The sequence below is a fragment of the Tachysurus fulvidraco genome, chromosome 20, assembly GCF_022655615.1.
Source record: "Tachysurus fulvidraco isolate hzauxx_2018 chromosome 20, HZAU_PFXX_2.0, whole genome shotgun sequence".
Classification (NCBI taxonomy): domain Eukaryota; kingdom Metazoa; phylum Chordata; class Actinopteri; order Siluriformes; family Bagridae; genus Tachysurus; species Tachysurus fulvidraco.
In genome coordinates, this window is record NC_062537.1 from 14,523,569 (window position 1) to 14,595,657 (window position 72,089).

At 38.4% G+C, this 72,089-nt stretch overlaps 3 protein-coding genes and 1 long non-coding RNA gene across 7 annotated transcripts in view; all 4 read right to left on the reverse strand.

The window, feature by feature from the left end:
- Positions 1-9,538: 9,538 nt before the first annotated feature.
- On the reverse strand, positions 9,539-22,019 carry LOC125139702. 2 transcript variants are annotated; one of them, XR_007138754.1, is made up of 4 exons: positions 18,377-22,019; positions 14,191-14,265; positions 10,804-13,968; positions 9,539-10,710 (listed from the first exon to the last, which is right to left on the reverse strand). It is a non-coding gene; the product is annotated as an uncharacterized LOC125139702 (long non-coding RNA). The 2 variants fall into 2 exon arrangements; XR_007138753.1 differs by having other exon boundaries at positions 10,804-14,265.
- A 5,021-nt stretch (positions 22,020-27,040) lies between these two features.
- On the reverse strand, positions 27,041-52,592 carry auh (AU RNA binding protein/enoyl-CoA hydratase). Of its 2 annotated transcripts, XM_027141052.2 has the most exons (10): positions 52,316-52,584; positions 51,167-51,234; positions 50,993-51,080; positions 50,719-50,805; positions 48,114-48,206; positions 46,987-47,043; positions 32,265-32,452; positions 30,455-30,505; positions 28,195-28,242; positions 27,041-27,731 (listed from the first exon to the last, which is right to left on the reverse strand). In XM_027141052.2, the coding sequence occupies exons 1-10, from the start codon at positions 52,527-52,529 to the stop codon at positions 27,654-27,656; spliced, it is 972 nt and encodes a 323-aa protein (XP_026996853.1). In that variant the 5' UTR covers positions 52,530-52,584; the 3' UTR covers positions 27,041-27,653. The 2 variants fall into 2 exon arrangements, 1 of the variants encoding a protein (XP_026996853.1); XR_007138779.1 differs by lacking the exons at positions 27,041-27,731; positions 28,195-28,242; positions 30,455-30,505 and adding an exon at positions 36,362-38,090 and having other exon boundaries at positions 32,331-32,452; positions 52,316-52,592.
- Positions 52,593-54,330: 1,738 nt separating this feature from the next.
- Positions 54,331-59,585, reverse strand: nfil3 (nuclear factor, interleukin 3 regulated). Its single transcript, XM_027141051.2, has 2 exons — positions 59,414-59,585; positions 54,331-56,326 (listed from the first exon to the last, which is right to left on the reverse strand). The coding sequence occupies exon 2, from the start codon at positions 56,197-56,199 to the stop codon at positions 54,826-54,828; it is 1,374 nt and encodes a 457-aa protein (XP_026996852.1). The 5' UTR covers positions 56,200-56,326; positions 59,414-59,585; the 3' UTR covers positions 54,331-54,825.
- A 3,224-nt stretch (positions 59,586-62,809) lies between these two features.
- Positions 62,810-72,089, reverse strand: part of ror2 (receptor tyrosine kinase-like orphan receptor 2) — a 65,049-nt gene continuing 55,769 nt past the window's right edge. Inside the window, exons 5-9 of one of the 2 annotated variants that reach the window (XM_047804865.1) lie at positions 67,703-67,824; positions 66,614-66,928; positions 65,826-66,083; positions 65,495-65,700; positions 62,810-65,179 (exon numbers count right to left, since the gene is read on the reverse strand). In XM_047804865.1, coding sequence (XP_047660821.1) covers positions 63,752-65,179; positions 65,495-65,700; positions 65,826-66,083; positions 66,614-66,928; positions 67,703-67,824 — 2,329 coding nt within the window. In that variant the 3' untranslated portion in view covers positions 62,810-63,751. The remainder of the gene's footprint in view (positions 65,180-65,494; positions 65,701-65,825; positions 66,084-66,613; positions 66,929-67,702; positions 67,825-72,089) is intronic. The other variant, XM_047804866.1, reaches the window with a different exon arrangement.

Here is a 72,089-nt window from a genome sequence, read left to right on the forward strand (position 1 = left end):
GTGTGTGTGTGTGTGTGTGTGTGTGTGTGTGTGTGTGTGTGTGTGTGTGTGTGTGTGTGTGTGTGTGAGAGAGAGAGAGAGAGAGAGAGAGAGAGAGAGAGAGAGAGAGAGAGAGAGAGAGAGAGAGATTATGACTGGTAGTGTTTATTCCAAAGCCAGCCGTTTTAGGATCATGATTGAGGACAATGTGCCGTCCTGATAGTTATACTACAACACTTATTTGGGGGAAATGTGTTTTTGTTTAATTTTTATGAATTTTCATAATAAAAAAATCAATAACTTTACTGTAATACACTGTAATACACTGTCTTTTTTGTGCAATGCTTTTTTAACTTCACGACTCGTGCAGCATGATATCCGCGCTAACTTCACGACTCGTGCAGCATGATATCCGCGCTAACTTCACGACTCGTGCAGCATGATATCCGCATGATATCCGCGCTAACTTCATGACCCGTGCAGCATGATATCCGCATGATATCCGAGCTAACTTCATGACCCGTGCAGCATGATATCCGCATGATATCCGAGCTAACTTCATGACCCGTGCAGCATGATATCCGCATGATATCCGCGCTAACTTCATGACCCGTGCAGCATGATATCCGCATGATATCCGAGCTAACTTCACGACTCGTGCAACATGATATCCGCATGATATCCGAGCTAACTTCACGACTCGTGCAGCATGATATCCGCATGATATTCGCACTAACTTCACGACTCGCCCTTTGCAGCACATTATGAACCCGCAAATTTTGAACACAGCACTAAACGTAGCTAATGTGTCGTGTTATCTATTCATGTCTATCAAATTCAAATACTTTAAATATCATTACCATGATAGAAAATAATATGGTAACGTTTTTCAGTGAATATATTTATATTACGTATATATATGTAACGAATTGGATCACAGCATCAAGTATTTCTATAGGAATCTGCCTCATTAGTGAGTTAATTGCATAAAGTGTAACGTTAAGAAAAACGGAATGCAAATTTCAAATCAAATATTTTTCTGTTTTGTCATGAAATCACCACCGACCCACAGAAATGTGTTTGGTTTTAAACAAACGCCTGTATGAGCCTCGATGCTTTGTAAATGCAGGGCTGTCAAGTGTCACGCATTGAGAGTAACAGTCACGCATTTGGGTCTTTTGTCACGCTCTCCCGCCACACATCGTATTTCTCACGCAGAAAAACTTTTTGACTATTTATCATATCATTAATATGCCGCAGAATGTATCTGTCCGCACCGCTTAGTCGAGCCTGACACTTGTCTTCCAATCAAAAAGAGGCTACACAATATCCAATCAGAAAATAGCACTATCTGGGTAAGATTTAACGCAACAACCAATGAAAAAAACATTCATTAGCGATGGTCGGTTTGAACAAAACCTCAAAACGAAACAATCATGAACCTAAAAATGGCTGTTTTAAATGGGAGCAACATTACAAATGATAAAGGAGTCCAAAAAGGCAGCACTTACAATAAACAACACCAGTCATAATCTATCTCTCTCTCTCTCTCTCTCTCTCTCTCTCTCTCTCTCTCTCTCTCTCTCTCTCTCACACACACACACACACACACACACTCACACACACTCACGCACAGATGAATGAATACAAATGAAACTAATATTTTGTATTTGGTTAAATTGCGGTCAGTGATCCTTACCAAACCCAACAACTCCCCCATTATAGTTTATTTTATTTTATTTATTTATTTATTTGTTTGTTTGTTTGTTTGTTTATTGGGGAGGTTTGGAGATGTCACGCTTGCCTGTCTTCAAAACTTGAGAGCCCTGTAAATGGCTATGGAACGTTCTAGGCCTCATTACCGTTAAAAACAACAAAATAACCTAACAGAAACTATACATATGCTCACAGACCTATAAAATGACGCAAATTACAGAAGAAATGTAAAAATAACTCACCTTACTACAACTAGCCACGTGAAACAGCCCTCCTCTGATCCAAAACGCATGTAATGGCGGGTCATGCACAGACTTGAATGCACTAAAGTTTTTGATTAAAATTTACTTGGTATTTTTAGGACTATAAGCAGTGACTATAAAACAGTTAAATAATACGATAAAATATCTAATAAAACTTACTAGTCCCACGCAGTTCATTTTCTGCATGGATTAATTGTGTATTTATTTACAATTCTACTTAGGAAAATCTAGTATTCAATAAATATTAATATTACTATGTAGAAATTATTAGGGTTAATCTAATATATTTTACTACACCAAAAAGTTTGTTTTTTCAGTGTAGTAGTATTCAGGCAATTGTATCCTTATATGATTTTATTCATGTTCATAAACACTTAAGGCTCTGAACATTATAACATCAACTTCTGTTCTTGTTTTTTGTTGTTCATTATTTTAAGACAGTTGTGTGCCAACATCAGCATTCACAAAGCCTGTTCATGTTGGTTGGCTTAGTGGTTAGCACATTCTCCTCACACCTCCAGGGTTGGGGGTTCGATTCCCAACTCCCCCGGTCCAAAGACATGCATGGTAGGTTGATTGGCATCTCTGGAAAATTGTCTGAAGTGTGTGAATGAGTGTGTGTGCCGTGCGATGGGTTGGCACTCCGTCCAGGGTGTATTCTGCCTTGATGCTCGATGACGCCTGAGATCCCCGTGACCCAAGTAGTTTGGATAAAAGCGGTAAATATAGAATAAATTAAATGGGGCATGGAAGCCTTTATCATCACCACATACCACAGCACAGTGGAACTCTTTTCCTCACATATCCCAACTTTGGAGGTTGGAGTCAGAGCACAGTGGCAGCTATGAAACAGCACCCCTGGAGCAAAGAGGGTTAAGGGCCTTGCAGTGGCAGCTTGGTAGTGCTGGGGTTTGAACCCCGATCCTCCAATCAACAACGCAAAGCCGCCTACTCGAGGCACCTCCGCCCCATATTATGCCCAATATTATAGCTGTCCTGTTTAGACCTGATCAATTCATGTATCAATATCAGGATTTATATATGTACATATGAGCCACTTGGCATTTCTGCACTGTCAGGAAAAGAGTGGACAACTGAAGCACAAGAATTTTACTGTAAATAGATACTTAACACACTCTTTATGCACATGAAAAAAGCTTGAAACTTGGCTGGACATTATAAACATAAAGAGAGTGCAGGGATCATTTTCATTTTTATGTGAATAATGTTCATTCGGATATAAAGATACTCAACTGTACCAGCACCTGAGTTTTCTTCTACCTCCAAGATCTCAACACATTTATCCTTAGAACAGTTAATTGTCCTTTAGGCCACTAGATGACAGTATTCACCCATGTGAATGGACTGAGCTTGTACACAGTGTACAGTGTGGGGTGTGTAAATAATACAATGCTCGTCAGTGTTCAGATTTCATTTAACTACATTATATATGTATATACTGTATATACTATACAGTCACATTTAGTACCCAACATCACTTACTTCTGTTTTATTCAAATTTAGAAGAAGCAAGTTTCAATTTACACAGCATTCCATTTTATGTAGCTGTGCTGATGGATCTGTAGAAAGTTCAGTATCTTCATGTACCATTAGTATAGTATAAGGCACCTATATATATTTGTGATGTACACAAAATTTCTGTTAAAGCTGTCATGAAGCTCCCTTTATGCTGATAAATGGTCTATGCTAACATATCAAGGCAAGTCTTGGGCCTCAGACAATCTGAGCAACTCCAATAGGATCCAAAATGGCAACAAATGGCTGAATTCACAATAATTGTTTGCAATTGACATGAGAAAGTTGTTATTTATTAACCTTATATATAAAATGTTATTTAAAATGATGTTTATTTTATATAAAAAATAACACATAAACACATAAAACACATTCCTAGAAATATTAAAACAACTTCCTCTTCAATTGTCTCCAAAGACAGAATTGTGTGTGTGTGTGTGTGTGTGTGTGTGTGTGTGTGTGTGTGTGTGTGTGTGTGTGTGTGTGTGTGTGTGTGTGTGTGTGTGTGTGCTTTAGAAATGCAAGTATACAAGGGTACACACACACACACACACACACACACACACACACACACACACACACACACACACACACACACACACACACACACACACACTTACACTTCAGTGGAAAGCATACTGACAAGGCTAGAGCACTGCAGGACAGAACCACAGAGAATACAGGCTTCCGGCCTCACACATGCTCTAACCTCTTACATTTAAAGTCTCACTCAGACACACTTGCACGTGTTTTTAATATCGCAATAGTCATGTATCGGATTTAAGCAGAAAGCCCCACACATGCAAAGAACCAGTGCGGTCTCGGAGTCTATTGCCTTGTGTTTCCGGAGGTTGGTTGGAGCAGGAAAGTAGCACTTGGTCAAAAGAAATAACCCAGTGATATGAAGATCGGTTAGATAGGTTAGCTTTAATCACTTCTTGGTTAGGTGCAATTGATTGTTACATAACATTTCCGTGAATGAGATGGGTAAGGTAAGTGTGTTTGTATGGCACATCTTACATCATCATGAACAACTCTGATATGCAATAAAAAATATATCCATATAATTGAAATAGAGCTTGCAGGCACTTAGTTGCCCTTTAATGGTTGATGACCTTTGTGGCCTAAAGGAAAAAGGGCTGACGTACGAATGTGGCTTTCTGATCAAAAACACATCATTACTATACTTTATACTACATTTATATTACTATATAAATAGTAATATAGTTAATTTAGTCAGCACACCTGCTTGTTTTTTGAACATATTATGCTTACAGATATTGATTAACACATTTATAAAAGTTCATTTGGTTTATTTATGTTCTTCACCTGATTCAAAATGCACTCACACAAGGCCTGTAAAATCTGAGGCAGACTTAGGATGAGTCCTTGCAGTGTTTGCAGGATGTTACAATTTTTATACAAAATAAACAAATTGATTACAGAGAATAAAGAGAGAGCAAGTTAAGAAATGGAAAACTCTCTCTTTTGCACATCTGCTCTTGCTGGAAAATTCTCACGAGACTAAACGGAAGAAATGGCCTTGCACATCCGTACAGGCTAAGAGGCTTTCTTTTATGCAACCCCCATCACACACACACACACACACACACACACACACACACACACACACACACACACACACACCTCCTCCCTCCTGTGGTGGGATCCTCTCGGCCCTGCATCTGGGACATCTGCCGGATGCAGGTCACCCACAGAGAACTGTTCGTTGCCTGAGGTCTGAAAGCCACAGCCGAAGCTGAACTAGGGCCCTTGGTCAGGCAATACTGCCTGGAAGCATCTGATAGCAGCCTTTGGAAGGTGTTGGGCAGGCAGACTAGCAAACGCTGCCGGTAAACCAGCATGTATTTCTGTTGAGGCTGGGCATTGTGGTGGCCAAAAGGGGGGGTCACCTGCTCGACATTCGACCTGAAAGGATTTCACTTCTCTAGGGGCAAACATTGAGGATGAGCTCTTTGCATGACAGGTGCCTCAACCGTTACCCTCACACTCAGTTTCAGAAGGGTTCATAGCAAATCAATGTCAAACACGCTTAAAAAAATTTGGCACATTAGGCCTAAACATCAGTAGTATTGTACTTTCTTTTGGATTTGTCAAAACGCAGGTGACTTTGTATGCAAATTAAAATGGGAAGTTTCACATTATTAAACATACACACAGATCTCATCAGGTGTCTTTTGATATTAACATAAGAAACCATATATAAACATTAATAGCTAATAGATTTTTCCATATTAAAAGAGAGACGTCAAGAACGTAACTATTAATCAACTAAAATTATAATACATAATACTGGCAAGGGATTAGCCACTATGCCAATTAACAGTAGGACTGAGTCGCTAAAATATGTGGTTCAATGATTAATTTCTTATGTAGTTTCTGCAGCTGCCAGGCTAAACCACCGGATATCCAATGGAAGTCTATAGAGTCTTTCCTTAGCCCGATGTGGTTGGCCTGCGGTGGAGCCACGCGACACTCACACTCAGAGCGACTGTGCAAGTACTGCTTAAATGTAGAGGCTATAATAGGAAAGGACTGCATTTTAAATGCATTAAGATAGCTCAAAAGAAAACCTCCACCCTAAACCACATAAAATATGTGTAAAGTCAAATATTTATGATGTGGTTTGTGAATAAGGCATTAATTGGTTGGTTGGTGCTGTATTTTCATTATTCCCATGTAAAGTTAGCAATTGTGTGCCACAATGATGTCACTTGGGGACATAACTAGTTATCTGCAAAATGACTGTGGTATTAGAGTGAAATTTGAAGCTTTGAACACTGGACTGAACAGACTAAGAGACAGTGCTGCCAATTCACTCTTGGGGTATATACAGTATATATGGGCTAATTCCTAATGGTGCCACTATCAGGATTTAGTCAAACAGTATCATGAATAATGTAGAAAACCATACAAGTTAAACTAAACCAACTTGGAAATGAGAGAAAAAAAACCAACTTGGAAAAAATTCCATTCGAAAAAAAAAGTTTTAATTATAAAGATTTAAATTCGGGTTGTTCAGATTCAAAACAACCAATTCAGTTCAAAAGTACTAAATCCTTCCTAAACATAGATGTGCCAAACATAGATGTACTAATCAGCATATTCTAACCCTTGATGTCATTCTTTCCAAGCAATACAACAGAACTATATGAGTATTCAAACTAATGGCAACCATTTGAAATAAGATAACAATTACTTTTATTAGAGTCTTAATCTCAGGAACATACAGTAGGTCTAACTCTGTACCCATGCCTGCACTCGACGCCTGCACATTGACTACAGTGGCCAATAGCTGACAATGAAATATCGTTCACTTTTTCACCAAATTCACAAGATAAATGACCTTGAAGCGACGTCTGTGAGAAAATGTTCGTCGCATGGGCCCGTTTCACAGGCCTAACCCTAGATTTTCCCTTTTGTGTAGGTCACAATTGTCTTCACATTCTTTGTTCATGAAATAAAGGATGAACTTGAATGATTACTGAGTTCAGCCAAGGTAATCAAGTCTGAAATAAAACACAAATATATATTTATATCACAAGGGGGCAGTCATGCATTTAAGAATGACTGAATAGTTCTTTTCCTTTAGTCATACAGGATTTCTTTCTCTGCTTCTTTACTGAAACCATTTAGAAAAAAAAAATTCCAGTACATATCTCTAAACATCAATCTTGGAATTAAAAGCTTGAATTTATCTCAGATGACCAGAGTCACCCAGTAAAACAAAGTTTTCAGTATTTCATTAAACACGGGTAGATGTTTTGGTTAATTGTGCTGATTATACCTGATAATAATATATGAAATATTAGCACATTAGCAGTGATCAGATCACAATTGAAAAACTAAATAAATACTAACAATATATTAAAAACATCTACCTACAAATCTTAATGACCTCAAAAAGATATAAATGGGATCAATTCTTATCATTTACAGAGAAAATTCAATGTAAAAATCAAATAGCTGCCAAGAAGTCAAATCCCGAGCAACTAACAAGATCAGCTTATTGATGCATTATGTAAACAACAAGCAATAGAAATGTTTCTTTTTGCATGCAAAGTTACATCCTGGCCTCTGTCGATTTGCATCCCTGGCCTTCTACTTCAGTTGAAAGTTGAAGTCTGAAATATGCTTCAGTTTTGACTTTGATTCATGAACTTGCGTAATCTGATAGAAATACTGCTGTAAATGTAGCAGTTCTAAGATGTCGGAATATCTCATAGTAGCAGAGGCAAGAGATAATGTGTTATATAACCTAATAATGTTACTCTTATCAGTTAGAGATCGGAACGATGGGCTAAATATACTTTTGATACTTTATTACACGCTATTGCTTTATGTGTCTTTTACTATTTATGGTTAATAAGTTCATTAACTACAGCTGCAACAAATAAGGCCTAATTACTGTACATAGTTAACTAGTGAACCTGCTTCCATCTGTACTCATACACACTGTACATCAGAACTGCTTAATACGCATTAAAATGTATCAAGTGTTTCCAATGCTATTCTTAAATTCACACAATTTGCCGTCCCCTTATTCCCTTCCAAAATTCTTCCTTTACACATAAGTGACAAAATAAAGGAAATCTTGTTTATCTGGCTTGTTTATACAGTGTATGTGTTTTGAATTCTTCTAAGGAAGAGAGACTCTTCTAGAATGGCAAAGCTTCCATCCACAACGCACTATGGCTCACTAAATGGTTTGCCGAGTATGTAAACGAGGTCAATTATATGCTTTGACCTTCACACTAACCAAATCACAACCCTGCGTTCAATGCTGGATGAACTCTAAGTAAATTAGGAGTCAATTTACACATAGCAGTCTATATCACCATCATGATTTTCTAAATGATAGAATATCTTTTGGAAGACAGGTTTTAATCGTTCCTGTACAGATCCAGAGATTTATATGACAAGGAGCAATGAAGCTGTTGTCTAATCATGGCAAAACAGTTCAGAAAGACACATTATGTTGTTTTTTTTCCTTAAACTTATCACCTATCTGGATTTCTCTGAAATAAGTTTTCATGTTTCATCGCATTCTTCCAACGAATTTTGTGAGTACTTATCTGTTTACACAGGCCCTTACATGGTCAATGTACTATACTGCGGCTCTGTACGCTGTAGCTTATTAGCCAGGAAATGATTGTGGACACAACCAGGCCCTCATGGATGATTCACCAGTGCACTATTCAGATAATTTTCTCTTGCTACATCCTGTCCCGTAATATTATATTGCGTTACTATAATAGTTATGCAACATCCTAAAGTTAACTAAACAAACAAAGTCACAAGGGAGGTGCTGAAACATCAAACACAATAGTCTACACTGCAATGGATATTAAGCTTAATCTCAAAGGTGACAGAGGATTTTGCTTTGAAATTATGCAAGTGGGAGTAAAACAGCAGACTAAAAAAAAAAATAGTGGCACACTGAGTAAACAACTGAACATTACTTTAAAACAGTTGTCATTTCAATCCAGAAAGAACTGGCAAGTCTGTCCGAAAGCTGTTAAATCCTGCAGTCAAGCAATAAAAAACTTTAAAGGTAAACAACAAAGGTGACATTAAATTTATTTGTCAAGCTCAGCCTACTGCAACCCAGAGCTTTTCAGGAAAGTTGACTATCACATGTTTGACATTCAAATGAATGCAACTCTCTCACTGACACTTTTATCCAAAGTGAAAAGTAAGACTCTACAAACTCATTCATTCATTCATTCATTTTCTACCGCTTATCCAAACTTCTCGGGTCACGGGGAGCCTGTGTCTATCTCAGGCGTCATCGGGCATCGAGGCAGGATACACCCTGGACGGAGTGCCAACCCATCGCAGGGCACACACTCACATACTACAGACAATTTTCCAGAGATGCCAATCAACCTACCATGCATGTCTTTGGACCGGGGGAGGAAACCCGAGTACCTGGAGGAAACCCCCGAGGCACGGGGAGAACATGCAAACTCCACACACACAAGGCGGAGGCGGGAATCGAACCCCCAACCTTGGAGGTGTGTGGCAAACATGCTAACCACTAAGCCACCGTGCCCCCCACTTTACAAACTACTACACTAAATGGACACTAGTAACTACATGTGACATATATATTGCAGAATGATGTGACCACCATAAAACCAACATCATAGAACCATGAAGAAGAAAAATTTGGTTTGGCCCCAAAGTGATAGTTTCAACAGATACAATTCATTCATGTACTATCAGGGTATAGGTTGGAACATAGACCCATGTAAATTTTACTCTAAAGTCAGTAAAGTCATGGGTGGTCACATCATTCTGCAATATATATGTCACATGTAGTTACTAGTGTCCATTTAGTGTAGTAAGAAAAAAACATTTTGGCTGATGGAAGTCTAGATGTAGCACCCAATTTTTAATAAGTTGTTATGGCTTAATAATGCAAAGTCATAAGCCAGCCAGAAGAGCAGAGCTGCGGCAACAGAAGAGCAGAGCTGCAGCAAATGCCTAGAGTTTTATAACGTATTATATATGACAGGTACAGCTTGATTTTCCTGATATTATAAGCAAACCTGCAAAGTGCCATAAAGTAGACTGGGCAGGCAACACTGTTACTGGAAACCCAAAGTAACAGTTCTTAATTAGAATAATGACAGTATGTGTTAAACAGTAATGTGGTGTCGAACTGAATTACAGGTGGTGAACCCTCATCCATGCTAAATATGAACAAGCAGAACTGCAAACATTGTAAATCATGTAAGCTGAAATGCATACTGAAACTGCAATGTCCTAAAAGGTGAAGGACAGAGAGAGCTGAGTATTATAGTACAGCAATGATGAGAGAAGCTGTGAATGTGGCTGACTGTTCCTAACAAAATACTGCACAGTTACATGGGCCAAGTACAAATCTTTGAGGATTATTTTTTGTTGACTGATGCTGCTTGGACTCTTTACCAATTCATGATAGCCTATAAGATCATCCTGAGGGTTAGAGTAGATCTTTTAAGAGTAGTAGATCTTTGCTGTCCTGTGAGTAAAATATTGAACATAGTGTCCAGGATCATCTGGAAGCTACTGAAAACTGGAGATGCATCCAGAGGTAAAAAAAAAAAAAAAAAAAAAAAGTAATATATGAGAGCTTCCAGAGAGCGTTCACAACAGAAGGATAGTCTTGGTGCGCACTTGAGGCTGGGTTTGGATCTAGTACTTCATTCTGTAAGGAAAAGATTGAAAGCATTTTTATAGCAGAGAGATGTAGACTAGTCTGTAGTATAGAGAAAAATGGTGTAGTATTTGCCATACATACAGTGTAAATGATTACTGAGGAGGCAGATGACTGACAACATGACTGCAAGGAGGAAACAAAGATCCAACAGATATTTGGAAGCCTCACTGGATAAAGCTTCATTCACTGTAAAGGAATGCAAAGAACTAAATGAAGATGATGTGCAGAAGAAGGCCTACTGTAGAGGGAGGATGTTGTAATGATCATCTGCCAATTACTGGTACCTTAACTTCAAAGAAACTATCCTTGGCAGAAGTAAATGGTGGAGCTGAAGGAAGTTTAGAGTTTCAGTATTGTTATTTTTGTCACAGCAATTGTAATAACTAGAAGAGCAGAAAGTTCATAGTCCAATTTTATGAAAACCAGAGAATGGAGGATACTGAAAGGGCTGATTTGAAGGAGAGAGGACAGAGTAATCAAGACAAGTAGTTTATACAGCGGGAAGGTATTTTCAGATCCACTCTTCAGCAAAGGGATGGGTTAAGGGATGGGCTAAGGCCGGAGACAATTGTTAGAAAGGGAAAGTGGAGGCTTTTCTGGTAACCTAAAGGTCAACTGAATTAAGAAGGTGAGGAATGTCATGTAGCTTCGTGTATGAATACAGTGTAGTTGATTTGTAGATATCTAGAGTACAGATTTACTTTAGGCTGAATGAAGTAGAATAAGGAGGTCAGCATTCTGCACACTGTTCTACATGTACAGTATGATCTAGTCCCCATTTCTTAGGAGGTATGGCAGCTGTATATCGAACCTCAAAAGAAAAGATTCCTATCTGTCCTGCTGAAGGAATATTAACAACCATGTGCATTTTAATAAGATCGGAAATAAGATTTGTGTGGAATTCAAATGAAGTCATTTTGCTTAAGATCTATATGACTATAAGCTGGAGGTATTGTACATGACTAGACACGACCAGTTCCAGAGTCCAACAAAGACAAATGTGACATCCTGTTGCAATATGCTGAGGATTTGCATAGACAGGTTAACTCATCTAGGCAGGTGCTGCTGTTGGCTGGATAAATGGCTGGATATCTGTGTACTATATGGGGTCACATGCATCACATGTCTTTCTAAAGAACTGAGACTTTCACAGGGAGATGTAACAATAGCTTAAAAATCTTGTCTAGATGTAAAAATAAGATTACAATATATGTATCTAATCAAAAACATACACTATAAGTCCAAACATTTTGGGGAAACATGTGAGGTTTTCCTCAAAACTGTTGCCACAAATTTAGAAGCACACATTTGTATGCTGTAGCATGAATAATTTACTTCACTGGAACTAAGCGGCCCAAACATGTTCCTGCATGATAATGCACCTGTGCACAAAGCTGTCTCCATTAAGATCCATGCTACGGCATGGAGTGGAAGAAATTCTGTGACTTGCACACAGCACTAATCTTTCATTATATTCATTTCCATTCATGCATATTCAAGTTCCCTGACTACAACAGTGCTCTCACTCCAGAGCTGAATCATGAATAGTATGTTCTGAAGACCCAGGAGGAACTATTAGCTCGAAATACAAACTGCTCAGCCACTAGATCTTATATAAAAGCTTACAAATGCAATATTATAAATGACCATCTAAATTTTAGAAATTCTCAGATGTGACAACTAAAAATATATAAAATATATAAAATATATAAAATTATGCTGCACAAGATATTTTATCTCGTGCTTTTGTTATTGAATAAATTCCATAATATTAAATTCCGTGATGCCATAATTTAGTGATGCAGCAACACAGAATACTGACCTTCGGAGTTCTGTTGTTTACTGGCACTCAACAAGGAAGTTCTCAACTTCCCAGGTTAAAGTTCACCTAGACAAGGTCATGGCAAAGTGAAAGCTACCATGTCTTTCACGGCCCATGTGCAATCCCTTTCGGTCATTTGCTTTTCTGCCGAGTGACTTTTATTTGCATTTGAGTTGACGTTAGATAAAAAGAAAAAAAAGTTCACATTTCAGGTGTCTCCTTTTTCACCTTTTTTCATAGATCAGAAAATGATGAAATGCAACGACTAAACTGCAGAAGACTGAATTATTATTGTGTTGCAGGTGAAGTTCTGTAAAGAAAAATCCTTCCTCTAGTTTAGCACAGTCTTATAGAAGCCCTTATTAACCTATGTTTAGACTAACAGGCAAAAAAAACGGTAGATGACCATTCATTTTCTAGTTAACGTGAGAAGTGATTTTGGTGATGACGAGGAAAGTGACATTTATGCGAGATTTTCTAAATTCTATGCAAACTAGTTGCAAGACAGTGATGTGTCTAATCCAAGCAACTGGCTTTACTGTGTATTCAGACCAGTACTATGGTGTGTATATTGTTGGTCAAGCATTGCTTCAGTTCTCCACAGAAAACCTTTGGTCCAACCTGCAATTAATTACTTTTTTTTAATTACCAATTTAATTTTACTGAACATGACCAGACACAAGCATTTTTTTAAGTTCAACAGAGACAGATGTGACATTCTATGTTGAAATTTGCTAAGGATTTGCATAAACGGGTTAATTAATCTGTGCAGGTGTTGAGGTTGGCTGGACGTCTGTGTGCTTTTTAAAATTCACTTTCAATTTCAGAATAATCAAACGTTCTTAACATTGTTGGATCCATAGTTGAAATGATGAGGATTTTAATCCTCCTTTGTTTTCCCCGCTTGTAGTGTTCTGAATATTTGAATCTGAAGTTCAAACCATTTTATACAATTTGAATTTGAAGCAATTCAATTACACGACATGAATTAAATTTCGTATATTTATATATTTAGACTGTAATGGCAAATTGCTCATTCAGTATCTTTTAAGTGGCTGTTACGCAGCAGCAAGTGACCAGTGACTTCTTAGTGTGAGTATAACATTAGGAAAATTAGTTCATTGATGGATTTAAATACTACATGACATTTCCATATGTGCTATTTGCTTTACAGTCAAGACAATGGTCTTTGTAAATAGCAGCAACACAAAGCCTATTTTTTCTGACAGCCTTCTATTTACCCTTCTGTAGAAAATCCTCTAGCTCAGTAACAAGATATAAATCACATTAAGCTTGTCAGCTCATTTTTGCCCTGATTCATTCTTGCAAAGATTTTGTCTGTGCTGGCCAAACATGAACGCCAAGTCCAGAGCTGTTTCAGTTAGCGCAGAAAGATGAGATGACATTCACCTAGCAGCAAAACTCTAAAAATAGTAACAAGCAATAAAATAGTAAATAGCAATGAAATGATTATATTTAGCAACTGAATAGAATGCATACGTTAAAAAAAAGCGACAGAACATGATGTGAAATAGTTAAATAAAACAAAAACAACAACAACAAAAAAAAACAGGTTCAGTATTACTTTAAATTCAATCAATATCAATTTGTCTGTTAGAATATGAGTGCTACTCAGACCGATGTACCACATTCTGCTGACTGGATATGAACTGATGAGTTCAGTGAGTTTTCCATGATGCTACACAGCTGCTTGTGGAGGCCTGTAGGTGAAATAATGGGTTAAATAATGGTCAGGATTTAACAAAAAAAAATTGACAGCATTTCAATAGGTGACTATACTGTGTATGCTTGTGTATGTGACAAATAAAAATTTGTTATGCTGTCATGAATAAGTGTTTAATTAATTACATTTAATTTTTATTAACACCTATCTGTGAGTAGTGATGGCTCTCATCTGTGTACAAAAACAAGATCATTTGTCAACAATGTCAGTGTTGCCTTACAGTACAGAGGGAAATAAACCTAAAATTATCTCAATCATCATCATCCCAAAAACCATTTGAGACATTAAAAATCTAATTTTGTGTATTTATTTAATCTATTAATATAGAAATGTGTTTTGTAGAAACACTCAGAAAGCGAGCTCCTCAAAAAGTTCGTAAAAATATATAGAGGTTCATGAAAAACATGTGTTGCACTATTTATCATCTGCCACACCCTATACTCAGGTATAAAAGTTCCACTGGACTGTAGCGGTGCAGCTGCTCAGAGGTGACCTGGGTTTATAGTGTGCTGATGCAAGGCTGAGCATGAATGTCACCCTAATGTTCTACTAAATAAATCTCGAATGTATTGGTGACCGCCGGCCGCTTTCCGAGAAACGGGAGTGTAGTGCATCTGGAGCAAGGCCATCACATAGCTCCCTCTCACGTGTCCCATGAGTCACGCCTGTGTATAGTGCTTCAGCCCTAGGGCAAGGGGTTCACAACCCACCCAGTAACACACACACACACACACACACACACACACACACACACACACACACACACACACTGGTCACTCTGCTGCTTGTGTATACTGATCAGCCTTAGGGCAAGGGGTTCACAACCCACACAACCCACCCAGTAACACACGCACACACACACTGGTCACTCTGCTGCTTGTGTATACTGATCAGCCTGAGGGCAAGGGGTTCACAACTCACCAAGTAACACACACACACACACACACACACACACACACACACACACACACACAGAGGTCACACACACAGAGGTCACACTGCTGCTTGTGTACTGTATACCGTTTCAGCCTTTGGGCAAGGGGTTCAAAACCCACCCACTAACACCTTAACACACAGGTCACTCTGCTTATGAGTTATGAGCATAAGTGTTATAGAAAATGTATCACTTATAAATTTCTCTCACAAATGAAAGAAAAACCCTACCCTAGTCCACCCAATTATTAAACCTTATTTTTAATTAATATGATCTTCCGTAGCTTAGAAGACTTATTTTTTATTTTGTTTGTTTGTTTTAGTGTCTATTTTCACCCTGGTTAATGGTTTCCTACATTACAGTGCTAGATTGAAATTTTATACATTGTGTCAGAAATATCACTTAATATTGATTTGTTGTGTATAAAACTGTTGTATAAATATCTCACTTGCAATCGTGTATTAGTATTGAATATCGCACGGGTTTGAGTAACCTACAGACAAATTACAGCCATGCCAATATTCAGTATATGTGCACGTTTGCTCGTACGCTATTTTAAATGAAAACAGATTGAATGTTTTTCAGCATGTAGCTTTTGTGTTAAACAGAACATAAATTGCTTTCAGCATGGTCAAGTGATTCCATGTTTGTGCAGTGGCAGTGACAATTACTGTGAACACAGCCCCTATATTTTCAGAGAAAATGTCACTCGCCTTAAATCTTAGCAGTACGTTGTTTATAAATAGAACTGTGTTAGAAACGTGTCAGGCTAACCCTGTGAGATATCTACTTTTTCATATCTAGAGCTGAAAACAGCTGAAATGATTGCTCTTGCAATTACCAGGTAAAACATTGTTTGCTCGGCTTGATGGTAGCTTTTCTGAGAAAATGGATGCAACGATCCTTTGATTATTAATACGCCAACTGAATGTGACATTGCAATGCAACAATGGTGCTATGACTATGGACTGACTTCATGACGGAAAAAAACAACAGATAAAATGCAAAATCGTGTTCACATAGAAAACATTGCACGATGTGTGCTTGTATGGTTAGGGAACGTCATACAAAGCTCTGTGTATATTTGCAGTGTTTGATGAGATGGGGTTAATAATAGATGTCTTTACAGATTGGAGCACAGTGGACGTCTAAATAAGAGAAGATTTCTGCTTCTTGGGCTCATGTCTCTGTTATGGGTCAGAAGATGCTGGAACAGCAGTGAAGACAAGTCAATTACTGTACATTGACTTATGTGATGAAGAAGGAAAATTATATCATCTTGTTAGTAAACTTTAGCGCTAGTCAAACAGTTGAAATGTCATATAAGCTCAGGTTAGATCATAACCGGACTTGTGTGTAGATCAGTAGTTCTCTTCACAGAAATAAATTCTATAAGGAACAGCTGTGTTTATCTTTCTGCCAAACTATATACGTCTGCAGATCCACTGATAAGATGCTGCTGAATGTAGTTGGTATCTTGTGTATCTTCATAGTAATTAAACAGGAATTTTAATAAAGGGGCTCTAAAGTTTGAATAGAACATTTAGTAAATCTTTACATTTTTTGGGGAAAATTTTTTCTTTTATCGAAAACTTGGTCTATTGCCCCTTTGCTAGTGAGATTTGGCCCCTGTTTACTTAAGAAGATGCAGCAGGGCTTTCGTTCAGTCTAGCTCTCTCACCTCGTCACCTGTGCATGCAGCTGAACCTTTCATAATAACATCAATGCCATCGGGCTGTGGTAGCTCAAGGGTTAAGGTGTTGGGCTACTGATCGGAAGGTCATGGGTTCAAACCCCAGGTCCACCAAGCTGCCACTGCTGGGCCCCTAAGCAAGGCCCTTAACCCTCAGTTGTAAGTCACTCTGGATAAGGGTGTCTGCTAAATACCGTAAATGTAATCTTGATATTTTTAGGTGCTAATAGCAAAATATTTTTGTTTCTATATTAGTATGTAACATGTAATATCCTATTTGGATATTGTATAATTTATTCTAGAGAAGATACCTGCCAAAAAATAAGGTTTCAGTTACTTAACTGAGTTTCTGTTATGGACAGTACAGTATTTTACTCCTGGATGCTGGTATTTTAGAGCCCTATGAGAATAAAACAGGACAGGATGTGCTGTTATAGAGGAACTAACTATCAATGTTGTGGTGTGACGCAGCTTTCAGAGTATTCGCAAAGTATATTATTATATAACAGCACATCCCTTAAAGAAAACGACATTATTTTTAGGTATTTGTGTATATGAAGCTATATGTAATGTGGAACTTCCTAAAAGTTAGTTCTTGTTTTGAATTAATTTAGGCAGCTTGTTTTTCCCACCAGCCTTGCTGTTTTGCACACACACACACACACACACACACACACACACACACACGCACACATGCACGGATGCACGCATTCACGCACACATGCACGGATGCACGCATGCACGCACGCACGCACACACACACACACACACACACACACACACACGCACGCACGCACGCACGCACGCACGCGCACACACGCACACACACACACACACACACACGCACAGATGCACGGATGCACGCATGCACGCACGCACACACACACACACACACACACACACACACACACACACACACGCACACACGCACGCATGCACGCACACACGCACGCACGCACACACGTACACACGCACACACTCACACACACGTAGCATGTCATAAAGTCTTTCTTGCTGACTGGTAAGAAATTCAGTCACTGGAGGCTCATTTCAAAAAGTGATTTCATCATTCATTAATGACTTCATCATATGATTTTTTGTTGATTGTTGTTGAACTGTTAATTAACAAACAAACAAATGTTAATTAACAGATTTTATTTAATGGTGCTGCTAATTGCACACCATGGATGGTACCACTTACCATGGAGATGGCTTTGGAGTCTCCATCAGTGAAGTGAATTATGTTAGACTCTGGTTTAATGATTAAGGATAAATTAAAAACATATAAATTTGAAATGTATAATTTTCTGTTAAGATGTTAAGGTTCTGTAAAGCTATAAAGCTCAAGCAGTGACAGTTTGTTGGTCTTCATATTGAGAGTGATTAGTAACAGATGCCACATGCAAATGCCAGAGTCGGAATCAAATGTTGTCAGAAAAATAATGAGGACATAAAACACACCTGGAAATGGAATAACTGAGCAGCCAGATGTCCAATTACTTTTGGTGCCTTGAAAAGAGGGAACCACAAATAAAACATGCTGCAATTCCTAAACAGTTCATCTGATTTGAATGTAAATACCTTAAATTAAAGCTGAAAGTCTGCAATTAAAGTCCAAATATTTCAGTACATAAAGTTGTAATGCAAATTTGGCCTAATGCAAGTACAAATATACAGTATACAGATACAAATATTCTACAAACTGAATTGGAAACATTTAAAAGGTTAGTCTAGTTAAAGTATCAGGTAGGTTGAAGAATTAAGACGTTCAACAAGCAAATAATTTTGGGAACCCCTGATCTATGTACTCTTTGTATGACATCATCCAAGTAGACTTAGCCTTAATGGTTTTGTGTGTGGGGGGTACTTTGTTAATCCTCCCAAGATGGCGCCTCCTTCCAGAGAACACCGTGACTCATCGCTGAGCTGCTTCTGAGTGAAAATACTCAGCTTAATAACCTGCTTTTGGAAGTGCTTCATTAAAGTATTTACCATAGCAACAAGTGAACATGGGGGATTGTCAGGTATGCAAGGTGGCTGGTATCATCTTCAGTTGTTGCTATGGTGACATTGAAATTGCACAAATCTGCTAAAGTACACTAGGTGTGACCACAGCATTGTAATTCACTTTTGTTTGTATGTTTTTTTTTTTTTTTTTTCTTTTCTTTCTTTGCTCGTTTGTTGTTTTTGGTGGCATATAGCGGGCACATGCCCAATTTAATAAAATACTGAATTTGAAAGGCAAATAGGTAAGCTGTAGTTTTTTTTATCCATACAGTAAAGGCATAGTCTATAACACACACACAAACACACACAAAGCTATTCCAGCATGACAATGCCCCTGTGTACAAAGTGACATGAGCTCCATGAAGACATAGTATGCTAAATTTGCAATACATTTTAACACTTTACAATAAACCAATTATCATGGTGTCAGTGTTCCACCTTAGTAATGCTCTTGTAGCTAAATGCCCACAATTCCACATGTTCCAAAATCTGTTGAAATCCCCTTTAAAAAGTGTGGAAATGATTAAAGTAAATGTGGACTGGTTTGTTTTTATATCATCTTACTAGAACCGTTACTAAAAATGCCATTGTTTCAATTAAAACATAATATGATGCTGATTTGTTGTACGATTTGTATGGCAGTTGTAGTCATTTTGTTTAAGAGATGATTTTAGAAAATCAGTGTGTAAAATTGCATTGGTTAAATTCACCTATGTACATTTCTGAGGTGGTTTTGTCCCACCTGGCAACCTTTGAGAGCACTGCAATCTGCCACACACATCAGTCGGCCCATGAAAATGTGTAAGACGTCTAGCAGTGTATATCAGTAAATGATCAAAGTCAGCAAGTTTATTACTTTCAGGAAGCAAGGAGGGAAAGTGGCATGCTTGGGTTTTTTTTGCCCACAGTGCTGTTTTGTAGTCACTAATTTGAATTTTCTCAACAGTCACAGTTGTGGTTGCTTGGTCCACTGCAAATAGGAAAATGTTTGTGATATAAACATGTGACTGCTCTGTGTTTAGCTGATCTTTAGGTCCTGATGGTTTCAAAACTTGGGAGGGTTTTGGGAGCATTGTAAACGTAGGAAAGGTCAAGTCTTGCACTGTTTGTTGTATAGCATAATGTAAAGGTCAAGCTGATTTTGTTGCCTTTTCCCTTTTGCTTTTGTATTTGTGGCACACTTATATATGATTCCAAATGTTCTTTCTGCTGGAGCATGTCCCTCGATCAGGCTAGCATTACTGTGACACCCCCTTTCCTTTGCTGTTAATCGGGAGCACTCAGCTTTGTGAGGGATGAGAGGATACATTAGAGGATTTGTAGCGCAGCTGTCATTTAGAATTGGCCGGCGACAAATAATGCCGTTTTGCGTCATTCCGCCTAGTTAGTGCGCACTCCCACTCCTCACTCGTGCACGTGGTTGCCGAGCAACTCATCTTCACCTAAATCCTTACACGTGATGGTAAATCAACATGAACTGACCAAGGCATCTTGTATGGCATCACTATTTTTAGCTCATCAGGTTGACTATATATGTTTTTTCAGGGTGGGAGGATGTGAGGTACTGTATGACATATTATTATGCTACAGTCACTATGCGTTGTTTTTTTTTTTGTTTGTTTGAAGTCAACATGGCTGTTATTTTATTGGTTAAAACAAAAATGAAAGGAATCACTTCTGGACACTTTCTTGCTTACACTTTGGTCTTTCTGTCTCTGTATTTCTTTGCAAATTCCAGTGTGGCTTTGTGGTTATTAATTCTGATGAACAGTTTGCATCTTGCTTTTTCTGCTCTGCTCTCAAAGTTTTAACCCCTGACCTGTGGAGGTACAGTAATTGATGATGTCAATGGCTGTTTATAGGTTTTTCTCTTCATACAGTAGCTCTCACAATGTTTGCAACTGCTGTTGTTTTCCTGGGCATTGTCTAGTTGTTAACATACCAGTGGTCTCTTTCATTTTGAGGTCATTTCAGTACATTTTTGTACTGGCTATGCTCAGTGCTTGTGCAAAGGCACCGACTGATTTCTCTTTTTTAAAACTTTAAAGTGACTGATCTCTAGAATTCATACAGTATTAATTTAGACATTTCTTTAACAACAAATGCATTCTTCACAGATCAAACCTGGACCACAGAATTAATTTTACAGGACACACCTGGATAACAAGAAACACCTGTCAGTCATGTCTTACATTATTTTGGATCTTTTGTCTCATTGTCATCTATTGATCGCCAAACCAAAAGTACTTGGGTACTGTAAATATTACGAACGGTAAAAAGCAATAATTGCAATATGATTCATCTTCAGTAACTGCTTTATCCTGCTCAGGGTGGCGGTGGATCTGGAGGCGATCTTAAGAGTCACTGGGTGTGACACAGGCAGACACCCTGGTAGAGAAACCAGACATAGCACCATACACTCATACACACACAGACAAATTCATACATAAAGGTAATTTAGTGTAGTCACTGAGTGAATAGAGAATCTCAGCAGACAGTAACCATTACACATGTGCTGATTACTCAAACGTCATTATATCAGATTTAAAAAAAAAGTGATTATAATATACTACATAAATCTCACAGTCTCATAGTATGATTACTGCTTTTTATAGAATCAGATATGAAAGGCAGCGGTGTGTCCAGGCCAGTTTTTGGTGCCAGGGTTCAGAGATGTCACGGGTTACAGCTATAGTACTCTCCCATGTGGCCGAAAGTGTTGATGAAAAGGTCTACTGATCATGTTTCTCCATTCTGACCCATTATGGCATTATGCCTTTGTATTTCAACAGACATGTTATTATGCAAGTATGTTGTTTTTGCACAGAGCCAAGGACCAATGCAAATATATGCTGACTCTATAGGTCAGGAGTTTTCATACTCTCTGATGCATCAGCCTCGGCTATGTTAGAAAGAGCCATGCTAAGGTCAGCATTTTGCAATGCTGACACAGTCAGAAGAGCAGACACTATCAGATATCTGAGCTAACTGCGAGCATTGTGACCATTGCTCGGTTTCTCTGAACTGCATGCTGTACCGTGACCCTTGCTCAAAATACGGCACCCACGTGTATACAGTAAACATCAACACACACACACACACACACACACACACACACACCTCTTCTTTAATACTGTAATAATATAGAAAATAAATCATGAGATCAAATAGTGATGGTAAAGAAAATGGTCAAGCACACGATTAAATCATCTTCTGTGTCACAAAAATAAGCTCATGAATCACTAAAACACAAAAGCTAGCAAGATTTGTCACCTCTACTTCACCCGACCCCATATACACATACACACGTACACAATTTGACAACACTTCCAGTTAAAAGCTTTTCTTAAAAATCACATGGGTCCAGTTTCTCAACAGTGGAAACATTCAGCCTACCTCACATCTCCTGGTGTACACACACACACACACACACACACACACACACACACACACACACACACACACACACACACACACACACACACACACACACACACACACACACACACACACACACACACACACACACACACACACACTCCCGCAGGAGCTGACGGCACATGTTTCTAAGTGACTGTTTTGAAAGCTTCTATTTTTAGACATAGGGTGAGGCCAGGAATAGAGCACATGTGAAAGAGAAAGACAGAGAGAGATGTCGTTGAGGGGGCTAAGGATTATCAGACTAACATTGAGGAATGTTATCATGCATTAACTCGCCATCCGTTCAGATTTCCTGTGCTTACTGAGATGTTTTAATAATAAGAGAACAAAACTACGTGATTTCCATCTTTAATTTAAGTCATATACAGCATCAACTCCTCAAATTCTTTGCACACATTCAGAAAGTACACCTGGAAAAGAATGAATCAAATAAAGTAGATATGTTTTTATGGAAGTGTTTTCTAGTCACAGAAGTTCTGATAGTTCATTCTATAGGATGAAGCTCTTTCTCTCCCTGGCAGTAATTAATTTCAAACATGTCATGCTGGGATCATTTGGATAATCGGTCTCTTCTAACGTGTATGACAGACTAATTCCAAACATTGCAGGTCATAATATAACACCGGCTCCACCACAAACATTGGAAAAAAGAACGTAGTGTCCATATCGGTGGAACACCAGGAGTTTTGTGTTGCCGTTCGCTTGGGAGTCTGGAACACATTTAAAGCCACAGGAACAGATGAGGAGCACATTAAAGCTGTAAGCATATGACGCAAAGTTGTGCTATCTGATGCAGCTGGGGGTCGGTTACACTATAAAAGGTATGTTGATGGCTGGAGGGATTGGGAAGTCATGTAAAACACACACACACACACACAAACAGGTTTACTATTCCTGTAAGGACCTTCCACTGCCATATTTATTAATACAAATAATGTAATCTAAAATCAAATATTTTTTAAAATATAATATTAACAAATAAACAAAGTTTCTCATAAAACCAACTAAATGTCTGAGCCACGTCCTATTTTTTGCCCCGTCCCGTCCTAGTTTCTCCCCATTTTACTGCCAGTCCTTTCCACCCACTGTCTCTAAACACATAACAGTTAAAATGAGCTTCCTTTAAGACACGTGAAGCCAACCAGCCACATATTTTCAAACTGCTGCTCACGTTACGTCACTGGGAGGCATAACACGTATGGAGAAGAGTAAGATCTGTTCTCTTCTGCATACATGAGCTCACTGAACTGGCTGACAGGGAACATTTGATCCCAACCAAGATATAAACACACAAACATATTTGTGGGGTATTTATTTATCTTCCTCTACACCTACACGTTACCATTTAAAAAGCCTAATAAATTATAAAGTGGAATGCAGAGAAGCCAAATGTTCCAAAAAGAAAAAAAAAAACAACAACATGCAGACATTTGGTAACACACACACACACACACACACACACGCACACACACACACACACACACACACGATTTTATTCAGTTTATACAACCATAATGGGAATTCAAATGATTTTCTATGGAAAATGGGATGTCTGTTAAAATGCAAATTCGGGCAATGCCTTGCCTTAAGAATGAGCTGTAGTTAAAAGCTGTAGTTAAATTCCACTGAATGGCGTGTGTGAGCACAAGCTGATGAAAAAAAAGTAGCACTTATCACGGAGAATGTAAGAAAACCTAACAATCCACTAATCCATATCAAAATAATGCTTATGTGAAGGCTAGTAAGAAAACAACCAAAAGGAAAAAGGTCAGAGAGAAAACTGACACAGACGTGTTTAATGCCGTCTTGTGGTGATAAGACACTTGATTGTGAAAGTGTAATGACAAACACACTGATGTGAAAACAAAGAAGTGAACAAATACATTCTAAAGCCCTGGAAGAGGGGTGGCATTAATAGGCTTCTCTATTCCAGGAAGGAATGTGAAGTATTGGGTCAACGCGTTGGAGGAGGTGCTGGAGTTGGGAGTCCACACACACACACACACACACACACGCACATACACAGTCACCACCTCTGTGTGGGGCATCTGTGAGATTGTTTTAACAGTCCAAACAACAGTTGGCCAAGGGTTTCTTACTCATCACAGCAGGGAGACTAAACAGAGCTCAAGTATGCATGTGTGTGTCTCTAAAGCAAAGCCTGTGGTGCAATACAGGGGTGAAGATTTTTGTCACATTGTACAAATGCAGAACACTACAGCACTTGTCAATATTTCTTAGGAAAGTAAGAGGAAAGGGCAGGAGGAAGTTCTTTAAGATGTCAATATCTTACTGAGAAACCGATGTTCATGTGGACATCAGTAATCAGCTCATTACATGATGCTTACTGTTATTACTTTCTTACATGTATGCTTACTGTTATTAAATGAGTCAGATTATTATATTTTATGGTGCCTTTGGACGTCCCTCGTGTTTGTCTTTAAACACAATGTATTCGCTTGACACGTGGTCTCGCTTCTTACATGGACAGTTGTCAGCCTTTTTTTTTTGTTTTGTTTTTTTACACAAAGCCTTGAATGAGTTGCAGACATCAGCAAATAAATATGCTATGGTTATAAATATATTATCTGCTGAAATAAGGGCAGGGCTGCAATCAATTGTGTGCACCGCTTTATATTTGATGTTTGCTTTAAAAAAAAATAATAGGTCATGGGTCTGTGCAGCACGTGTCTGTGAAACACAGGGATTTTTTTTTCCACACTGTGAACTGAATGCCTGTTACCTTCATCATGCACGTGAACCAGATATTAAATGTTTATGAGAACCAGGTCAGCACATTTAGGTCCTACATAGCATAGTTACCTTGACAGAAAAAGTAGGGCACCCAAACAGGCCAAGTGTGACACACACACAAAGAATAACACACTTGGCTCTGTAGAATGTTTTGCTGTTTCGGCAGCATTCAGGCAGACAGAGCTGATCCAAAACCATTTCAAACTATCATCCCAGCTAGCCAAAGCTGTACACCCACACAGTACAGAGGGTTTTTGGACACCGTGGCCAGATAAGCGCTACATACCACAACAAAAGAATTGATCGCAGGCCGCAGACACAAAGTCAGCATTTTCTATCTTCAGAGCACGTAGCCAAGCATTACAGCAAGTAAATCACTCTGGTACTTTTGAAACCCACTTAAAGCTCATTTCGGGAGGTGTGAATGATACGATGCCTGTATTCATTCCTCCTGAGCAGGACTGCAGCGTTTATTTGGTGCATTCCAGAGGTTTCTTCAGGTGTGGCACACCAGACCACTTCATGGTAGAACAATCGGTCTGACTGTAAGTCTGATGGGAAACAGCCAGTTACACCTCCGAGCTGACGAGTGAGGACATGCTATGTGTAAAATGTCAGGAAGAGGAATCCATCGAAGAGCCAGGCATGTGGGCTGGGAATGGAAGTTATATAAAACAAGGGATGTGGAAGAAATTCCTAAAACAAAGTCTCATACCATTCCAGAGGGGCATCAGGGGCAGTCGTAGCCTTGCGTGAAAAAATACTCACACTGTGACCATTGTCACACTGCTACAGTAGGCTCTGTTTAAATACGAATGACTGTAAACTTCTAAAATTGGGGCTATTGCAAACAAAAGCTTCATGAAATGACAATACATTGTGTGAGTTTTACAGTTTTACTCAACTATCCATGGTAGAGCAGAAGAAAGAAGTGAATAAACTAATAATGGAAAATTATATGATACACCACAACAGCATATGCTGTTACTCACTATACCTCAATGTCTGCAGGATGTCCCAGAGGTCCGATAAGACCATGAGTAACCAGACAACGTGGTACAATTTGCCAGTCATTCCTTTTTTCCTGTTATTGAGGTTTATTAGATAAGCATTACATCACTGGTTTAATCATTCCCAGAATGCTGCGGAGGCAGAAGTCCATCCCCCTCTGACCCCCAGGGCAGCGTTCCTGTTGGCTGACACAGCAGCTATTGCACCAGACTGAGCTTTTCTCCTTTTTCATCTCTGTCCTCGGTCAACCGTCAAGTGCATGACTATGGTTCTTCCCAGCCGACCCTTACCCTACATACTAATCCCTTTTCTTTAACGTCTACAGCATAACTGTTTTTTTCTTCGAGAGGTGAACAGAGGCTCAAAACCAAATAATACATGCATTTGTGGAATGTGGTATTAATGTTTAACAGCTCAGCCACTTCCTGTGGTAGGCTGGCTGGTTGAAATAGATTGCAGATTTGACTAAGCTTTTTGAAAGTGGAATGTTGTGTGCTTTAGGTGTGGTTTTCTCAATGTGTGTGGGAAGGACTTTCCAGAGAGAAGGCACAATTTAATGACTCAAGAACCATACTGTTCGCTTTATTCGCTCCAGACTGGGACTGAATGATGCAATGGGTCTAGGAGATGAGTTAAAACATAGCAAAAGACTAAAGCTTACTGGCCGTCATGTAACAGTTTTACACTGTTGAGCAGACTTTTAAGATTATTACTTGCCACACTGTACAAGATAATCCCTAAAAAATTGTCTGGAGTCTCTAGCAGACTGTGCAATAACATGTTCACAGCATCAGGCTAAATTCTGATTCAAACTATATTCTGCTTACATCATCAATCCTCCTGATCCACAATTATGAAGACTGCAGGAATGGGGGGGGGGCTTGGGGGGGGGCAACAAATGAGTCAACTAAGTACTTTTTACAGGATTTCATACTGAGAATGTTTTATTGCATTTGTTCTCCCTACAAAAGAAAATCACTTCAAGTCAGTTACTATGGATTAGTGACAGTGTTAGATATACAACATATGCTTATAATACAGAACATATGCTTTGTGGAAAAGCAAACAGGCTTGGTTAATGCACTGCATCTGTTGAATTAGATATCCATTGACATTTAAGCAGTTATACAGTAACTATATATCTGTTATGTTGAGGTGGCCTGAATTTTGAAACACTTGATTGAACATTCAAAGACGCTTCGAAAGACAAGGATACAGTTTCACGACAGAAATCCAAGGAAGGCGAAAAGAGTTAATCGGATATCAACCAAAAAAAAAAAAAAAACAGAACAAAGACACGCCATGCGGTTTTATTCATAGGTGAGGGACATGTTGTGGACAGACACTCCTTCTCTCCCTCCATCATCCTCAAGTCCTTGTGAGTGAGTTCACTGGTCTTTTTCTGATAGAGGGCCAAGAGCTTTGTCAGGCAGGCGCGGGGCAGCAAGCTAGTGCTTTCTCTACGACTTCTGTCAGTAGCAGTGAAAAGAAATCCGGAAGGCAGCGGATCGGCGTTGCTCCAAATTTACTCGCCTTTATAACGAGGGGGTCTCTTCTCTTTAAATGCTGCCAGGCCTTCGAGTCTGTCTTTTGTTGGGATAACCTAAAGGATGGTATATCAGTGTAGTAAAAGTCAGGGTTGTCTTAAGGGGTGGTTAAGGGTGCTTTAAAAAAAAAAAAAAAAAAAAAAGGACAATTCACCATGAACAAAATGAGAATATTTACACAAAACCAACTAGGTCTATAAATAATGTCAATTTGATTACAATGATGGTTTTAATCCAACCTATTCTGTGCATGTAATAATTCATGAATATGTATAGATTTTTAGATCATGTCCTCGATAAATAAGCGGCATTTGTTTGCATAATATTTAAATAGTTAGACTATGTACTGAGGGGTGTGCTTTTTAAAAAAATCAAAATAGCTGTGTTTTTGCTAAGTGAAGTAAAAACATAACTATATTTTACTGCTGTGAAAAGAAATTGCGTGCTTATCAGACCCATGACTTAGCAAGTTTGACTTTCTGTATATTCACAGCATGTGGTTTTGAAATGACGGCATACCTGAGCGTAGCATGCCTCTTCAATGGCTAAACCTGTCGGTAAATCCACCTGAGGGGATGAAAAATAAACAAACGAGGAGTGTAAATAAGCTGAAGCCGAATAACCAGTAATACACGCAGCATTGCAATGCAACAGAATACAAGGCAGTGCAACGTTTATCACTGTTGTTCATAACAACAAGGGGCTGCTTGTCAGCACGCATGGAGGGTTTGTATAACAATATACTGTAGCGTTTTTACATAAAACAGTGTCACTATAGAAACAGTAGCAGTTAACAGTCTCACTTTCTGTAATGGGCACTGATATTTCCCCCTAAAAAAGACTTTAAAATAAATGTCATGGACACTTCCTGTTCATATGCCATGCAGGCTATATAGTAAAGTCTACCTGGTGACAATAGGGATGGACAGGAAAATGACCTTTATAGGTTATCTTGGCATTTTACTGAAATATCCCAGAAATATCTCTAAAGCCCCACTAGACAAATAACCTCACTGTTAAGGACAGCTTCTTCCATATAGCCAGGATCAGTGTTAAAGACCATTATACCATAAGGCTAAATTCTGAGCCTTATTTTATTGCACTATTCTAATACGTTTTTTTTAAATTTTTTTTATAATTCAATTCAATTAAAAGTTATTTGTATAGTGCTTATAACAATTGACATTGTCTCATAGCAGCTTTACAGAACATAGACATAAAACAAAAGGTTAATACAAAGAGTAATATAAAGATTAATACAATACAAAAATGTAAGATTAATATTAGAGATATTTAAATGTCTGAGGTGACTCAGGTGACTTTGGTGAGGAAAAACTCCCTTAGATGGTAAAGGAAGAAACCTTGAGAGGAACCAGACTCAAAGCGGAACCTCATCCTCATATGAGGATGTGCGGCTGCTGATGGGATGACTTTTTGTAGCTGTTAAAATGAAAATGAAAACTGAAAGTTGTTTCGCAGACGTTCCACAACATTAAACATAAACAATAAATTCTTTAATCTATTCTATCCTGGAGAACTAAGTGGACGCATGTGACGATGGACTACAACACTGTATTTGTTTATTTTTAGATATTTCATTGTACATTCTCTCACACACAGTCATGTTATTTACTTCTAATGTTAATTATAGCTACTGTACATTTGTACACAGATATTACCACAACTGCACATCTTACATGTGGTAACATTAAGATTTTAAACCTACTAACCTGGAATATATTGTACAGTTAATATTGTGCTTCATTAATAAAGTACTCTCTACTTTATCATACCATTCTGAAAAAAATGAGCGTGTTGGCAGATAACTGAGGGGTAAGAGAAGTACAAGTAAGACAGTTGATTATTTTCCTATAACAGCATGTCCTGAAGTTGTTTAATCTATACTGAACACACTAAATCTGTTCCCAAGAAGGTCTGAACAAACATGCTCCATGCACATGTATACGTACAGTATACAGAAACAAAATAACGTTTAACCTCAATTATTATAGTAAATCTCCATTATATAATACGTGGAATGTAACTCACAATGGAAGAGCTTTCCAATCTGACCCTCATATATGGAGGGCTATAAATAATGATGATATTTGAGCGTCTGAGACGTAATGCATCGAAAGAAGCTTCTGGATTGTTATAATGCAATTAATGTTCAATAAGCATTAAACTCCATAATGCATGTCCAGCTTTTCACCAAATCCCAAACTGCAACTGCAATCTACAGCATTGCAGGCATTACCAGCTGCATAGTTTCCAAAATATTTGTTGTATTTAAACCCAGTTGCCAAATTCCCTAATGGGGTTTCAAAAATAGGTGCTATGAGAAAAATGACAAAAATGACAACACTTGTCAGGGCATCAGTCTAATTAATGACTTCCTTTGACCTAAAGGCTCCAGGGTGCTGACAGATTGGCCCCTGGGTTCAAGGTGGTGTCATAGAGCAGACTCTCACTGGCATCTAGTGTAGCAGCTGAACCCAGTAGTAGTGTTGCAACTGAGGAAACTCTACATTCATACAACTCAATCAGCATGCGAGTTAGAAGAACCTCAGGTTTAGTCCTCTAACCACAACAAAGAAGACCTTGATCTGATAAATAGTAAAAGCTTATGCTTGAGGCTTTTTCATTAATCATGTCATAAAATGCTTAATACACCACTTGTCTAGTCCATTAGAAGCTTCCAGAGGAAATAAAGACTAGGATTTTATAAAGTTTCCTATTCACAAGTAAAGATATGATTTAACAACCTGTACAATCTTACCTCTATGCCCTGGTTGATGGCCAGCTTGGCCATCCGGACTGCAATCGGCCCCTAAAAGGACAAGCACAGAATGTAATCAGAAAATGCATGCAGCTTCCCTTCCGGACCATTAATTCATTTCACATCCCACCATGTTGGTTCTGACGCAGTGATAAGTATTACGAAAAAGATCTCAAACGATTTCAAATGAATCCCAAACCTAGGTTTTGTTCATTTCATTCTAAATTATTTGCCTTTCCAAATATAACCACAATTGTAGTCATGGTCATTGTAGGAACCGTGGTTGCTTTTTTTTCCTCTTGTACTACAGTGCTATTAAATTATGATTGGCCAGAAGTTTTATTTTCTAGCAGTTGTTATTTTCTGTAACAGCAACTCTGGCAGTACTCAGTAACGCCCATGTATATGACCAAAAAACATTAGATGTACAGTAAAAAGTATGCACAAATAATTCTAGTCCTGTTCCAATCTTTAATGTTATATAGCAAGGGAAAAAAATCATCTAGAAAACAAACAAACAAAATTGTCTTTTTATAATGGGGCATGTGACTATAATGGGGCTCAGAATTCACCAATCATGTTTGAACTCGGGTCAAAAGTTTCCATCAGATGCTTTTCAACAATTTAGTTTTTGATGATTCTGACGAAGACACACTAAATAGCAGCTGTCTTTGTAGAATTTTCTTGACATCATTTTTAGTTTCATCAGACTACTAAAGCCATGGTCTCACAAAGCATGTATATGGGATCTAATAGTTGAATGGTAGGATGAGTACAAAAAGAAAATCTCCAAAACATTAGATGTACCATGGAACAATGTGAAGGTCATGTTCAAAATGTGGAGTAAAATTGGAGCTCCACAGTGACATTACAAGAACAGGATGTCCTTCCAAAATAAGACAAAATTTAGACTTTTTTTTAGGGAGGCTGCCATGTCACCTACAGCAAGAATGAAGGAGCAAGTTATCTACCTTCTCACAGAAAAAAAACAAACATTCAAACATACCTAAATTCTGCAAAAACCATACATGCAGTTACCCCAAACCATGTGGCAAAATGTGTTATGGTCTGACCAAGGAAGAAGTTTAATCATTTCAAAAGATATGTTCAAAATCAAGAAAGCTTGACACCCACATCCAGGGCAACTTACATTTGTATCTCATTTTTAAACAACTGAGCATCTGAGGGTTAAGGGCCTTGCTCAGGGGCCCAGCTTGGTGGACCTAGGATTTGAAATTGTGAGCTTCCCGATCAGTCAAACACCTCAACAATGCAGAGCTTTTAGCCCTCAAGTAGACAGCTGAAACATCTTACCTTCTAGCATTGGAACAGCCCACAGCACAAATCCAAATCAACAAAAGAACAGCTTCAGAATGGATGATCGATAACTTGTGGAATAACAGGTAGAAAAGTGTGCACAGGGGATTATAATCTGACACATCTGGAACATTTTTGCGAGGTAAAGTGGAATAAAATTGCCAAATCAAGAAGTTTGCAGCTTCTTGCCCAGAAAGGCTTTCTCAAACGTATTACGTAATAGTGCACACTTTTGCTCCCTTTTTCCCCTAAAAGATATCGATTTGCTTTTCACCTGAATTCTGTTGTTTGTGATGATCTGAAATGATTTATTTTGGCTTCATTTGTTATTTTACTTTTTATATCCTCTCTAAATGAGTTTTTTATTTTGCCTTCTAAGATTTTTTTATTTTATTTGGGGGGGGGGGGGGGTTGGGAGAGATAGCCTTTTGTCCTTAGTGTGCAAATTGTGCAGCCATATGTCCATCAAGAACTGACACGAGGTGTGCCGTACCTGTTGGTTGAACTCTTGGGCAAGCTCCAGAGCTCTCAGGTAAGCTGCATCACCGCTCTTGTTTTGCTCCACGGCATGGTTAACAAGCCCCAGAGTCTTTGCCTCAGCACCATCAATCACCCGTGCAGCAAAGATCAGCTCCTTAGCCAAAGACACTCCTATAGACCGTGGGAGACGCTGGGTTCCCCCTATGCATGCGCACACACACAAACACACAAAGATTCAGTCACGGTATTTGAAAAAAATTTGGACATTTGAGAGAATCCTACACTAACACAAAGTTCCAATAATAAACAAGAGACTGTCAGACACAATAAAAATATACTGTGTGACCTTTCAGAAAGCAAGTGGACACTCTTGAGAAAGCTCTCAACTTCTGGGATAAGTGAAAGCCGCAGTGTCTTGCTGACATACATATTCACTGAGTCGGCTCCATTACGTCAATGCATTAGCACAGTGAAACTTAAATCCCCCTGCACCTCCCCGAGTTGGATTATTAAGATCATATCAACCTCAAGGATGAGATGGGTTCTTGTTTTCTAGACTCGAGAAATACCCAGTAAACATGACAGGAGGAATTCCAGATGAGACACTCCCTTGTTTATTGACAACGTGGAAAAGTCAGGATTTTATGGTACGTGATGACAGGTCTCTAGCATTATGGACTCCTTCAAGTGCAGGAAAGTTTTATATTCACACTAGAGATATATTTTAAGAATATAATGAAAATAGGCTGATGAGGGGCACAGTAGAAAAGCATTTGCCTCACATTGTCTGTGTCTGCTGAGTAAGATGACAGGACTCTTTCCCCTTGCCAATCAGTGTTACCAATTGCAAGTGCTTGTGAGTAGAATTATCCCGAATAATGTATATATAAAATTGGTTCACTACATTTTTCTCACCTACAGAACCCAGTTACAATACGTTCAATCATTTTTGTATCACAAACACTTCATTTTTTTTACCTTTCAGCTTAAAACTTACCAGTCATGTATGATACCACAGAGGCATAAATCATTAATTTATGTAATTAAACTTTGTTTAATCAGCATTAGAACCAATCAGGTATAATTAATACACATTGCTCATAATTATTGGTGTTAAATTCACTAGATAATTTGCCAAAATGTTTAGATAGCAGTGTACATGACTATAAAGTATATTACACATCCTAAACTCCCAGGAGATCAATCTTCAAAAAAACCCTGACAAATCTAGTACAATGTGAATATATTTGACTTTTTATTTTATTGACATTTTGCATACTAACCTAACCTTAGAGTTGTTAAATGAATTGACAACTGCTTTTTATGACTCGGACAGTTCATTTTAAGCACAGCATTCCTCTCTGGCTGCACACACTGTCTGCTTTTGTTTCGTACGTCTTGAAAGATTGATTAGATTTCATTTTTAGACAGTCATACGCATTTTTACATTGCACAAGTTTTTTTTTTTTTAACATAATGCAATCAACACTGACATCAGCAGCTTACAGAAATAGCAGATCTTCGCAATGTAATTATGAAACTCTGCAGCTGAAACATGTTCATTGAAACTATAACAATAGTGCTAAATGCAATTAGTTCAAATATGAGTGAGAAATTGAAATTTCTAAAGAAAGTACAATGAAAGCTGTGTGTATATAGTTATAGTCCACTTTAACTGCAACACCTCCCAACTTCCAAAGCTAAAGAAAATATATGAGGAAATTCCATATTCCACTGTGCTGCAATGATTATGTGGCAAAATAAAGGCTTCTTCTTCTTCAAATCTTAGATGAGCAACATCAACAACACACCACATTGGGTTTCACTCCTGTCCAGCCTTAAATGAGCCAGATTCACTGAGACTGTGCCCAAGATAACTTCAGATCCTTGTTCTATGCTTAAAGATGTGGAACTTGATGTGGTCTTCTGCTGTTTAAGGTTTAATATGTTGTACATTCCAAGGTGCTTTTCTGTAAATATGCTTATTTGAGCATGCATATATTACACACACACACACACACACACACACACACACACACACACACACACACACACACACACACACACACCATTAGCACTTTCTTATATCGACTGTATGACAAATCTAGGCTTACAGTAACTTCCACTAATTAAGCTCCTTCACCAAACAAGTGCTCTAATTTAGAGTCCCATTACAATCTGTGAGTGGAAAATTAACAAGTCCTTTAATTTAAAACCTGCTCAATATTCCTTATTAGCAAGAATGCTGTAATAAATCATCATAAGGCAAAAATTGAAGCAAAATATATTTTCCTGTAAACAGTAATCACTGTACCATGACATACTGCACTTTCTGTGTCATTGCAGAGAACTTCAGCAGCACCAGAGGCCACATCATCACAAGTTGACCTCAGGTCTTTTGACAGGCTTGCACAACTCTCACCCAAGTTCAGGAGGGGAAAATGTTTACATTTGAAGATGCAGATATGTGTTGCATAAACGCTCAGTGATGAAGCAACCTTCAACTTTCACCACACTACAGACGAACCTTAAGTTCCTGCTTAGTGCCTTGATGATAAATTAAACTAAATCATGCACATCTGGCCACATCTCGCTTCGCTGACAAACAGATTGACTGACTATTGTGTTTGCCAAACTTTTTTTTTTTTTTTTTAAGAAATCTGATGACTGCACTGGATGTTTCCCAGACATTTGTGGAAAAACAAGCTGTAACATACACTCAAAAAAAACAGGAAGGTCCAGAAGTGAATTTTACAGACATGGAAGTTGTTTTTTTTTGTGGCTAAAAAAACAACAAACATGATTCATCTATTAATGTCATTGGCCAAATCCAAAGAAGTCATCTATGAACAGTGGAGTCTTTTTAGCCACACGTACAAAGATATCTAACAAGTTCCAGCAAATGAACTTGTGTCCTTACGCAATGTTGTGTAACCAACAGCTGTTTCTTAACATGGCAGAGATTTTGCAAGAGATTCGAGGAAAACCTTGCATCACAGCCCAGTCAAAGCCAACATGAAAAATGGGCCCATCCTAGTTACAGCATGTATTTGGGAAGGGATTTATTTATTTTTTTTAAATTCATCGTAAAAAAAAAAAAAAGTTTAAGCTTGCCGTCCCGACATGTTTGAGAAAGCATGATATACCGTCAGGGAGGTTGATCTGGAGCTTTGCCTTGAGCTGTTTGGAAATTGTCTGTATGGCCTAGTCAGCAAGACAATTATAAACACACTGCGTTCCCAGAACTGTTCAAAGGCAACCAAGAATAAAGGAGAGTGTCACCTCAGAACATGTCAGCTGTGTAGTTCTGCCACTTCTGAAGAAGGACAGCTCCTGCAACTGAACTTCACTCACTGGCATAAACCTTAACCTTTTAATGCTCTGCACTCAGGCGTGTAAATAAATGTTGTCAGGACGTCTATGGAGATGTTTTAAGACCTTGTGTTAAATAAAAAAAATCAAAAGGCACTAGTCTGAACAGAGCATGAGAGCATACGGCTCCACATTCCTCTTTACGAACAGGTGATGTCATACTGTCTGTACACACACACACTAAACATGCCTCTGATTACAAAATGCCTGGATTTCACTTCACTCATTCCTTACTACACAAGAATCTCTCAGAGCATCCTTAACTCCACAGCACTTTAAAAAATAAACAGCACAGAGTTTACATCATCTATCAGTTTATTGATGTACTGTATGTTCACCGATATATTTCATCATTAAATCATTGACTATGGGCAAGTGGTAGCCAAGTGGTTAAGATGTTTGGCTACCAATCGGAAGGTTTCGAGTTCGATCCCAGGTCCACCAAGCTGCCACAGTTGGGCCCCTGAGAAAGGCCCTTAATGCTCAGTTGCATTAAAAAAATTACTGAAAAAAAAAAACTGAATAAATAAGTAGAAATATCAACATTAATACAAATAAAGAGGTTTTTTTTTTGTTTGTTTTTTTTAAACTCAAATTCAATTTTTTTTGCTAAGGTGGTCATGAGACCATCAGTCTGTTATTACAGCTATGTTTTTTGAACTGGGAAATATGCTGTGTAAAACAAATACAAGCGAGGCTTCCGTACAAAATAAACATGTTTAGCAAAGTTAAACTTACCCACAGACTTTTTTCCCTAGTTTTAAATGAAAATCCACACGATATATTAACTTGAAAGACAAACTCTTCCGTATGACCGGCTCCTATATTAGCTACGCAGAGCATGTCAGATTGTGAATGATGTAATCGATCTTCATGGTCTCTGGCATACGAGCTCCTCCGAGCACATTTAACTTGATGAAAGCTGCCGTGATGGATGACTGCTTGTCACAGATGTTAAGATGATTTGGGGAAAATGGTCAACCGTTCCTTAAAGTAATGTTCCGTAGTTGTATCATACCATCTTTATGGGAGAATATAAAATACTCAATGGCACATTAAACATCAGAAACAGTGCTGGAGTTCATTTAAGATTTTCTCCCACCACTTAGCACATTGACAGCAGAAAAGCAAAGTTAAACAGTGTTTTTATGCTGTGTCACATGAAATCAGCCTACTTTAAATACGTTGTCATCGCTACCCAACCACATACTGCAGATCTATTTTTGGGCTTCCTTTAACCAGTGTTTTCTTTCCTTCTTCTAGCCTTCTGTAACTAAACCTCCTGTTTGCAGTATTCAGTCAATTTGTCCAATTTATTAATTACATTTTCTTGTTAAGTTTTATGTTCAATAAGCCGTGTTACATTTTGTGCCAGAAATTTTGATGATGGTTTTTTAATGGAGCAAGATTAATGTATATAAGAATACATAAAAACCTACAAGACTTGATGGAGATATTACTACTACTACTACTAATAATAATAATAATAATAACGATTCTTCTTCTTCTTATTATTATTATTATTATTATTAATAAAAACATAAAGTCAAAAAACAACTTTTGAACATTATGAATTCTTTCACAACCCTAAGCCCTGGCCACTGTAGCACTACTGTATCATTTGAATATTTAATGATGTCAGTGACATGTGTAGGAAGTGTTATGACATTATATAAAGAATCCACACTCAGAGATGGTGCAATATGATCTGATGTGCAGATGATTTTGTGTGCATGTCAGCAGTGTTTGTATTCTACAGTCTGCGTACCTTATGTATATCCAGAAGATTTCGAAGCAACATTTATTAGATGGCAGATCAGAGCCAAACTACCTTTTGATTAAGCTGCTGAGGGGTTTTGCAATTTTATGCAGGGTGGCATTAAACTTTCAACCTTTTTTTCTTAAAACGTCTGCTGGTCTCCAGGTTATTGTTATGGACTCCACCTCAAATCCAAATTTCTGACATAAACACAAAAGAATGAAATAATCTGGAAAATCTAGAAGGCTGGTACCCAAAATGGTCCAGAAGGATTGAAGACTACATGAGAGGATTTTAAATACCAAACATGATTTTTTTTTTTTTATACAGTGTTGGTGAAGCAGATGGAGATGAACAGGGAAATTTTTATCTTCAATTTTTTTATTTTTAGGCAACATGAATGCAGCATTTCTCGGGTTCTCAGACTTATGTGACGGCTAGTAATGTTTCAAAACAAAATTTTCTATATTTCATTTCATTAATTTTATATGAATAAAACAACCCTTAAGTAAAAAGAGTGACCAATCAAGTATGTTTATGTAGGTCTATGTTTATTTAAATAAAAAATAAAAATAAAAAGGTTTCTCTGGAACAATATTCCAGATTGGGAAGGGAATAATGTATGAAAAACGTCTTCCACTTGCTGAGTTGAGTGATCATTGGGACTAACAGTAGGGCTGCTTGAGATCCTCAGGATGGAGTATACTGCTGTAGGAGATCAGTAAGACACCTACTGTTAAACCTTTCAGAGCTTTAAAACACCATAAGCAGGATTTTGTATTCAGTGTAGATCTTAAAATGGCAGTCCATGCAGATTGAATATCATACTGGTTATGAGTTCTGAGGTCCTATTCCTGGAAAGAACGGAGCTACTAGCTGAAGCGTACTAAGAAAGAGTCGATACCTATTATTAGTTTTCACCCGTCAGATTGTGACTAAATTTAAAACTGCTTAATAGCCAAGTATTGCCTTAATTGCCATGTTGTGAGGTAAAGTCAAAGGTCTAGCGTTCCCTTAGGCTTAAAATAAAACTACCTAGTTCTTTCCGGTCAGCTGCAGTTTGTAACAGCTGGTATTATGTTCAGGACGAGAGTATCCTTTAAGAAAAGGCTACCTACTGAAAGAGAAAAAAACAAACTTTTTGTGAGCCACTGTTTGTAGCCCTGCTGAGGATCTGGGCCAGATGACCAGTGGTGTTGGAAGAAACAAGAAGTAGGTCAGTGGATTGGTGTCATGTTTCTGTGACAAATCAGTGTACAATCTTTAAATGTTTACCTCAATTATGTGGAAAAGCTTGACTCAGTTCTTTATAAATGAACTAATGTGCCCTAGCAATCTCATAATCTGCTGGCTCAGTGTGACTAAGCAAGAGAAAATGAGTTTGGTCACTAAACAAAAAAGTACTATCGCTGTTTTCCTTAGAATATTTAAGCTGAGTGTGAGATATGACTTGTGTCAATTGAAGTGGGTTCCGTCTAAATGTAGATTCAGGTGCCCTTTGTTTTTCTTTGTGTTTTGCCTGGAGGAAAAGGCTTGTGACATTTCAGCTCTTCCTGTGAGTGAACACTTCCCCAGGGAATTTGTATTAAGTGGTGCCATAATATATAGCATTTTACCTGCAGTCTTACAAGTCAGACATAAAACTTCACTGGTGAGTCTGGTAAGTTATGTCAGGAAAGAGGTTTTCACACTGGCAGCTTAGTCTGAAACAGAGCACAGTTTTCATGGTTTGAGTTCATTTGCACTGGAACTGTGCCACGTTTCCCATGAATTTAAACATCAAACTCATAATTATACGGTGTGAAAACCGCCTAAATGTGACTAAAACTGCCTGCATTCACAGACTGAAATGGCAGCCAAACAAAAACCTTTCCATATAACCACACATTTACAGCATTTGGCAGATGCCCTTAACCAGAGCAACTTACATTTTTTTCATTTATACTTGCAGTTAAGGGGTTAAGGGCTTTGTACCAAGGTTCGGCAGTGGCGACTTGGAGAACCAGACGTTAACTCATTTAAACTCACAACATTAAAATCGGTAGGCCAATGCCTTAACCACTGAGCTTCCACTCACACCCAAAGACTTTATTCTGAATCTGTACTTTTAAAATCTTGAATAAAACTAAGTTTTTTCCAGTCCTCTAACTATACAAAGACTATAACCTGAAACTACATATACAATGAGGTACAAAAATCCTGATGATCCTGTAGCCTGTGGCCAGAAAAGCACACCAGAAATAATGGATATGCATTGTCTATTACTCACCTACAAGGGAAGGTCATCATGAAACTACACTGAAACAACAGAAAGCCAGAAAGTCCATGAATATGTGTCATCGGAAGTGCACTCACTGACCAGGTGAATTTAAATCATTATAGGATTTGTGGTGTTAAAGATTATATATAAAAATTCAATTAAGACAAATGCTCAGAGGTTTCCCCATTGGCTACCCAACAAGCTAAGACTTCAGTCTGAACAGTTATAAACTGACTGAGTATTATAAATATCATCATCTCAAAAATAAGAGAGTTTCATTTCCACGAATCCGTGTGCGATTGCAGAAGTGTGACCACAGAAATATTTAAAGCCTAATAAAGGAACATTTCTATTTCCCTCCTAGTCACACGGATAACAAGGAATTCGTTCAGAACTCAGAGAGTGGGTTTGCAAATAGAGGTCTTGCACATTCTGATACGGCATTAGACTTTAGAAAGAGAGAGAGAGAGAGAGAGAGAGAGAGAGAGAGAGAGAGAGAGCGAGAGAGAGAGCTAGCGAGAATCACTGATTAATGCAGCTATCTGTTCAGCTACTGTACACAAAGCACAGATGAGGAAATGGGTTCACATTTGCAGTTTCACATACATTATCTTATCAGCTCCAACAACTCAGAACTTGCACACTATTCCTCAGAAGTGTGTGAGTCAGTTCATCGAAAGCACTGGGTAGCAGAAATAACATTTCAAAATACACCAGATGGACGACTATCGGGAAGGCAGTCTTTCCCAAGCAGAGAGCGGCTTGGACACCCTTGTTTTTTATTTAAGAAAACCTGAAGAATGAATTTTGCAATCATTTATCTAAATCTTTATCTCTATTTTTTTTAATCCAGACACGGATTATGCTGCTCCGAGTATATTGATAAAAACTAAAGTATAATTAGTCTCATTCAAAGAAATGCTTCTTGGTTACTATATTCAAGGTCAGAGGAAGGTGGGGAGCGAGTTTGAAAAAGAAAAAGAACCTAGAGCACCTAACCAATGCCGACAAGGAAATAGTAGAACATGACGTACTCTGGCAATTGCTTATATGGTAATGACAATAAAACTCTGTTTATGGTCCATAAAAAACAAGTCATATCTTCACTAGAAGACCACCATTCTCTAGTATTAGCCTTTCGACATTGTTATTTAAAAATTTTATAAAAAGAAAAATCAAGAAATAACCTCATCTCCACTACAGCACATACAATATCTTCCAGAAGTAATGGCACCCTTCTAAAAACAAACAAACAAACAAAAAAAAAAGCACAAATTTAAAATAGTGCTAATAAAAGTTGATATTTGGTACAATTGAAACAAATTTATTTGAACGACTACTATTTTTTTAAATAATAGTATTTACTCTCAAAAAAGGGCAAATAAACAGATTTATTTTCCAGAATTATATTTACAAAACTTAAATTCTATGTAAATAGATACATCCTGAGGCTGATTCACTGGAACATATGCTCATAAACACTGTAGGATTTAATACTATTTATCCACCAGGAATATATTTACACAAGTCAAACAAGTTGTCATTCATGAAAAAAGATATTTTTTATTTGCTCTCTTCTTACTGCAACTCTGTTGTTGCCATTAAACATGCAGCTGGAGTTTATAAATACGGATTTCTCTCAAATAAAATCACCCATTACTATAGCAGAGAGAGGTTTTTTAAAAAAAGACAAAAGAGTCTGATGCTTGTTGACACGCACAAATCAGGTAATGGATATAAAAAAAACAGACAAAATCAAGGCCATAACAAGATGTTTCTTGAATCTGATACAGTTACAAATTTCCCAAACAGTGAGGAGGATGGTGAAGAGAGCGTAATCAGTTTTATAGTATCTTATTCGACTGTTAAACAGCATTGTAAGAAAAGCGTATTGTGAGATAATCTGTAATAGAAATTGTGTGTTGTTGTGATCAGTTAAGACCAAGAAAAAGGATGTTATCTACTGTAAAATATGCAGGTGAATCTGTGGTGCTTTTCGGATTTAGGACCCATCTCCCCAAAAAGAAGAATCCTTGCTGCCTCTGCAAGAAGGTTCAGACTTAGATAATAGATAGATTATTAGCCATGGATGAAGCTTTAAACGAGTTGATCCAAACATACTTCCCAATGAACACAAAAATGGTTAAGAATTATAGTTTTGCAATACCCTTCCCTGTAAGCCAGCAGTTTGATTTGAAGATGGAAGTCCACCTGTACAAACCTAAGTATATAAAGGAGTGTTGCAAGGATGAATAGACGAAGTGCATCATGCCAAATAACAGATTTGCTGTTGTCATTCTTTCCAGAAAAGAGATCACAAAATGTTTCTTGTTATATGTGATATTCTTTTATATATAATATTAATTCTAGATTGCAATGTACATGCCCCATGTGCCTGTACAAACTCATCAGCTCCTGGCATGCTAGCAAATGATGGCCAAGCCCATGGTCTGAACCTACTCTCATCATGCCAGCCATTCTTAGACCTTAGTATGAATGCCAATCTTCTGGGAAAGAGGCTTGTGTTGGCAAGATGTTGAAAGAGCAGCAGTGACACCATGTTAAAGTCATGAAGGCCCTCAATTGCTAACAGATATACCCACACTAGACAAAATACCACACCGGGCAATGGAAACATTACGACAAGCTGCTCAGTCATAAGTGTACTTCGGAAGCTAATAATAAATTCCTTTTAATGGTGTTCTCATTAAATGCGTATCACGGTACAGGACTTTTTTGTTAATGAGTTGGTGTTAAAAAAAAAAAAAAAGAAAAGTAAAAAGACATAACACAAATATGGCTTTTTTTTGCACAAGACAGAGACAGTAGTTTCAGTTTGTTCACCACAGTGTGCGCAATTTTCCAAACATAACTAACCACCTTGTCCTTTGTTCTCCAACCTTCCTCTGTCTGCAATTGGTTGTTTGCATCACTGCACAGAGTGTCAGTTGGAACCAGCAGGTGGAACATGTTTAAGGGAAAACTTGATCATTCTTTGCTAAATAAACCACAAGTATACCGCATTCAGGTATCTGTTAAAGCTGCATGCTATTATTTAGTTAGTTTCAATACTAGGGATTTTTATACCAAGGTCCATAATTGGTGAAGTCTTTTTTTTTTTAACAAATATAAAACAATTTAAAACAGCTTTGAGAATGCACAAACTATTTCAAATATATCTTGAGGCATCAGACACACACACACCTTGTATAGCTCATTCAAGACTTCCAACTCTAAAGAAATAACAACACTGAAAATGCTCTAGCACCTTATTATCCAAAGTATTACACTTTAGACCACTTTGTAAAAAGAATATACTGTGATTAAAACACTTTCTATTCACAGTAACACACACACACACACTCTCAAACTGTTTCCGGGTATGAAACTAGGGCATTAGGGCACATTTTCCAACAAAAACGTCATTCAAGATACGCGACTCTAGACTTATACTCAAACAAAGCTGATAAGTATCCAGTGAAGCCAGGATTGCATTAGCGGGAAGTGAGCAATGTAATTCTTTGCCCTTGGTAGGAAAAGCAATGACTGAATTCTTTTATTAACTCAACTTATTAGATCACTCATATGAGTCTAAATGGAACTTTACTGAGACTTTTCTTGCTGAGAGGAAAATCCAGCAGCAGTAAATAGGTGGCAAAAAGGCCTACTGGTTGTTGGTGGGAGACAAGACCCTTCTCTGGTTAGTAACAGCTGTGGGATGAGGTCAAGGAGAAGACAGAAATGAACAAAAGAGAAGAAGGACAGAAAAGAGAGAAATGATGCTTGGCAGTTTTCTCTTTCAGAGGATTGCGCTTAATAACAGGTCAGTGAACAAATTCATTCCAGAGAACAAAACTGCTCATCTGTCAAAGGAAAAAGGTTTTCTGCTAATATCTTGGTCTCGCTCTATTTCGAGAGAGCCAGAGCATGTTGAATAAGATGCAAAAGGCTGAAGCTGTGCCAAGTCCCTGGTGACCCAGTTACATCCAAGAGAGAAACTGTGGGGCAATGGGCGGCTTCACTGGCTTTGCTTGTGAACTAAAAATGGACAGCAATATTTCAGTGTGTCTAGTGCAACCCATAGCAACTAGATCTATGTTCTGATGTATATTTAGTGAGTGTGTATACAAGATCACAAGTTTAGCTCTGGAGGAATTAGCTGTTTCATGGCAACAGAGAAAGAGAGAGTTAAACTAAAGCTCTCGAGTGTCACGATGGAAACGTGATCACCTTATCATTAAGTGATCGAGCGCTTGAAGCCTAAAGATGCTACAGAGTGGCGAAGAGACAAAGAAAGCAAAATTGGCTGGATGGGAGAAATAATGGTGTAGTTAGTGCTGTTCAGATCTGTGAAGATGCATGAGAAGAAGTTTGATAATCTGGCTTCACATGTCTTGGAGATGCTACACTTCAGTGTCCATTGATGTTAGCACATTAGTGGGTAAGATTTCAAAATGATCAAACTGTGAAAGAAAAAAAACAAGGTCATATCCTCACCTATGGTCACAAGCTGTGGGAAGCAACTTAAAGAAAAACATTGACTGTGCAGGTGGCTAAAAAGGAGGAAGGACCTGCTGGAGGGATTATATCTCACAGTTGGCTAGAGAATGTCTGGGGATTTCCCAGAAGGATCTGGAATCTATAGCCAGGGATAGAAATGTCTGGGCTGATCTATTCAGCCTGCTGTCACCACTACCAGGAAGTGCTAAAGGAAGTCGAATGAATGAAGAAAACGAATGAAGCTCTCTAGGGTTAAATTCCACAGTGCTTCCAAGCTTTTTTCAGGATGAATAATTAAAATGCTACATCAACCTGTTCTTGGAAAATGCTATATATTATGGCACCACTTAATATAAATGCCCTGGGGGAGTGTTTGCAAAAAGTTAGAGCTGAAATGTCACAAGCCTGATCCCCCAGGCGAAACACATAGAAAAACAAAGGGCACCTGGATCTACATTTAGACGGAACCCACTTCAATGGAACGTGTATCGCCATAAGCCTAATTAAAACATGACACCTTCCCTGACATTAACATCATCACTCTAGAAAGCAGCCTCTGAGGATCACTGGCCTTTTCACTCTAATAAACACAAGGCAGGGGTCCCATGTTCAGCCTAAATCCATTAAAAGTCTCATACTGTTGAATGTCATCTCCATGTAATCGCGTTACAAGAGTGTGTTCTCAGGGACCCTAAGCACAAAAGGAGTAAATCACACCTCATAATTATGACCGCGCAACATGTGGCTGTGAATAATTTTTGTTTTCTTTGTCCTCTTTTCCTAGTCTTGATGCCAGTAACAGATAGCTCTCTGTCTGTTGGCTTGTTATATTTTTATTTTTGGAATGAGGTGACAGAAGCAGTAATCTTGTTTTATTAAAAAATTCCTTAGATAATGCTTAGCAGCAGACATTGACTGACCCATTCCCTCCAAACCCACCATGACCTTGTGGTACCAGTGTTTGGTTTGCTGTTGTAAACTTCTGACAGTTCAGCAAACAATGACAGCGATGTTACACACAGACTGTGGAACGAAGATCATTTTCGTGAAGGGACTCTGCAGGTTAATACGATCTATTTTAGCATTCTGTTTCCAGTAACATAGAAAAATGATACACTACATTTTATATAAATAAACACTAACCACTATGTTATATTAACCACACATTAGCCACCACTATTAACGGCTACACTAGTTACACCTGTACACAGTCATGTAGTTAATCGTCTTAACCCACATACGAATGGAATCAATCTCAGTGACTTTGACCATGCCTGGTGCTGGGTGGAGAAATTTAAAAACTACTGATCTCCTGAGATTTCAATGCAAAACAGTCCATAGTTTACAAAGGAGCCACAAAAAGTGGACAGGATTTATATGAATGGAAACACCTTTGATAAAGCAAAAAGAAATTACTTGGGTGTTTTTTAGGATGACATCACTGTACGTTGTTCATTGGATGAAAACTTGTACAACGGCTCAAAGTTCTTTTAAACTTAATTTTTACATGCTGAGGATAATAGAACAGTGAAAATTGGACAGACACTTGCCTACTGACTGCATGCCAGGCCTTCTCACCTTATATCAGTGTATGACATCACTAATGTATTTGTGACAGAATGGGAAATCCCCATAGATGCATTTCAATATCTGTTGGAAAGCGTGCACAATAAGTGCAATAATACAATAAAACAGCCAAAGGGGAAACTAAATCTGGAACAGGATGTTTAAAAAGAACATGTAGGTTTGATTGTTTTGTTGTCTACATACTTTTGACCATATAGGGCCTTTTTACACCTGGTCACTTCATGTGTTTTCTCTGATCTGATAACTATCTGATTTGTTAAAACTGTTCCATTTACATTAGTCCACATAAATGCGTCTCGGCGAATCGGATATCAATCCGATCTTTCTACTCCCGCCCAATATGCAAATATATTTTGCCTCATTTCCGGGGTAACTGAAATGGAACATGCTTTGGTGTGTGCGGTTTTCAGAATGCAATCAAAAAGAAGACGAAAAAACTTATGATGGTTATGCTACAAAAAACAGCATTTAAAGTTTGCTGCGTTTTTGCTGGAAGCAGCAGTGCATTTTAAGAACGCACAAGACACCTGGGTGAAAGATCACCAGCGAGTGACGCACTTCCGTTTAGGAGGAGTATAGCCTGATGTATGTGGCTTGAACAACCACATTCATTTACACCTGTCCAGTTTCACCTGAAATGCGTCCCAGACCACCTCCTGAAATGGTTTGAATGATTGGATTTATATCCGTCTCGAAAACGTTTCGGAGGGCATTTACAGTACACCTGGTGTAGCTATCCGATCACAAAAAACGCATGAAGTGACCAGGTGTAAAAAAAACCTCATAGTGTAACTCAAATAATCACTCACTGCAAACATGGTCTGCAGAAAATCACCTCTCAGAATGCACAACAAATTCAACCTAGCATAAGCAGCAGAACAGCAGAGGGGAGTAGCTGTTTGTAAAGAACAGATATTGGGAGCACAAGTTCACAAAACTGGACAGCAGGATGACTGGGAAAAAGCCTGACTCGATCCAAAATACATGTTACTGTCAAAAGTTACTGTGATCACATTTCCCCCCTATCGTATGTTTGCTGTGAACATTAACTGAAGCTCTTGACCTGTATTTTCATTATGTAAAGCCCTGTTCAATACATAAACCATGCCTAATAAAAAAAAAACATTATTTTTCCATTTTGATGCATGACAGTTTATAATACAATACATACCAAAAGCCAAATATTTACTTGACTTGAACACTTTCATTGACTTAATTTGTAAAAAATAATTAAATACTGAAACACAAGCTTCTTACCTGCACCTGGAATGATGGCTAGTTTTGTTTCAACCAGTCCCATTTTAGCAGAAGTAGCTACACAGAAATTGAAAAAGAAAAAAGTATGATGACATTATAATTTCCTCCATATATATTCAGCACCTCCATAATCCCATATTTGGCCTCTCCAAAAATTATTCATAGACATAGTATATTATGTGAAATTTAATTCTGCCCAGGATGATTTAGAAATAGCAATACGCTGGTGATAACAAGAATGAACTCTAAAATAGATATATTTATAACACTAAAGAAATTAACATGTGCTTTAAGGAGCATCACTGATGAGTGTGAACACATATGGTGTAATTTCTGTTAAGTGGGATATGTGCTAAGGCATCATAAGCACATTTCCAAGCCCAAACTTGGGTGTGTGAGATGAGAAAGCAAGACATCTGCTCACTGTCAGTGCAATATGTGGGTGTTAACTCACTCTCTCACACACACAAACACACACACACACACACTTACTCACACGGAAAGCTAAAGTGGCACCTTTACTATCTGTGCTATTTTGGATTCTAACACACAGACGGATGACAAATTAAAAGCAAAACCAACAAAATGTGTCTTAAGGTGTTAGGCTACCACCAGCAACACCATCACACACCATCCTGACACAGATTCTACACGACCAACATACAACGTATAAGCTGTACAATGATCACCATTCATACAAAAGATATTCCCTGTCTGTGTTTGCATGATGTTGATGGAGAGCACTATCTAACACGTCATTTTAAAATCTCCCATGATTGCTCAATTTGCTTGAGTTCGGCTGACTGTGACAGCTACAGCGTATAACTTACATTATTTTCATCCTCATCAAACCATTCGGTAAGCCCTCGTACCCTGTGCACAGTAACAGGACCATCTAGAAAGAGACTACACCCATCATCAAAAATAAATGCCATCTATGGCAATACAGCCCCAGGTTTTTCCTTCAGTTTGTCACCTTGTCTGTATGTAATCTTCAGAAGGATGAGAGAATATAAGGTGTAAAGTTGCTCTGCTCTGTGTGGAAATCTCTGTGTTGCTCTACTTGGAAATATACTCACAATCGTCAATAATGCTTTTATATTCAATCATCAGTGGATGTGTATTACCTGCTATTCTTATATCACAGGCCAGAGCCATCTCAAGTCCTCCTCCCAGCGCTGCTCCATCTATAGCTGCAATTGTCGGCATGGGGAGATTACCTAAACCCAGACGGAGGAGTATTATTTATAGCATTAGAGTTATTGTATTAGAAATGTAATACTACACTAGGCAGAATGGCATGGTAGTTATTCGGTGCACTCTCACAATTCCTACGGCTGACATTTAAGCCAATATTAGTACACAACTGTCTAAGGAGTAAGAAAGCAAAACACTACTTAAAGTCCAGATTGGTAAACAGACAAAATGACAATTCAGCTCACTTTCATACTAGAGTTATTACACAGTCGTTATGATACCGTAGCATGGAAACCCTGTTGTGTAGTTCAGCTAGGGATTATAAATTTCACTCTCAATATTGATATAATTCTGTTTATCTTTTTTTTTAACTCTATGTTGATATCAAAAACCACTGTTTAAATTTAATCTACTTTAGCAAAAGCCTCTCAAACCCGGGCAACTTAATAATACTCTAACTGAGGATAAAATAAAGGTTAGCTAATCCTCCACAGTTCATTCAGCATTTAATAGAGCAGATCACACTACAATGCTGTTTGTTGAATGCTCAATCCTGTCTGGTCAAAAGGTGTTGATTCATTTTTAATCAGCTCTTTACTATAAATCTTTATTATTTCTATTGTGACACCTTATACAGTTAACTGTACAGTGGAAACTCTAGACAAATGGGTTACATGGGTTATATCTGGGAAAATTTGCTGCGATAAATTTATTTCACATTATATGAAAGGAATCTCCTGTGTCAATACTTTTTTTTTTAATTCATTATCTGTGGTTTCTCTGTAAAATGACCAGCTGCAATCATTTGTTTACATCAAGAAAGACAGAAAAAGAGCTGCTATATTTTAAGTGATAACAGGAACTAACAAGCAGACAAATTACAACATTAAACTATAAAATAAACAAATAAATAAATAATAAGTATGAGTAACTGTACAACTACACAGTTGTACACTGCTATATATTCTTATCAGAAAATAATCACACCATCCCATCACTGTTTATTGTACTTGTTTCCGAGGTAAAATATAAAATAACCTCCGCAGCTATGATCCTCCCGAAAGCATATATAAAATATAGTTCTCATGAAGCCATGAACACGTTTATGACTGTTGGCAGGTAAAGAAGAGCTACACCTGGTCCACACTCTGGCAGATGTCTCCTAACGAGCAGAATAAAGAGACATGTGCTTCCAAGCCATTTCCTGGAGCAATAAATAAAATCTGCACAACATCTGAGCGGTCTGTCATTCATCACTCTAGGATAATAGATCTATGAAACAGTTTGTCTTACTGAAGCAATGTGCTGTACACCCCTTCCAATTTCACAGGATGTCAAGTGATGCAATTAAACATGATTCTACTTGACCTTGCTTAGATTAATAGTAATGTAACATAGCTTTGAAGTTAAGCTCTTTTTGTGCATGGTCTGATTGAGCTATTACGGGAATGTTGTAGGAATTTAAAGCAGAAGCAGATATTTTGAGAATCTTATATTGAAATAAATAAATAAGTAAGTAAGTAAGTAAGTAAGTAAGTAAGTAAGTAAGTAAGTAAGTAATTAAGTAAGTAAGCAAATAAATAAATAAATAAATAAATAAATAAAACTGGAGACAAACTGCCTCTAGATTATTCCCACATTAAACACTTACCAAGTGTTTCCTGTACCAAGACAGGAAAGTGCTCTTACAATGTTGCTGAATATAAACTACGTTCATGGTAAACAAACAAATGGAAAAATGTGAAAGCAAAACAATTGATTTTTAGTTTTTTTTAAAAACTCACATCGAGATACAAGCATTACTTATTGCCATAATAGACAACCTCTGGGCCTTCATAGGCATATCATAAAAGAGTCAGTAAAAGTGAATATTTTACACTAGCAAGACTGTAACCCTGCATTGTTTTAAATCATCAAACCGTTTTACTGAAAGGTGAGAAGTTATGCTAATAAAACTCATACATCATTTCATTTTAACAGAAAACTGTTAAATTAACAACTGCGATTGAATTGATTCATTTTATGCAACAACAGCTAAATAGTATCAGGTATTATAATATCTTAACATAAATGGACATCATTTTTGATATGGTGTTATTGTATGGCCTTTTTTTTTGCTTGATATCAGTCAAAGGTCAAGCTGAAAGTTTCACAACATTGATGTTGTTAATTTAGTGTGGTATAAGAATAAAACAATTCATGGTGTAATGTGATTGGATAATAAATCAACTTTAGAATAGTTACTCAGCTTTGCACTAGCACACATATCAATGGTCCTTGTATTTTATTGTTCAATAAAAGTGGGTTTTATGGTTGTAAATGACACATATTTCTAGTGTACAGGTGGAGATATTGTTTGGTAGTTATGTTTACACAAACCAACACACATGTAGATAAATGAAAAATAGCAAAATAACATTATACATGTGTAAACACAAAAACTCTTTACTAACATGGTTAACAGTTGGAAATTGACATAATATATATTATTCAATCAAGGAACAGTACTCAGTGACTTCAGCATAACTTACTTACCTAATTCTGTAATAAGAGCCCTGGCTTTAGAGACAAAAGGCCCAACTTCACTCTGATGCATTTTTGCTCGTTCTTTCAAGTCAGCGCCTGTTCAAGGAAAAGCATGAAGCCATTAGAATAGCATTGGAACAGTTACAGTTAACGCACTAATAATAAAAAACTAAGCACTATACTAAACTAATCGACAGTGTCAACCTTTAATCAGAGCTGAAAATAAATATGAGGTGCCATTCCTGAACAAAAAAAAAACTGTAATAAACCTAAATTAAAATACCTGCACAGAAGACTCCAGGCACCATGCTGCACAAGATGACAGAACGCACCTTATTGTTCTTTTTCACGGATTCAACAGCTTCAGACATCTAATGGAGCACATCATATGCAATTCAATCTCATTGACTAACAAGAGCAACAAGTGATACAAAAAGTAAACATATAATAGACCTACCTCCTTAACAAAATTTTTACTGATAGCATTTTTAGCTTTCGCTCGATTAAGGCCGAAGACGACGATCCCTAAAATACAGAAGAGTGAGCAAAATCCGATCATTGTTTCAAGCAATCAAAGGCACGTAGCTTTTGGGGTATTATAAAGTTTAGCATTTCTAAGACAACTCATGAACTCTGATACTTTATTTTAAGAATAGAATTATTATTCGCAAATTTATTTCTTAATAAGATTTTTTTTTTTCACTTGGTGCATCCTGATTCTCCTCCTTCATACACAACAAGAAAGGAATTCTAAGGAATTCTTTTTATGGCTAAAGGGTGTTAAAGCACTTGGAACTGTTCTGATAGGAAAACCCTTTGTTGAACAAACCATGATAGAAATAGCTAATAGAAACAGTAGAAGAGGGTCCAAAGTTAGAGTCAGTAGACGTAAAGCACCACTGGTACCACGAGCAAACATGGCAGCTCTCAGATTTAAACTGAGTTTTGGTTACATGCATTCTGATCATGCATGACCGCTGTAGCAGCTCAATGGTGCAGCAGGTAGAGCGGTCATCGCTCACAGCTCCTGAGTTTGGATTACTCCCAAAGTTCCTGTGGGTTTCCTCTGGTTCTCCAGTCCCAAAACATGCCAATAAGTGGACTTGCTATACAAAATCAACCTAAGTTGTGTACGAGTGTTCACGATACCCTGCAGTTAACTGGGACAGACTCTGGATCCACTGCAACCCTCACTAAGATAAAGCAGTTCCTTAATGAACGGATCGACGCGTGAATAAAGACACTCAAACATAAAGACACCTTTGCAAGAGTAAAGCCTTAAAAGCAAAACTTTTCATATTATTGTTCATCTTCAATGGAAATCTTTAGTAAGCAATTTGGTATTATTGTGTTTATTTGTATATTTATTCAGGATTTAGTAAATGTCTTGTGAGAACAGTAAACAGCAGGTCAACCAAACTCTCCAGTGACACTCAATGAGATGGGCAATGCGTCACCATAACAACCTGAAGGTTGTCGCACATTTGCACATTTACACATTTTAAAGCTCAAAACTGCACCGGGTTCGTCTGTTGCCTTACGCACCGACATTTAACCGACCCTTAACGCCTTGTTTCCACCCTTAACACCGTGTTTTGACGTCTACCTGAGTCATCTCCGTCCAAAAACCTAACGCTCAGGTCATTAGCATCGGAGCTAAACTTCCGCAAGCCGCCACTGGATACCCGGCACGCGCGTCCACCACTTCCGGCTGCAGCACGATGCATAACATCTTGAAACGTGCAAAATGAGTGAATAGTCATCGAGCTTTGGGGTCGGAACGTCTGAAAAACGACTCTAGACCCCACGAGAAGCGCCATACCGCTTCGTTGCAGTGTGCGTGCGTGTATTGACTTTCAACTTTGAACCATAAGTGACGTGTTTACTAGTCACGTGACACGAGTTCGCGTGGATACCCCCCCTCCTCCTCCTTTGACGCATCCAAAACAGAGAACTATCCCAAACACGTCCACTGTGGGAGACGAGTGCACTGCCTAGGGCGTAATAACCTTTATATTAACGCATTACATAGTTACATAGTGAGTGCACTTAATACACTGCTGTTTCTGATTCTCAGTAATTCATTTATTTTGTCATTTCAATTTCCTCTGTTTATGTGTTTATCTTAATGACGCAACATCCTGTGAATATTATAGTTATATATAATATTCACAGGAAATTGCTTCATGAACACTTTTATATGTTGTAATATAATCCTTTACACTCTTCGAAAAAAAGGGTATTAACCTGTACCTTTCCTTATCACTGAAGTACCTAAAATGATAGTTTTTCTACCTTATTGTGTGTCTTTTATCAGGAAAGACTCAGTTATGTACGTTAAATAATATAAAAAGTTATAAAAATTGTACACTACGCTTACGTTACCATATGATGGATACTGAAAAAAATGACAACAGATGTGCCCTTGAGAGTAAGACACCATTTTGATCCTATTATAATATGCACACATGCATATTATAATAGACAGGTAACAAATTAGAGTAAAACCCTGAATAAATCCTTTGAGAAACATAACCAGTTCATGATATAATTAGGCAATGGACGTTCTACAGTGTTCTTTGGCAATGTGAAAAAAAATTCGTAGATCAGAGTAAGCTCTGCTTGATTTTAGAAGAAGACTGAAAAAGAATAAGATGTCAGTGATTTCGTTGTTAGGGCACAAATGGCAGGAGAGTCAGACATAAAAAAACAGCTGGTGTTTCAGTAGGAAAAGTGCCAAAAATGACATCTTTGTTTAGATTTAGAACATTCAAGTAAAAAGAGGCTACAGTGAATAGACCGCTGATTACAAGGATAAATGCACATTTGAGAATTATAGGCACTGGTCAGTGAAATGAGAGGAAAATAAGGCATTGGTTAATTGAGGCATCCTTCAACATATTCTCAAAAGTGCATATATGACATCCACCAAAAGAACATTACAGTACTGAAGACGAACTTTACAGTGAAGGGGTCTAGTGGCTCTGTAAAGCTGTTGTGAGTACTGGTACTCTGGGTCTACCATTAGGTGGAATTATTACAGAAAAACCCATTCAAATGTAAAATGACTGATCCACTTTATTCTATAATGAAACATTTCAATACTGATGGGTGTGGTCTTTTCTAGGATGAATTCTCCCCAACCACAGGACATGGGGGCTCACTGAGGAATTTCATGAGTATGCAATGATAAAGTCGGAGACTTTGGAAACAAAGTATCAGGCAGCACTTTCCACCAAACCAAGGCTGATCATTTTTCCAGGACAGCGGCAGAGACTTGTAGAATCTACGGTGAAATGCACTGAAGCAGTTTATGGCATTTTTTTCATGTTAATTTGTTACCTGTCTATATATGTAATGTTCCAAGTATAAAGTGATAATAAAATTAGTGTCTCAACTGGCACTAAATTGCTTCAAAATAGATCATGTTTGTATTAAATGAAGGTTAAAAGGTTATCCATTCACGATGGCTGAATTGAAAATGATCTAACCGTGTTTGGTGTAAATCTTCTGGGTCGTGTGAACACACATTCATCAGTTTTGGTTCTGTAGTTTAGCATAACTGAGCATAACTGTTTATATATACAGACTTCATGTACAGTATTACAATCCATTCAGTAATGTGCTTTGTGAAATTTTATTGACAGTTTATCAACATGAAAAATGCTACCTATTGTTCCTTAAAGAGAACACAGGGTAAAAACGGTGAACCTCCATAGAAATGGCACAGTAAAAACAAAGTATTAAGGAGGCACTGACAGTCTAGATCCACAGTTCCTTTAAAATCTTTAGACAATACATCCTGTGTAGGTGGAAAAAAAAACAAAATGGTGCTTCAGTGCTTACATACATTTATTGTAAACAAACAAAAAAAAAAGAACATACGATAATGTACAACAAATTTTGAAGAAGACAGCATTAACTTTGCATGTAGTAGCCTAATATTTTGGCTTCTGGGCTACCAGAAGGAGTCACTGGGAGGACATGCCAATCTACAACAGTAAGTGCACAAAACCACTATTCATCTCAATGAACTGCAGCTTTTAGACACCATTTCAGTGGAATGGTGCAGTAGCAGACACAGTGGAAAACAGGTGTTGTGCAAACAGAGAAGCCTCAGTTTGAATAACATCCTTTAGACACCAAGTCATGTTCAGTAGTGCTTTTGGTGGACTCGATGACAGAACCCTGTCGTGTTGTGATGAACTTGTGATGAACTTCTGCGGACAAGTCGGCAATGCCTTTTTTCAAGTACAAGTTCTCAGACTCTGAGATAGCGTAGCAGCCATCCTTAAGGTCTACAACGAGTTTGTTAGTCATAGGCCCAGGTGAGTCAGGGCAAAGTCTGTTCTTGAAGGCGTTTGGCGGAGCCTCTGTTTGGTCTTTGTGCCAATACTCTGGTTGTTGGATCCAGTCCTGGACGTTGTTCACCTGCAGGGAGAGTGGGCTAAGTGATGACTGGGTGTATTCAAGTGGAGATCCCTGACCCATCTGGTAGCATGCCCGTGCAGACATGTCAATTGGGGAAGGGAACTTTCCAGATGAGTCATAGTCAGGATCGATAGCCTCTACTTTGATCTGGATGGCCCTGGCTTTGATGCGCAGCTTGTGGGGCAGCGCTGAAGTGTTGGTATCTGGCACTTTTACAGCGGAGACTATCACGCTTTTTTGGTCAACAGTGGATGGTGCCAGACCTTTGGGGACCTGCTGTTCATCTTCCCCATCTGATGACTTGCTCACAGTCCCATCATCGCCATCAGAGGTCCGGGGAGAGTTACTTGATGACCTGGTGAGCGGCAGGAATGGATTTGGCTGAGAGTAGCCTCCAGGGAAAGGACTACTCAGGTAATTTCTGTACAGTTCATACGGACTGGCTCGGTCTCTTGAGTAGTTGCCATTCTCCAATGGCTCTTGCTTGATGGTTTCCGGTGTCCTGCATGCATTCATAGTACTTGAGTCAGATCCATCTGATAAGGTGCTGTGAGGTGAGTGCTTGATCACTGATATGCAGCTACTATTTAGGCATGATGGCTCAGGCTCTCTGGAGTAAGAGCCTTTGGCATCTTTAGGGTGCACAAATTCCTGGTACAAGGCATTAGTAGAGATGGTGATCTTCTGCACCTCTTGAGCATAGGCAGCAGAGCTCAACAGGCCAAATTTCAGCTTGAGGGACAGAAGCTCAGCTTTGAGTGAAGCATTCTCCTCACCCAACACCATCAGCTTGTTCTCTAACACCATGTCATTGATCCGCCTTTTCTCCCTTGAGCGCTTTGCAGCCTCGTTGTTCTTGCGTCTGCGCTCCCAGTACAAGGTGTCCTTCTTCTCGTCCGGGATAAACTCACGCTTTCTGCGGCACGTGTTTGATTTGGCCTTGAAGGGCATGTTGGACAGCTTTTGATTGACCGAGTCTCTGTCTGTGCCTTGCAGAGCCATGGCTAAGACCAGGTCATCGTCTCCACTGTAGGACGTCTCTTTCTTAATGGCCTGCATAATACTCAAGGCTGTGATCCAGATTGCATAAGCTCATTAGTTCTCACTTGTGTTGAGGAGACAAATCATCATCGTAAACTAAGTGCTATAGATATCATGGGTGCCAGATAATGATTCCTGGATGGACCTGTTGAAAATACAAAAAGAAAACATTCACATACTGGATTAATAATATGTTATGCAAAACTGGTTTGACTTTGATAAAAGCTGACATCAGATATTCCAAACAAGAATCTCTGCTTCCCATAAGAAAAGCATGAGTCATCGATCATAATTCATTCTTAATTACATGGGACTTATTACAGACAGTGTTTGTCAGGTACAATGAAACACTCAAACACCCTACAGTGGTTTATGACTAACACTATTTCTCTGAATACAACATAATTCCACCCAGAAGAAAGTGAACAGCCTTCATAAAGCTTTAATAAAAGTAATTGGTAATAGCTGAAAGACCAGATTTTACCTGAAATCACTATAAAGTTTTAGAAGTTCACTTTTTATTATTTATTATTCTTACACACCACATGAGAATAACAATGGCAAACTGCAATGAATCTGAATTTCCATATGTTTATTTTAAAAGTTCATGTTCAGTGAGTGTTATGTATGGGTATTTGTGAGTCAGGTTCGAAGACTAATTCCAGCAGTACACTAAGAACAGCAGCACATTGTGCTTTCTGTCTTTGAATTCCTCAGTGTTTCTGAGGCATGACATCTCGGAGTCTGAGACAGGCTTGCTCCTGCCGCTGGCTCATTGACATTCTGAAAATTTGTCAGCTGATAAAGTAACATGCAAATTGCTGGGTTGCTGATACCCTACTACTCATGATCAGACAGCAATCTTTTCCTAAAAAAATTCCTATTCTACCATGAGGTGGATTGCTCTCATTTTGCATAGCGCAACTAAATTACATGCCTTGACAGTCCAATATTCGTTCCATATAACAAATGTATATGCTTTCTCAGAAGTGTTATTGGGTGGGTAGAAGAATTGTAACCATATGTTTTGGAAGGATTTGAAGGCGTTGGATAAATTTCTTTAAACATTCTCATGCCAGGCGTAAAACAATGCAATTTGTTTCTGTATCTTTCTCAAAGTAGTCACACTTGAATCAAAGCGTAAACAAAGCATAAAAATATATCAATGGAAGAGGTAACACCAAGGATTTGTTCATCTTGATTAAATAATTAACTGTATATGATATCCTCATTTTGTTAGTTTTTGACATACAAAATACTTTTATTTTATTAAGTGATCGACACTTCTGTGTCTTATATAGGGAACTTGGTACAGACTGACTATAAAAACAGCAGCTCACCTGATTTGACACTAAAATATTAAATTGTAGATTTTTAAATGTAAGTTGTTTATTTAACCCTGTCAAATAAATAAATAAACAAAAAAACATCAAAGAGTTCATTTGTAAGAAAATGTTTTGTTGTGCCCCACTTTATGGACAACTTATGCAACGACGCAGCGCAGAGCGCCACTAAAGCGCTCACATGACGTCATCGCTGGAGGTCGGTTACGCAAAAGAGTAACATTGAATCGGCTCTCTTTATTTGGCACATTAAACATTATCTAACCACTAGAATAAGAATTGAAATAGCTTAGATCTGCATTCTGAACCTATTTGATAATGGTTCATAAACGGTTTAGACAGATATGTGAGTTTGTGGCAGTGACCTTCAACGTGTCGTTCCTAAAGGTCTCCAAGCAGGGCAACAGTAACAGAAGTGTCCATACCTGCAACGTGGTAGCGACTGAGCTGATACGGTCTCTTCCAAAACGTACAAAAATATGACCCACTCACATACAAATCCCCAACAACCTCACCTATGAGGGCATACGTGGCAAATATTTGTCATTTTTAGGTTCGGATCTGTGCGCCTCCTGCGATCAGAGCGCAGAACAAAGGAATGCGAGCAGCCATCATCATCATCATCATGGTCACCATCATCACACGTGGCTGAACAGACCCGAAACAATAAAAACAAATGGGAATCGCCCGAAACATGCAACAGGAAGATTATCCAGCAGTGTAACAGAGAAGAAGCTTTGTCTGATATGAATCATCTTGTTTTGGCTAGACGTGTGCTTACGTTTCAGGTGTGCGTTTTGAGCTTTTGTAACCCAGTCACATTGCTCGTTTACATCACGATCGACGTGATTATCGACGGTCCATTATTCAAATCGGAGTGATTAACACGCAGTCTTAAAACGAGTGTTTAAACAATGCAGCACGATGATGCTTTTTGACAGGCCGCTCCGACCAAATGCTCAATAATCCGAGTCACATGCCGCCCGTTTCAGAGTTTGGTAACAGGCTACGGGACATTTCGTGCTGTTAAAGATCAACCAGCTATAACCAAAAAAAATCCTGTTTAGTAAAAGTCATGAAACGCATTTATTAGAAAATGAAGTCTATGTAAACAGCACCAAGTCTCCATTCACTACCTAGTTAAGAACCGTATTCCTTTATCCTTCATTTCTACAGATTATAAAAAGCACATTACGCATTCATTACGCGTCACTTACAAGCTTAATAACACACGAGTCACTTCAAATAGATGGGATATAAATTGTAAATATCCCATAGACTGCATTATGACTACGTTGAAATGCAGCTCCAAGGCTATTAGAGACTGACCTTGTTTTTATTTTTTGGTTGGTTTGGTTTGTTTGTTTTAAAACAAAACTACTAAACTATTACATATTTGAATGTAACCTAGTAATGTAACGCCTACGAGGAAATAAGCACACAGAAGTGGAGCAGCAAACAAATGGTGTAAATATGGTGTGTACACACACACACACACACACACACACACACACACACACACACACACACACACACACACCCTCATGTATTATGGGTCACTGTGCCATTCACACTGTTGTGGTCTCATTTCCAAACCTACATGGTTCAAATGCTTAGGAGTCAGTAGGTGAAGTGCGGGTGCAAATAAGTTAGAATGCATCAAATGTTTGGACACAACACGCAGAATATGAACCAAATCCCATGAAGAATTATAGGATTTAGGTTTCTATGTATCCACTACATGCAAATATACTCTATAGTCCTAAACCAGACACAATTTAGAAACTGTAGTGGAAGTATAACAGTTACCATGTAACAGACCAACCCATACAACCCAAAGTGCCCACATGGCTAAGAGAGAAACATGTAAAGAAAGAAAAATCCCCTACCTTTAAATAGCACAGCTATTTTATGTAGTCCGTAGACAAAAAAAAGCGTCTGGAGAATGATAATTGTTTCATAAGCAGCGCTAAAATTCCGTTAAGGGTGAGGTAATGTTTCCCTGTTCCTCCTTTGCGTTTTCCTCCTGAAGTGACGGCTGCCTCATGGATCTGTGTTAGTAGGTCAGTGAAGAAGTGTATTGGCAGCGTGCTGTGACTGACAGGAATTTCATCCAATCGGAATACGGCATTGTCCTATTTGAACCAATGCCCCGCCTTTCTCATGGATATATCGGGAATCTAATGCAAATGAATGAGTTCTACTTGGAGCTACTGTATGTTGGTATGTGAGCCAATTAAGTACTGCAGTTATAATAATAATAATAATAATAATAATAATAATAATAATAATAATATTTAATAATAATAATAATTAATAATAATTAAAAAACGACATTGGATAACATAGGGATTTAAAGAACAATTTACAAAATAATGTCAATAGACAGAGAAAAATGTCAACAAGTGGCCGTGTAATGTAACAATTAGCAAAAAAGTGAGATGCGTTATTACATCACGGTCACGTGGTTTTTATTCTAATGATGCAACTCAAAGTCAAACTAGAACTCCTGTATGGTACAAAACACAAAATGGTCGTGTTGATAAAAAAAAACAACACTTTACTATAAGCATACATTCTTAAAGTCAACGCGTTTTAATGTCAGACTAAATAGCACTTTAATGTCATTTTAACCCTACTGCAGTTTTTACAGACACAGTAATGGCGCCCTCTTGTGTCCTGGAAATACAACGCGGAAATACATTGTCGCTTTTTATTCCCAGTTTTGTTCGGTGAGTCTACTGCTGTTTAGTAACACAAAAAAAGTGAACATGTATAATAAGTCATATAGAGTACATTATAATTGCCTCAGTAGCTTCATATCTCAATTAAAACTTAATTAGGTAAGAGACCATGTGTCACTGTATATCTTATCGGTTACACATTCACTCAGGCTAATGATTGATCCACACTGGAATGTGAAGTAAGCTGTAAGATGTTATGTTTATTATTTTGAACTGATCGAATAGAAAATCAAATAGGTGATGAACAAAAGAAGCAAGAGAAACAAAAGATTATTGCAGTCACTGGCTCTGAAATACAGCTCTCAGAAATCCATCTTCAAATGTGGAGGATTCACTTTGATAAAACAAATGCAAAAGACTTTTAGTAAACATATAGGACAGAGCAGAACATAACAGAGCAGAACAGAACAGACAGAACAGAGCAGAACATAACAGAGCAGAACACCACACAAGGGTTAAATAAAACTGTAAACAGGTCAGTAGGTCATGTCGCAAGCTCACTGTCTAGCAATAGTTATGCATTACTACATAGTTATAGCATGTATTATAGTGTATACTAATGATTTTTACACCTTAGCAAATTTAATTTTTTTGCTAATTTTGCTAAGTCAAAATAAATAAATAAATAAAATACTAATAATCAACTGCAGTAGTTTTTTTAAAATATTAAATTAAATAGATTTCATCCAAACAGTCATCACTCCTATCAACAGGCCTATAATTAATGTCTAATATCCAATACAGACCTAATATTGTCTGTCTGTGGAAAGTTAACAATTAGAAAAATCTCAAATAAACATTCAACATAATGCACACTTTATAGTAGTTCATATGCCCGTCATAAGGGGGTCTGTGCATTTTTGCATCAGATTGGGATTAAGTGTATCCAATCAAAAGACAATATGAAAACAAGTGAGAAGCTGTAATCATGTCAAATCTTTATTTGTGAATAAATCCGTACATACCAAAATGTGTAACATACTTAATCTTTCTTTACACAACATCTTTCCTATTGAGAATGCGAATATTTCTGATGCAGATCATGTAGCGCATGTGATCTACACAATTACTCCTGGAGATAATGAGAAATCCCTGGTGAGGGGAGCGCGCAATCTCCACCGTAGCGCGCTTTTACCTTGTAGCGCAGTTTGTGCGGCAAAAGTGGAGAAGTCGAGACACGCTCTGCCTCTTTTACTATTTTAATTTCTTTGCCAATTTTCTTTGGCTCTGTCACGAATGAACGTTGCTCCACGTGTGTGTCATTCATGCGTGCATGAGTGGTGCAGCTAGGTGTGGATCTTGCTGGACACTGGTAACCCATTTCATTTAGAGAGAAAGGTGCAGAGTTTTGGTACATGTTCATCGTATGACCTTCACCCCATTTTCTCTGAGTAATTGCATATGGGAGGTTGCTGTACGCTCTAGACGGAACGTTTCCATTACTAAGCGCATTGAATCCCAGGTGTCTGTCTCTCTGGTGCGTATTATCTACTGCAGGGAATGAAGCAGCCGGGAAGCTTTGCATTCTCAGGAGAGGCACCGAGTCGTAGGCAGAACTGAAGTCGCACCGACTAGAGAGCGCGTAATGGGGTGTACAGTTTGCTCCAGGGAAATCCACCAGGGTCCTTAGGTAAGAGTCTTGTGACAGCTCTCGGACAGGTGCATAGTCCATAAAAGTATCGTACGAAGTTTCTTTGCTAACACCATGATAACCAATGGCCGAAAGCGCCGCTTTAAGTTTCTCGTTTTCCCGCAGGAGATGAAGCGTGCGCTCTTCCAGGAGCCGCTCTTCCATGCGCCGGCGCTCACGCGACCTCTTGGCCGCCTCGTTGTTGCGACTGCGCTTCAGCCAGTAGTTGTCGTCTTTCAGCTCGTCTGGCGTAAACTCTCTCTTTCGACGTGTTGGGACATTTGCCTTCAAGCTAAAGTCACATTTAAATCCATGATCGCAGTTCCAGTGGCACTCGTAGGTGCTTGCATCCCGTGTAGAACAAGAAGTGCTGGATGACATGGTGGCAGAAACGGAGCACGTGCATCTGATCACTTCATCTGATGTACCGATGCGATGAAAAGCAGGTTAGTCACACCTCTTTCGGACCCGCACAATTAAAAACCGCCCACTGTACAGACTAAACGTTTACCTTCATAGATCATTAGCTCATATCTCCTAGTTTATTACTGGAACGACCATATTTGTCCGTTTAGTTGGCTGTAAACAAGGACATTTCTGGCAGTATGATAAAGATTTATCAAACAGGTTGTGTCAAGCTTTTTCCCCAGTGGCACTCCTTAAGGACTTTTGTGTTCTCACCATGTTTCACCATTCAATCTCATATAGCTGCTCTGTATATATTAATAACAATTAAAACACAATGCTAATAAGAAAATCAGCATAAAATGAACTAATAACGTATCAATCTATTCATTTGGCCTCAGATTTCAGAGTTCAAGGGTAGTTCAAGGTAGTGTATCAAAAAACTTATTCAACGTTCAGTCAATTAAAGACAAATTCACTGTAGAGCTGAAAAAAGAACACAATACAATATTTCACCTATCGCTTTATTTGTCACTTCGTCTTCCTGCACATACACAATATATGATTAAGTTGTTATAACAGTTTGGTTTAAAAAATAAAAGAAGCAAATATCTGGTATTAAACTAAATTTAAGTAATATCATTGGCTAAACAAAAGAGACAAGGAAACATTTAAAATTTCTTTAAGAGAATCAATGCTATAAATTACAAATCTTTACAACAGAGTTTCAAACTTAAAAACAAGTATTACAAATATTTTAGGGCCAGCTCATATTTTCATAAAGTCTTGATAATATGTAAGGCAGTTTAGCACTGAATGTTGCATAGTTTTGTGTCTCATTTAAAATAGATGCTTCTTTTCATTAGCCCTTTTTCCACATTCAGTTTCAGTGGGATATAAATGTAAGTTTCACTGTAGTTTTATTCTCATTATTTCTGAGAATTAGATAAACATAATTCACTTGGATTGCTAAATCATGCCTTATAAATTCCTATGTAATTGTTTTAAGTTCCCCAATCCACAAAATGCCAGAATGTTAATCAAATGAATTGATAGCAACTGTAGACATACATATAAAGATACAATGGTCCATGTTGCACAGCAACAGTAAGAACTCAAATTCTTCTGAATGGCTTTGCAACAAATCTGATTAAAAAAACAAAAACACTGTCAGTGTGTCACATCAACATCTCACCTACTGTCAAAAGGAGACAAGTTAGACTCTTCATTGCAGCTGAAAAGCAGCATAAGGGTGCAGCTGTCACTAGAACTAGAGGTATAGCCTCCAATAGTAGAAAAGCTGTTTAAGTGACTGCCAAATAACTCATAAATAACATTCAGTATTTGTCTCAATCAATGATTTCCCTTCACTGTGTGGTTAAGCTGGCAGAAGCTACAAAGTCACACTTCAGAGAACAGCTCTTGGCTGTCATTAGGTCCCAAACTGCCTATGCCTCTGAATGCATCTCACTGTCATCAATCTGTGGGCTGTCATTGTCCCCTAGAAGCTCTGTTTCGGGGACAGATGCGTCATCGTTGTGCAGACCATTCTGCGACGCTCCATCAGCCATGTTGTCCTCGGCTGCCTTAGCGTCCTCACTCAGCAGGCCGGTCTTCTCTGTGCCAGATGCATTGGATGGTGCTGTGGTGACGTAACCTGTGCTGGTGGAGCCACTGCCGCTGTGGTGTGAGCCTGCCTTAGGTACCATCTGTGGGTGCATCTGCTGTGTGGGCATCTGCATAGGGATCTGCATAGGGTAGAAGTTCTGTAGGTATGGATAGGCAGGCACAGGCTGGTAACCATTGACAGGGATGTAAAGCTGGGGTGGTACCATTGGCCTCATCTGGCCCTTCATAGACATAAACTGGGGTTGTGGGAAAGGAGAGGTCTTCTTTGGGGTGACATAGCGGGCAGCACTGATATTGCTGACAGGGCTTGTGCTTAGAGAGCTGGTCTGGGTGGTGTTGCTTGCCCCAGAAGTTTGCGCAGAGCTGTTATAGTTGGACAAGCTTTCCCATGTGCGTAAACGTGCATGGATGTCCTTGAAGCGTGGCCGGCGTGCAGGGAATTCATTCCAGCACTCCAGCATTAGAGTGTAGATCCAGGAAGGGCAGTCATCAGGGCAGGACAGGACTTGTCTGTTACGTACCATCTCAATCACATCTTGGTTTGAGTAACCACAGTAGGGCTGCAGGCCATAGCTGAAGATTTCCCACAACACCACACCATAGGACCAGATGTCGGAGTCAGTGGAAAACTTGCCATATATTAAGGCCTCTGGGGACATCCAGCGGATAGGGAAGGGACTGTTGCCCATCAGCTTGTAGTAGTCAGCAGAGTAGACCTCACGGAACAGTCCAAGGTCAAGAATTTTTACGTTGAGTTTGTCGCAAACCAGAATGTTTCGAGCAGCCAGATCTTTGTGGACAACATGATGACTTGACAGGTACTCCATCCCAGCTGCCACTTGAGTGACAATGTGCAAGAAGTCAGCCTGCTCAAGAGCTGACTTGACCGTTTTGTCGTCGTCAGAGCTTCCTACATCAGAGTGAGGTGAACGCATTACCAGGAACTCATGGAGGTCGCCATGGCCTGAGTAGCTGAAAATCATGCTCAATGGCTGGTCTTTGGTCACCACACCCAAGAGACACACAATATTTGGGTGCTGGAGTCGAGAACGGAGTGTAGCCTCATGACGGAACTCTTCCTGCAGTGTTCCTTCATCTTTGTCTTTGATAGTCCTAATAGCCACCACCTGGTTCTGCTCTCCTGGGGCTGTGCCATAAAGGTGGCCTTTGTAGACCTTCCCAAAACGGTCATCTCCAAGCTCCTCCATGAAGCGTACAGCTGATAAGTTGATTTCTCGGGGTTTTGCCTGATAGAAAAAGATCATACATATTATTAGTATACCAATGTGTTATGATAAAATGGATACAAAGCTTTATGCTTCATTATCATATCGACCCAGTGTAGTGTTGAATTGTTATGGGTGGTGAATACTACTGTAGGACAGTGAGGCCACTGAAGAATATGACTTTTGCTCTAACAGATTAGCCTAAAATAGCCAACCATTAGAATATCATCTAATCTGATGTTGACACAATTTAGAGTATGTTCAGTTTTAGAATAATAAAATCACACTTAGCTTAAGGTGAGACTAAGGCTATGGTTAGACTGATGAGAGTAATACCTGATGCTTGTGCTGGTTGAGGAGTGGCATCTCCATGTCCTGACTGGGGGAGGCAGTGAGTTGCCGACGGGGGGGAGTGTCAACAGACTCCTTCTGCTTGTTACGGCACATGCATACCAAGAAGAACAAGCAGGCAATGACCAAAGGTATAGCGATACTGGGGATGAGGATATACAATATCTCCTTCTTCATGTTTTCAGGGGGCTCTGGAGTTGAAAACAATTAACACAAAATACGTTGAGTAGTGGTCACACAGCTTTAGCGAAAGCTTTAATATGCAGATAGATTATGGTTTTATTGTTTATTTAACAGGATGGGAGTTTCTACTTACTGCATGAACGGACATCACAAAGTTCGACCCTCACATGAGGATCGAGCGTGAAACACCATGGAGCCTCCATTTGCCCTCCCGGGTTCCTGCAGAAGTTATGCCCCCCTCTAAGCTCTGGATAGACTGTCGGTGTCATTTGATGGCTGTGGGGGTACTGAGTAGTCCAGGGCTGACACTGGTGGCCTGACTTTGTTGTACGGACAGTGCCTCTGTAATTGGCACCACTGTCATTGTAACAGCTGTGATCTGGGGGAGAATCTTTCACAAGGATTTAAAATTAGGGAGCAGAAATGGACAACATTTTGCACTAAAATAATCAAAGTAAAACAAACAACAAAAGACCCAAGAACCTCCCCAAAGACCACTAGAGGGCCCTCTTGATTCATGCTTCTATCAGATTCTTTATCATACTCATTACATTAATCACTCTCCATGCATATATCATGTCAGGTTTGTCAAGCACTAAGGGTTTAGCAAACCTCAAACAATTTGGTCATACAGTCATACAATATGCAGTGATTTACTTTTGGAAATTCCAAGAAATCTCACATATTTCTTCTGCTTCTATACCCAACCCAAGTAATCCAGGTAACTCGAGTTATACATGTCTTAGTCATACTGAAATGTGAAACAGAACAAAAACGCAAACTGGCTCCAAATGTACTAGGACTGCTTTGGAAATTTTTGCTTCATTGCACAGGCATTTAATTGTGGCATGCACTACAAAGAGCTTTTTGTCAACACCAGGCTACAAGACAGCGCCCATAAATTACGGCTGGTCCACCTACATGTCTCCAGACGGTTGGTGGGTACGCCGATGCGCATGCAACTGGCAGCATCTGGTGAGCCTGGGTGAGGAAGCAGCTGGCAGTTGGGCAGCTCCAGCTGCATGAGGATGAGTGGGTTGGATCGGGCGATGGTGTACTCGGCATGGCACAGGTCATTCTCAATTGCCTCGCATTCATCCCTGCAGAGCTGGCGCTGCCGTGGGCCCCTTGTGCCTTCCTCGCACAGGGGGAAGACATAGTGGCAAAATGAGGGGATGGCAAACTGCGAACACTGATCTGACAGCTGAGTGGAGGTGCCAATCATGGTAAATGCAGCTAGAAATAAGAAAATGGAAGGAGAGAGGTGAGGCAAAGACACAGGTAAATACATCACTGAATATTTAAGAAACTGACAGTACTGGGTGGTGTTAAATGTGAAGGCACAGTTAGTAGTCACCAAACACTTCACTCATTATGACAGATTCCAACAACCACTATCCCAGTATGTGACTTTAATCAATACTGAACCTCAAACTGGAACTTAATAGAAACTACATTTTTTTTATATTAATATATTTTGAAACGTAACAATTAGGTTCTAGATGTTTCTGGGACTTTGAACTGAATAAAAATGATTTTTAAACAAATAGGATTTTTACACAAAACCATGTTTAACATGGCGGTTCAGAAACTTTATAAAGCTGCAACACGTTCCTACTCAGTGTTTGCTGTTTTTTAAATACATTTACTTTTAAATAAATACTGTATATACAAACTCCTTCATTTAATACATTCCATATGTCTCTGCATGAGAGTAACTAAGGGTAGACATGCTGGATATGGGAAAAACTCACAGTGTAGAAAGGCTAACATGGCAGCAATTCCTGAGGGAAGGAACGACTGGGATGTTTATCTAAAATGTCAGACAAAATGACTTGCCTAGAACTGACTATGTTTCTGTGAGTCACCTAAAAGGACCTAAATTAAGAACTGCTTTGAAAATGATGTGAGATAAGGAGAGAGCAACAACTTCCAGCTGGCGAATAAAGCAAAAAAGTAAGAACTGATGTGAAAATAATATGCTCTTTGCCTAAAATGATTTTCACTTACCCGTGATGCGGTTCTCACTTTCTCCTTGCATTTGTAGAGACTCCACATAGATGCTTCTGTTCCCGATAAATCGAGCACATGCGATGCCTCGATACGGCTGACAGAAGCCCTTCTCCTGGGTCCTGCAACACATAAAACAAGACCCCCTTGTTAATCAACAAGGTGATATTCAAGTATATCTCACAAATTATTATGTTAGTTTGTATTCTTTACATGACTAGATATGTACAGTAATCAGGGACGTGGTAGCCTAGTGGTTAAGGTGTTGGGCTACCAATCGGAAGGTTGTGATTTCGATTCCTACGTCCACCAATCTGCCACTACCGGGCCCCTGAGCAAGGCCCCTAACCCTCAATTGCTCAGTTGTATAAAAATGAGATAAAAATGTAAGTCGCTCTGGATAAGGGCGTCTGCTAAATGCTGTAAATGTAAATGTAATCAGATTGTTGTACTATAGAACAGAAAAACTTTCTAATCATATCTGTGAACAAAAGCTTAACATCTAAATATTAGTATCAGTTCGGTATTACGTCTCATGTTTCTTGGCAGTATGACATATAAATCATAATATGTTCCAGATGATCAGCCTTGCTTGTGGCCTCTACACAGAATCCCAAAACTGACCACAGTTATGCTTAATTGTAACAAAACCAAAACATCAGTATCGTTATTGCCAGCAGCAAATACAGACATGCAAAACTTGATTATCAGCATCAGCCCATTTAGAGATGAATAGCCCTGCAGAGCAAACACAAACTACTACATCCAAAGACCTCAGCAAGAGATATATAGTCCCGCTGACTTTTTAGTTCAGACGGAAACACACTAGGAACAAATCCCAGTTCTAGTAACTTATGAAAGTACAGAATTAGCATTCTTCCTTTGCTGTTAGTTTGATCGCTGAAATTGTCTACAAACACCAAGCATTTGGTGACAAGCTAAATATTTCCCAGTATTTTCCTGGAGCTAAACTTTACATTGCCAAACTACATCATCCCCTGTTTCCCTAATTAGAATAAAACCATTTCACTGGCATGTCTGAATGACTCACTAAAGCGTTCTGACATGGAATACAACGGCTTTGTTATGCGAAACAATTGCCACACCCTGGTATTGTAACGACTTTCCTCATGGGGCAGGAACACATGCCCACACGCGTGTACACACAAAAGTACATTCTCTCCTATATTAATCTCATACAACAGCATCATTAATAATTCCTCAAATCTTCCTCAAAATTGTTATTCCTCAAATTTTCTAAAAGGTTTAAATGAATGACCTTGTTCTAATACATAAGGCATATGGTGCATATGATTAAATAAAAATGTATTTATCTCAATGTAGAGACTGCATCACCTGCTCTCTACACAGTATTCGACCCTGTCAACATTTGTTAAAGTTTTCTTCTGCAATGAAAGTGTTCAGGACAGAAAACTCTGCAGACCCCGAGGAGCAGTTTATCAGCAACAAACTGTATATTTTCATCTAACTGACTTCAAGAGAGTGTGAAAAACTCTTTGGTCAAGTACAGTACAGTTTATAGGAAACTTGTTTGGCATATCTTTCATAATATGTAACTATAAATGGTTAGGAAATACTTCTGAACGTTCTTTTCAATAAATATATAACTGCGATATGCGATGCGATATGACTTGCTGTAGTTTGACAGAAATAAAAATATTTGTGATGTCCAGCGGTGGAAAAACTCTGAGGTGGTGATGGCATCATGCAATAATAGCCAGTTGTGTTTGTTTTTTTTTCATAATTAACCAATTTTCTGGCACATTATGGTGTGGATTGAGAAATGACGCAAGTTATGTGCAGAGCTGTTTGACTAAATTAGATTACAATGGCAGTTAGGTGATTGGAAACATTTAATTGATCACCATCAGCATTTTTGTGGCTTCGCTCATTGCATGTGAAGAATCATAAATGCTACAAAGCTGCATCTGATAAGCATATAGCTGTTTGAATTGGTTAGGTTTTTCAATCTTCTGTAAAACATCCGACATTAAGATGGAGGAACACAATCCTTTATTTGTGTACACCTGGGAGTTTTAGCAAATCAGCTACGCTGATGCGTTCAGTGTCTAAGCCTGTAATGAACTTGTTACCCTTGATATCAGTTGCTCACTGTACTGCATTTGGGCTTAGATGTTTTATTATACTTGGACATGAATAGCATCTGAAACTAGATGTAATTTACAGAAGCATATACACATTGTCGTATTAATATAATAGGCCGTACATCAACAGAGTGTGAAAGTTACTGAGGTATTATAATTAAAAGAGGCAGATACGACAGACTTCACATTCCTATGTTTTTGATGCAACTGGTTCTGTACAGCATCATTTTTGCTCATTAAACTAGAGATTTGGAAGCAACCTGGCAATCCCGCAGGGATTTTCTGAAATCCAGAGGCAACGTGATCTCCAACACATGCTGGACTTGTCAGACTTGATGAGGGAAGCGTGTGTGAAAAAATAGTTTTTTCAAACTTGAAGATTGGCACATCCTCCCACTTTCTATTTCAACGCAACATTTAATTTTTTTTTTTAACTCTTCTTCCAAATGCACAATTTACATCGAATTTTGCTCAAGTCTCAGAATGTTGTAATGACAAAGGAGCTGTTAATGTCCAGAAAACGCCTGGTCCTGTTCACATCAATATCACATATGGTTACAATTTTACTGCAGACTAAAGTGACTGGAAGGAATTTTTTCTCTCCAAAAAATGTCTGAAGACGTCAGCTTACCAAGATTTAGAGTTACTTCCTACTTCTTTCAGTTAAAACTATATACATTGGGCTTAAAGATACCTGCATAAATAGAAAATGGACTGAAGAACTGTAAAGTTTTTATTAGTTATACCTTAGCTGTTGATTTTTAACACTTATGCCCATGTATTCTGTTCATTTTTGTCTGTCTGTTGTAAAAAAAAAAAAAAAAAAAGTGCAGTTGTTTGCGCCAGTAAAATGATCTGAACTTTGATTTGTAAAAGAAAAAAAATAATTAAAAAAATCCTTAATGTGGTCGTTTTGAATAGTCTCATCTCTCAAATTTCATGTACTGAGAGTTATACATTTGATCCTTAAACAAATCTCCACCAATTACTCTCCCCACTGAAAGTAATATAATTATTCCAAACCCTGTATTTATGCAAAATGGTTCTGCTTCAAAGGATAAAGTCACTTTTTTCCTCCACATAACAAATAAACACGTTTTGCAGGATATCACATGCTGGTTGCTTTTAGGAATTTTTCAGAATTAAAAGAGTCGACGGGAATACAGACCACATCATAACTAACAAGTCCCAGGAGGCTGGTTTTGAGGAACTAAATCAACATTAGTTCAGGATTACGGCAGAGAACACGGGGAAGAGATTTGATACGGAGACCTGAACGATGTCACGTCGTCGGCAGAAACGTTCCGTGAAGAACCGGTCTTCACACTTCAGGTCTGGTCTTAAAGGAAGTTAGAGGAACAGAGGAGGTGTTGTGTGGAACCTACAAGCACCCTGCAAACCAGAGCCACTACCTGCTGAGGGCCGACACTCATCAGCTCCCTCCCGCTGCTGCAAATCAGGCACAATGTCCTCATTCAAAAAAGCTGACAGAATCTTCGCCAGCTCAGCAACAAAAACACGTTTTCTGCTCAAAGGGCCTTGTTAGGTTGGAGCATTGTTTGGCCAAAGTAATCAAGTTAATGATAACAAAGAAGGTCTGTGCTGTATGTTTAAAAAAAAAAAAAAAAAAGAACTTGAATGACCTAGATGTGTTTTTTGGCAAGAACATCATTAGTGCTTGATGTGCTGCTAAATAATTACACAAGGTAACTGTGTAATATATTAATATAATTAATTCAGAAAAATACTTAAATATTTCACACAACCTTTATTTCTACATATCCTCTCTCTCTCTCTCTCTCTCTCTCTCTCTCTCTCTCTCTCACACACACACACACACACACACACACACACACACACACACACACACACACACACAAACACACAGAGTAAGGTCTTATTATTATTTATGTCTTAGCCAGAGGAAAAATCGAAATTAATTATTTAAAAAATGAAAATAAATAAATAAATAAAAAAGATTCATTTCTAAATTAAGTGTATGGCTGAAAAATAACTGCTAAATAAAGATCTGTTTCCTTTTTTTTTTTTTCCCATTTTCATTTTGAAATGAAAAATAAATGATACACAGACCAAAATGGGATGGTAGGGGGAAAAAAAGAGCAAAGCTGAAAACAAACATGTGCCTGATTGATCCCAGCAGGCAAGCAGCCTAGTCAGGCTTTGACAAAGAGCAGATGGGAATACTGATGCCAGCTAATGCCTGATCCACATTACCTGAGGACCATGTTTCCTGGAGCTAA

Bases quoted from the DNA above. Each gene is read 5' to 3' on its own strand.
- nfil3 (XM_027141051.2), bottom strand. From the start codon at position 56,199: ATGCAGGCCATTAAGAAAGAGACGTCCTACAGTGGAGACGATGACCTG.
- auh (XM_027141052.2), bottom strand. From the start codon at position 52,529: ATGGCGCTTCTCGTGGGGTCTAGAGTCGTTTTTCAGACGTTCCGACCC. The intron at 51,081-51,166 runs GTAGGTCTATTA...GTGCTCCATTAG, and splicing joins GTAAAAATTTTGTTAAGGAG to ATGTCTGAAGCTGTTGAATC. The intron at 47,044-48,113 runs GTAATACACATC...ATTTCTGTGTAG, and splicing joins CTGTGATATAAGAATAGCAG to CTACTTCTGCTAAAATGGGA.